General features: G+C 39.4%; 4 protein-coding genes, 1 long non-coding RNA gene and 1 pseudogene across 7 annotated transcripts; 3 read left to right on the top strand and 3 right to left on the bottom strand.

Moving 5' to 3' along the window:
• The first annotated feature begins 1,427 nt into the window (after positions 1-1,427).
• Positions 1,428-6,164, top strand: LOC103327068 (leucine--tRNA ligase, cytoplasmic-like; annotated as a pseudogene). Its single transcript, XR_016125266.1, has 3 exons — positions 1,428-4,684; positions 4,821-4,864; positions 5,902-6,164. The product of XR_016125266.1 is annotated as a leucine--tRNA ligase, cytoplasmic-like (transcript).
• Positions 6,165-10,370: 4,206 nt separating this feature from the next.
• Positions 10,371-13,997, top strand: LOC148919273 (uncharacterized). The gene is given in 5 exon segments (XM_089048835.1): positions 10,371-10,766; positions 10,910-11,261; positions 11,264-11,899; positions 11,946-12,992; positions 13,711-13,997. Coding segments are annotated over 5 exon segments (2,718 nt in total).
• A 5,947-nt stretch (positions 13,998-19,944) lies between these two features.
• On the top strand, positions 19,945-22,787 carry LOC103327050 (F-box protein At5g39450). Its single transcript, XM_008229327.2, is given in 3 exon segments — positions 19,945-22,397; positions 22,522-22,535; positions 22,538-22,787. Coding segments are annotated over 3 exon segments (1,896 nt in total). The 5' UTR covers positions 19,945-20,538; the 3' UTR covers positions 22,561-22,787.
• A 5,421-nt stretch (positions 22,788-28,208) lies between these two features.
• On the bottom strand, positions 28,209-35,697 carry LOC103327051 (cell division control protein 48 homolog C-like). 2 transcript variants are annotated; one of them, XR_016125133.1, is made up of 13 exons: positions 34,704-34,811; positions 33,626-34,604; positions 32,872-33,488; positions 32,602-32,754; positions 32,363-32,479; positions 32,113-32,217; positions 31,906-31,971; positions 31,742-31,806; positions 31,457-31,658; positions 31,147-31,287; positions 30,943-31,024; positions 29,458-29,663; positions 28,209-29,200 (listed from the first exon to the last, which is right to left on the bottom strand). XR_016125133.1 is itself a non-coding variant. In XM_008229328.3 (12 exons), exons 2-11 carry the CDS (start codon positions 34,590-34,592, stop codon positions 30,965-30,967), a joined length of 2,493 nt encoding a protein of 830 aa, XP_008227550.2. In that variant the 5' UTR covers positions 34,593-34,604; positions 34,704-35,697; the 3' UTR covers positions 29,315-29,663; positions 30,943-30,964. The 2 variants fall into 2 exon arrangements, 1 of the variants encoding a protein (XP_008227550.2); XM_008229328.3 differs by lacking the exon at positions 28,209-29,200 and having other exon boundaries at positions 29,315-29,663; positions 34,704-35,697.
• Positions 35,698-39,399: 3,702 nt separating this feature from the next.
• On the bottom strand, positions 39,400-42,241 carry LOC148919274 (uncharacterized). The gene is made up of 2 exons (XR_016125134.1): positions 41,807-42,241; positions 39,400-40,402 (listed from the first exon to the last, which is right to left on the bottom strand). It is a non-coding gene; the product is annotated as an uncharacterized LOC148919274 (long non-coding RNA).
• A 22,975-nt stretch (positions 42,242-65,216) lies between these two features.
• LOC103327052 ((+)-neomenthol dehydrogenase-like) lies at positions 65,217-68,030 on the bottom strand. The gene is made up of 4 exons (XM_008229330.3): positions 67,771-68,030; positions 67,426-67,672; positions 66,386-66,460; positions 65,217-66,201 (listed from the first exon to the last, which is right to left on the bottom strand). The coding sequence occupies exons 1-4, from the start codon at positions 67,788-67,790 to the stop codon at positions 65,647-65,649; spliced, it is 897 nt and encodes a 298-aa protein (XP_008227552.2). The 5' UTR covers positions 67,791-68,030; the 3' UTR covers positions 65,217-65,646.
• Positions 68,031-72,089: the final 4,059 nt, after the last annotated feature.

Raw genomic sequence — 72,089 nt, forward strand, 5'->3', positions numbered from 1 at the left:
ATTCAATTGAAAAAAACATACCTCAATTAATATGATAACATAATCAAATATCACAAATTTGTAACACAGCTCAAACCAAAACACAAAAGCAAATCCACAACCAAACTGAATTTGAAATCAATCCAAATTATAAACAAAAAGAAATTTAAATCACAATTTAAAACTCAAACGAATATCTAATACAAATTAGAACGAAATTAGAAAATCCAATAGCTTTTCTCCAAATCGATAATAACAAAAATAAACGTATAAAATCAAGAAGAATTGGATCTATATTTCAAATTTAAACTCCAAAGCTGCAAAAATTATGAAAACTTAACCAGCAACTTAATTAATCAAACATGAAATCACCCAAATCAAACTACAATAAAATCGAAAAAGTCCCTACAATACCTATACCAACATATTCAGACTAACAAGGGGAGTAATTTTTGGTCTTGGACCCCGACCAAAAAGTGGCCAGAGCAATCCGGAACATTGCCAAAGCCGTCGGTCAAACTAGGATGTATTGATTAATTTCCAAAACTCCAAAATCTATCCTAACCACATACATAAACAGCTTGAGCACGAAAATTAGATAAAGTTTCATATCTCGATCGACGGAAACAACAGCCGAGTCGCCAAAAACTTGAAATCCACATCTTTTGAGCTCGCAGCGTCGTCAATGGTCGATGTGGTCGGGCTTTAGCCCGAGTTGATCGTCGGCCCGGCAGATCCTTTCCGATCATTCGTTCGTGGCGAGCACCAAGATCGTTGGCCTAGGCTTGGTTTCTGCGAAGGGAGAGAGAGAGAGAGAGGGGCCCAAATTTTTTCAAAAAAACTAATTTAATACTAAATGGGTAATAAAGGTATTTCATTTAAGTAATTAAACTAAAAAATGTAACAGCTGTCAGTTTTGGGTATTTTTTGGGTGTGTTTCTATGTTTTAAATAGTGTAGGGTATATTTATAGTTTCATGTCTAGAAATGGGTGTTTCACTAATTTTGTATTAATTCTATAAAGTTGGGTCCTTGTCGTCTTTGGTTCAACCATAAACCAGTTTTCTTGCAGAAGGTATTTGAGCTTCCTGCTTGTCAAATTGTTTCTTCTGCTGGAGCAACAACGTGGGGAGTGCAGCAGTCAAGACTCCATCAACACCTCCTCTGGTACTGGTACGGTGGTGCCCTCCTTCTTGCCTTTTATCTTCTTCATTATATTTTTTATTTTCTAATTCTTCTGAATATGATCTCTCCTCCTGCTTTTCGTTTTAGTTTTGTTGTTGATACTGGACATTGTTCTATGTTGAATTTTCTTTTGAATCTTTATGTTTCAATTTCACACTGTACTGAGAATATGACTTAACCATTTTGATATATTATATATACACACACAAATATACATTGCTAATGGAAATCTTTGCTGTTTGCAGTTCCTGTAAAACTATTGAAATGGCCACTGAAGATGGGAAGAGCTTCGTAAAGAGAGACACACTCAAAAAAATAGAAGCAAAGATTCAAACTTTGTGGAAAGAACGTGACGTTTACAGGGCCGAATCTCGCGAAAAGCCTCCAGCCAGGGGAGAAGTTCTTTGGAAACTTCCCGTTCCCTTACATGAATGGCTTTTTGCATCTTGGACATGCATTCTCACTCTCAAAGCTAGAGTTTTCTGCACGTTATCATAAACTAAGAGGTGCAAATGTGCTCTTCCCTTTCGGTTTCCATGGAACAGGAATGCCCATCAAAGCGTCTGCTGATAAAATTGCACAAGAGATCCAACAGTTTGGACACCCGCCTGTCTTTCCCATCAACGAAGAGGATCAAGCGGACCAAGAAGAAGTTGAAGATGCAAATTCAGGTGCACCTCTAGAAACTAAGTTCAAGGGAAAGAAGTCCAAGGCTGCATCAAAATCAAGCGGACAAGCGTACCAGTGGGAAATCATGCGTAGTCTTGGCCTTTCTGACAGTGAGATATTCAAATTCTGCGAACCATCTGAGTGGTTGAACTTCTTCCCTCCATTGGCAATGGAAGACCTCAAGGCTTTTGGCTTGGCATGTGACTGGAGCCGTTTCTTTATTACTACAGACAGGAATCCGTATTTTGATAAGTTTGTGAGGTGGCAGATGCGGAAATTGAAAGACAAGGATAAAATTGTCAAAGCGAAACGTTACACCATCTGCTCTCCAATGGACGGGCAGCCATGTGCAGATAATGATAGGGCAATTGGCGAAGGAGTTCAGCCCCAAGAATATACTATCATCAAAATGGAGGTGGCGATACCTTTTCCTTCTAAGTTGGGAGTGTTGGAGGGGAGAAAAGTGTTCCTTGCTGCAGCAACATTGAGACCTGAGACCATGTATGGACAAACAAATGCATGGGTATTGCCCAATGGGAGGTATGGAGCCTTTGAAGTCAATGAAACAGATGTATTTATTCTTACGCAGAGAGCAGCACGTAATCTTGCTTATCAGGGGTTCTCTAGGATACCTGAGAAACCTTCCTGCTTGATTGAACTAACTGGTTACGATTTGATTGGCCTTCCATTGAAGTCACCACTTGCACACCATCAGATTATTTATGCCCTTCCTATGTTAACGATCGATGCAGACAAAGGGACTGGGATTGTGACTAGTGTACCTGGGGATGCTCCTGATGATTATATGGCTCTGCATGATTTAAAATCGAAACCAGCTTTTAGAAACAAATATGGTGTGAAGGATGAATAGGTTGTGCCCTTTGAGATTGTACCGATCATCAATATTCCGGAATTTGGAGATAAGGCTGCGAAGAAGGTCTGTGGTGATCTCAAGATCAAAAGCCAGAATGAGAAAGAGAAGCTAGCAGAAGCCAAGAGGTTGACATACTTGAAAGGGTTTACAGAAGGAACACTGCTCGTGGGAGAATTTGCAGGAAGGAGAGTCCAGGAGGCAAAATCGTGGATAAGGAGCAAACTAATGGAGGCAGGAAATGCAATCATGTATAGTGAACCAGAGAAGCGTGTAGTGTCACGGTCAGGTGATGAATGTGTTGTGGCTCAAACAGAGCAATGGTACATCTCTTATGGTGAAGCTGAATGGAAAAATTTGGCTGAGGAATGCTTGTCGAGCATGAACTTGTACTCTGACGTGACACGACATGGATTTGAACACACGTTAAGTTGCTTGAATCAGTGGGCTTGTTCACGATCGTTTGGGCTTGGAACACGTATTCCCTGGGATGAAAAATACTTGGTCGAGTCGTTGTCTGATTCAACCCTTTACATGGCTTCTTACGCCATTGCTCACTTTTTACACGATGGGGACATGTATGGGGATTCCACCACATCCGGGATTATACCTGAACAAATGACCGATGAGGTATGGGATTTTATCTTTTGTGATGTGCCCTTTCCAAAATCATCTGACATATCATCATCAATTCTGAATAAGATGAAGCAGGAGTTCGAATATTGGTATCCATTTGATCTTCGAGTGTCTGGTAAGGATCTCATCCAGAATCATTTAACATTTTGCATTTACAACCACACGGAAATTATGCCCAAGAAGCATTGGCCTCGTGGGTATAGATGTAATGGGCACCTCATGCTCAATTCTAAGAAGATGTCCAAGTCCACAGGGAATTTTTTGACATTGCGGCAGGCAATAGAGGAATATTCTGCTGATGCCACACGAATGGCTTTGGCCGATGCCGGTGATGGTGTTGATGATGCAAATTTTGTATTTGACACTGCAAATGCTGCCATCGGACGACTCACTAAAGAGATTGCATGGATGGAGAAGAGTTTGAGTGCAGACTCTTTGAGAAGAGGTTCTCCTTCTACTTTTGCGGACCATGTCTTTTTGAATGAAATAAATATTGCTGTGAAAAGGACTGAGCAGAACTACCAGTCTTGCATGTTCCGAGAAGCCCTTATCACTGGATTTTATGGTCTTCAAGATGCCAGGGATTGGTACGAGCTTTCATGTCGTGCTCAGGACATGAATCGAGATTTGGTGTGGCATTATATGGATGTAGAGACGCGCATGGTTGCTCCAATCTGTCCACACTATGCTGAATATGTGTGGAGGGAGGTTTTGAAGAAGGATGGATTTGTAGTAAGCGCAGGCTGGCCTGCAGCTGATGCTCCAGATCTAATCCTCCAAAGTGCCAATAACTATTTGAAAAAGTCGATTGATGTATTGACGAAGAAGCTTAGAAAGCACCAGCCAAATTCAAAGAAAGCCGGTAATAATGGTGCTCCAATTTCATCTTTGGTAGAAGGGAAGAAGCTAATAGGCCTGATATATGTGAAGGAGCAATTTGATGAGTGGAAGGCAGATTGGTTGAGGATACTTCAGAATAACTTCAACATAGAGACTCGTACTTTTGCTCCGGACAGGGTGATATTGGAGGCACCGCAGAGTAGTTCTTTTGGACAGGCTAAAGATTTTAGACAAATCCAGAATCTTTGCATGCCTTTCGTGAAGTCGAAGAAGAATAAGGCAGTTCAACTTGGGGCTCAGGCCTTAGATTTGAAGTTACCATTTGGAGAGATTGAGGTACTTAAAGAGAACTTAGACTTGATTAAGAGTCAACTGGATCTTGAAGAGGTAGAAGTTTTGTCTGCTGCCAACCCTGATGATTGTGCAAAAGCTGGTCCACATATTAAACAGATAGAGCAGAATCCTCCATTCCCTGGAAGCCCAACTACCATCTTCTTGACCCGCGGTAATTGTAATCCTTTTGGTACTTATCTGTAATTTGTATCAGCACTCCATGCCCAACTTGGTCCTCTCTAGCTTGGATGTCCAATGGATCTGAATGTTTAATTTTGCTTATTTTTTAAATTCCTCTTTCACTGCAGCTAAGGATCAACTACCCCACGACCACTGACTGCTCCACATTTTGGTGAGAATCCTTTTTTATTTATATGAGTTTTATTGTATTTCGGTGTTTGGGCTTGAATGTATCTCGTTGTTGGCAGAAAGTTAGGTTGTTTAAACCAACTAAATGAAAGTTTCAATTCGGTAGCTGTTTCATATTGATTACTGTTTAGTTTAAGGTTCAGATTTGGAGTTGTGTGTAAAACTCATTCTTTTCTGCATTTTCTATCTTGTATCATTTTAAGGATTTTGTTTGGTATTTTCATGTTTTGGGGATAATCCTTATTATCAGTTTTGGAGACCTAACAAATGTGACAATTAGATAAGGAAACCGTGATTAATTTAAGGGAAACACATCTCGAAGTTTGGTTTTCTGGAGCTGAGTGTGGCTTCCTTGTTGTCTTGAATGAAGCTTGAATTTCTTCATGTAATTATAATGATTGGATCTTTGACTAAGGTTTCTGTATTAATTAGTTATTCTTTATGCTTTTTGTAATTGCTATACTAGTAATGGTTATTGTTATAGTGCCTGGGTTGGCAAATTAGAAACAGAACTTGTTGTGGGGCACCAGTTCCTTCATGATCCGAACTTCATATCTGTATCAAACGGTCTCCAACTTTCCTTCGTTAAGTTTGTCTTAGGCTGCACTAGTGGTAATATTGGCATTGGGATTGACTGCTTGTTGTGATCTGTACTTTATATATTCTCCAATTTGTCTGCATTTGTTCTTTGCTTTTATTGATTCCTGGCCTACTGTAATAATATCAGAGACTGAATCCAAGTGAATGAACGAGTCCGGGGTTTGTAAAGAGCACAGGACTATAAGAAACACTACCCTTCCACTTTTGGTGTTTGATCTTACCATTTTTTATTGGAAACTTATGCCTCTCCATGATCAAAAGCTTAGCTGTCTTTGTACCAAAACATACGTGGTTGGTTCTGCATTATCATTTGAGCTGCTTTTACAACACATGCATGAGTCGTGCATTGTTTAGAATTGGACTGTATAGCTAGCTTACGCTTCATACATAATTATGACCAATACAACTCTCTGTATGCAGGCATGTTCGTTATGAGAGTCCTTTTGATGAAGGAGTGGTGACTCAAATGGCATTCTCTAAGTACAGAAAGACAGACATGGAGACGTGCTCAAGAAAAATACATGCATTGTTTATTTGAAGGATTAGTAATGCAGTTTTCTTTCTTTTTCTTTTTGAGAAGTAGAATTGTTTAGGAACCAAGTATTGTCTATCTGGAGACATAAGTTAGGAACCAATTAAGTTATACATATGGTTGCCTGAGTAGTTTTTATATATCATACAAAAGAAGCTATATATAAACTGTTTTTTTTTTTTTAATATGTATTTTTCCTTATATATATGAACCATTAAGTCCGACGCTTTAACTCATGTTAAATGAGTAAAATAATCTGATACAAAACTTTAGATGTGTCCCAAAATATTACAATACCAGTCAATAAGATTATGGTAGTTGGATTGTTTAACTGAAATTGTCAAAGCCTAGGCTTTGAGAATGTGTGAGTTTGGAGTGTTCCAGTAGTAGCAATGTAAAATTTTAATATACTTGTAAAGTAAATGACTGAAAATCAAAGCAATTATGAATTGAAACGGTAAATTGAATCAACGAGGTTCTTTTATCCTGATTGCTTTAGTGCCTAAGTTTCATGACTCAGTATGTGTTTGATGCTGTTCTAATTGGGCTTTGCAGAAGGTTAGGGTTTTTAAGGATGCGTATGTATATTTTGAAGAATGCTACTAAACTAACCCTAAAATTAACTGAGTACACTCTACTATCAAATTATTTGTTAAATTACTAAATTATCCTAATATAAAATGACCAAAAAGGATATATTGAATGGTGAAACAAATATAATTTTAATAAATACAACATACTCACCATAACCCTAATCAAACGTAGAGAAGCTGTAATTGAAGTAAATTGTGCAAAGAAAAGTATTAATCGAGTATGTAAGAAAGTACATGTAAGAAATTAAATTGTGCAGAGAAAAATATTAATCGAGTATGTAAGAAAATATTAATCGAGAGTATATCTCATTCATGTAAATATGAGTCAAAACAATTTTGGATGAATCATCCATTACTATATGAATATCCTAATTAGAGGATGTTGAGGAGGGAAACTCTAGTTTTGATCAAACACCTTGAAAATTGTTCAAGTGGCTCTTCTAGATCTTGCATGCACAACTCTAAATTGTGTAGTTGGGTTTGTGTATTTGTGGGAGCAGATATTTTCGTCTCCAATCACAACGCGACACGTGGAAAAGAAGATTATCTCTTTTAATTAATTAATTGAACCATTTTATCTGGCCAATTAATTAATTGGGATAAATATCTTAATTAACATGATATTATCTTTATTTAATAAGATAATATTATTAATTAAGATATTATCCTAATAAAGAGAAGATAATGTCATTATCTCAGATATTATCTCCATAAAAAGAGATAATATCATTTAATTAAGATATTATCTCCATAAAAAGAGATAATATCATTAAATCAGATATTATCTCAGTCCGACTCGATCCCTACGAATTTGGGTAGAGAATAAACTCAGCATATTCCCTACGAAACCCTAGCCCCGAGGCTCCTATAAATAGATGACTTCATTCATCATTCAAGGTACATAAAAACCTACTCCTTATACCCGAGAAAAATACCCGAAACTCTTTCTCTCTCTCCACTCTCCATATTTTCTCCACACGGCTCCGGCCGCCCGGTTCACACCCTACATAAACACTACTCCGTACCCTTTGCTTAGCTATTGTTTTCCTACAAACACTCGAACTAACTTAGGCATCGGAGGGCCTTTGGCCAACACCCCCCGAGTGTGGTCTATTTACTCCAATCTGTTTTACAGGAATCGAGGAAGAGAGAGAAGGAAGATCGAAGGTTGAAGGATCTAGAAGCGAATATTCTCCCGTGAGATTATTTGCACAAACATTTGGTGCTTTCATTGAGAGCACGAGTTATACTCAACGCGTGCTCAAGGAATCCGTTCCTCCTATTTTCCAATCAACCGAAGCCTTCCAAACAACCATGGTTGGAAGCAAACGCACTAGGAGCAAAACCGCCGCGGCTCGATCCGAGATGGCCCAAAGCCATTCCACCCACGATCCCGCGATCGACATGGTGGCACCACCACCTCTCGCCACCGTGCCACCTACCGGACCCGCAACCGGATCTAGCAACCTTCCGTGGCACTGCGCCGAACATGGTGGACCCTCCCATTAAGGTGGGCTCGTTACCACCACCGACTTAGGCCCGGTCTTGGAGCAACTTCAAGCGTTCGCCTCCATTGTCACCACGCCGACGCACGCTTTGGTACACGCCCAATGAAACCCTAGCCCGTGTGCAATTGGGCTCCACACGCTTCTCTCGCCCGATCCACAAAGTCAAGCAGATCTCAACCTGAGAGTCGACCAGCTAGCTCAGAGAATGGACGACCAAAATGTTCTTATGAGGCAGCTCATTAATCAAATAAGCGTGGCTCAAAATCTTGGCCTTGGACAACCAGGCGAAGAGAGAAGAATAGACGAACGCATCGGTGGGCAGCTTAACGGGCACCAAGCGGGTCGAGCGGACAAGGCGATGCACAACCACGTGATCAGCTTGCCGACATGTCGCAAGCATTTGCAAGCCACACACAAAGCAACGTGCGAGAAAGGCTCGGCCCACGACTTGACGTCCATGCTCGCCTGGGCCCGCAGAAATGTACTTCAAAGGCTAGGCTCGGGAGATCAAACCGACAATCGCCGCAATGAGGATCGTGAAGAGAGGCGCTCCGCTGCCCACTCGCAGAGAAATATTCACGAAAGGCTAGGCCCCGGGAGGTCAACCCGGTAACCCTCGCAATAAGGATCGTGAAGAGAGGCACTCCACCGCCGCCGTCAAGCTGCAGAAAATCCTCGCAAGCGCAGCCCACCAACACGCCTCCTAGGCAGCGCGGACGAGAGGACCGACCCGCGCGGACCAACGAGGAGGTCAATCAGCGTCGCCCGAATCGCAAAAGTCGCCAACGTGATCGACCAGCAATGCGCGCGGAAGACGTTGAGAAGCTTGTGAATGACCGACTTCGAGACTTGAACACTAGCGGGAACCTCGAGGATGCACTACGTAAGGAGATGGATCAGGCGATCTCTACTCCTTTCACCCCGAATCGAACAAGTTGCTCCCGGCGATTCTCAACGCCTTCGTTTACGCATTTCAAGGAGATTCCGATCCCGAGAGCCACCTAAAACACTTCAAAGTGTCATGATCCTCCACAAGGCCGACGACGCACCGATGTGCAAGGCGTTCGCAATGGCCTTGCGAGGAACAACTCAGATCGGTTCCACACCGCCATCCGGGTCGATCAACAGTTTCAAGGAACTTGCCTATGTCTTCACTAAAGAATACACTTCTTATCGGACGATCAAGAAGAACCCAGATCATCTGTTCAACCTACGCAAGAAGCCCGACGAATCCATTCGAGATTACATCAAGAGGTTCAAAGCAGAAAAGGCCAACATCGTAGGGTGCGACGACCAAATCACATCATCTACCTTCAAGAAAGGTCTTCCAGCAGAACACGAGTTATACCGCGAGCTAACTATCACTCCCGGCCCGACTTTAGCAGAGGTCTGCGACCGCAGAACGCTCACGCGCTCGGGATGATGATCGAATTGCCGCGAAGAAGTCCACCGAGCAGGAGATTGGCGTACTGCAAAGCGGCGGGCCAAAGAAGCGATGGATTTAACAACAAGAATAAGGACAAGCGCAGGTCACACCCACAAGAGGACGCTAAGGCAGGAGAGAACTACACCAAGTTCACTATCCCTATACATCAAATCCTAGCCCAAGTGAAAAACAAACCTTGGGTAAAAAGACCGCCACCTTTGAAAGGAGATCCAGACAGGAGGGATACTAGCAAATCTGTGCCTTCCATGGGACGCATGGACACACTACGAACAATCGCTTCGCTTGAAAGCACACCTCGAAGAACTCGTGAGGGAAGGTCACTGCACGGAATTCATCGCTAAGCAGGCCATCCGACAGATAGAGGACCGCGACACCGCCAAGGAGCCGCCCCAAAAGGTCATAAGGATTAACACAATCCTAGCCGACTCCGAGGAATCTGGGTTGACCAGCAAGGAAAAAAAAAGGAAGATCAAACAAGCCACTATGATCTTCCAAGTCTCAACCGACCTTCCGCTAGCAGAAGACGATCTTGTAATCGGCTTCCAAAAGAAAGATCTAATTGGCCTTGATCTACCACACAATGACGCTCTTGTCATCAGCATTCAAATCGCTCAGGCCATGGTCGATCCGAATCCATGCGCAGGGCGGCAGCCAACATCCTACAATTGATGCTATCCAACGATGGGCTTAGAGACAAATATCAATAAATCAGCCAAGTCACGACTGGCTTCAATGGAGCAACAACGGTTACCGTAGGCACGATAGAGCTCGACGTCTACGCCCCACCTGTAGTCAGCTCGCAAACGTTCATGGTCATTGATGAAGTCTCACCCTACAATGGCATTCTAGGCAGACCATGGATCAGCAAGATCAACGCCATCACCTCCGCCACGCATCAGAAGATTCGCTACCCCATTCCTTGGGGTGGGATCGGCCAAATCAACAGCGATCAGGCAATGGCGAGGAAATGCTCACTCAAGGGTGAAGAAAGGCAAGCAAACACAGTTTCTCCCGTGAATCAAGGAGATCTAAAGGGAGTAGAACAAGCAGATGAGAAAGCGATCCCGTTTCGACGGCCGAGCAGAGCCAAAAGGAAAGGGAATGACTACTCCCCAATAGCAATCAAAGAATCAGGACCAAGTCGAGGGAATCCGTCCGGAGGTCTATCCGAAGAAGGATGGAAGCCCGAGGAGGACGTTGAGCTAGTACTCCTTGATCCTCGACAAGCCGGAGAATAGCGCAGATCGGCTCGCGCCTAAGCCGAGAGAAAAGGCGAGCTTGTAGCCTTCCTCCGAACAACAAAGACGATTTGCATGGTCACCATCGACATGCCCGCATCGATCCCCAGATCATCCGCCATCGCTTACACGCCAACCCACCATCAAGCTCAGAGCGCAGAAGAGACGCAACCGCCCGAGCGGTCGCCATCATTGAAGCCGAGATCGACAAGCTTCTAGCTGCCGGTTTCATTGAAGAAGTCTCATACGCAGAATGGCTGGCGAACGTTGTTCTAGTAGCAAAGAAAGATAAAGGCCTGTGGAGAGTGTGCGTCGACTATACTGACCTCAACAAGGCATGTCCTAAAGATAACTTTCCACTGCCGAGAATTGACCAGCTCGTTGATTCAACTTCCGGCAATCAACTGCTAAGCTTCATGGACGCCTACTCCGGTTACAACCAGATCATGATGCATGAAGACGACAAGGCAAAGCCTCTTTCATCATCGAAAGAGGTACCTACTGCTACAAGGTCATGCCCTTTGGGCTGAAGAACGCTGGGGCAACCTACCAAAGGCTGGTGAACAAAATTTTCAAGGAGCAAATCGGCAAGACTATGGAGGTCTACGTAGACGACATGCTAGTCAAAGCTCCTGAGCGAGCAGACCACATCAAGAATCTTGCCGAGGCATTCAGCCTACTCCGAAAATACAATATGAAGTTGAACCCGAGCAAATGCACATTTGGAGTCTCGTCCGGCCGATTCCTTGGATACTTAGTCACCCAAAGAGGAATTGAGGCACATCCAAATCAAATCAAGGCTATACTCAACATGAAGTCACCTGCCACAACAAAGGAGATACAAAGTCTAACGGGTAGGGCGGCAGCTCTCAACCGATTCCTCTCTAGATCTACCGACAAATGCAGGCCATTTTTCAAAGCCTTGAAGAAGGGACACAAAGACAAGTGGGATGACGAGTGTGAAGTAGCTTTTCAAAACTTGAAAACTTACCTCACTTCACCTCCATTGCTCTCAAAACCGATACCAGGCGAGGACTTGTACATCTACCTAGCGGTGTCCCACTCACTGTCACTCACTCTCATCCGAGAAGAGTCAGGGGGCACAACATCCTTTATTCTACACTTCAAAAGCTCTCCTCGATGCAGAGACTCGCTATCCGAAAATGGAGAAGCTCATTCTTTCGCTTGTGGTTTCTGCGAGAAAGTTAAGGCCCTACTATCAAGCACACCGGATAATTGTCATAACAGAATTTCCTTTGAGATCGATCCTTCACAGCCCCGACGCTTCTCAGCGACTCATGAAATGGGCTATCGAACTCAGTCAATACGACCTCCTCTACCGGCCGAAGACTGCTATAAAAGCCCAAGTTTTAGCAGATTTTGTTGTAGAGTTTACTCCGACAGCCGAAGAAGAGAAGATGGTTACGAAAAGCAAGGAAAAAGCGGACGACACCTCCCCCACCGATTCGAACCTACCTAACGACATGTGGCAGTTGCATGTAGACGGAGCATCAAATCACAAAGGAGCGGGAGCAGGAGTCGTCATAATCACTCTAGACGGAACCTTGTTGGAACAAGCTATCACACTAGGCTTTTCTGCTTCAAACAACGAGGCAGAATATGAGGCACTGCTTGCAGGACTACGCCTAGCGAAAGAACTGTCCGATCAAGAGACTGGCCATCTACTCGACTCCCAACTGATCACGAATCAAGCCTCAGGCGAGTACATGGCAAAGCATCCAAGAATGGTCCAGTACCTCGATAAAGTCCAAGGACTTTTGAAAGAATTCCCTACTTTCACCATCCAACAAGTTCCACGGGCAGAGAACACTCATGCAGATGCATTGGCGAGCCTAGGATCAGCACTCGGACACCCAGCAGACGCTCCATCCCAGCTTGAACACCTTGACCGGCCAAGCATCGAAGAAATAGAGCCGATCGACTCAATGCAGATTGATGAGGACCCCAGCTGGCAAGACCCCATCATCGACTACTTAGTGAATGGAAACCTGCCAACGGATAAGTCCGAAGCTAGGAAGGTCCAGCAGAAGGCCGCGAGATACTATATGCACGGCAGCAAGCTCATCCGTAGATCATACTCCGGCCCTCATCTTACCTGCATAAAGTACCCTCAAACACTTGAAGTCCTCTGCAAAATTCACGACGGCGAGTGTGGCAACCACTCGGGGGCAGGTCACTCGCCCAGAAAACTCTAAACGTAGGCTATTTCGGCCTACCATGCGCCACGACTACCGAATATGTCAACAAATGTGATCGTTGCCAACGATACAAGCCGATCCCTAATTTGCCTGCCGAAGTTTATCATCCGCAAAACAGTCCATGGCCATTCATGCAATGGGCCATCGATTTAGTGGGTCCCTTGCCACCGGCGCCCGCCAAGAAAGAAATGATGATCGTCGCCACCGACTACTTTACTAAATGGATCAAGGCCGAAGCTCTATCCTCTACTAAAGAAGCCGATGTGAAGCGATTCGTCTGAGAAATATCATCTGCCGGTTAGGCTGCCCACAATCGTTAGTCACGACAATGGCTCACAATTCATTGGCAAGCAAATCACCGCCTTCTTTGCGAAGTCCAAGATCAAGCAACACCTGTCCACTCCAAGGTATCCACAAGGAAATGGGCAGGCCGAGGCATCCAACAAAGTCATATTAGACTGCTTGAAGAAAAGGCTAGAAGGCGCCGAAGGGAAATGGGTGGACGAACTCCCCGGAGTACTATGGGCTTATCGCACCACCAAACGAAGGTCGATGGCGAAACCCCATTTTCCCTTGCCTATGGAACTGAAGCGATCATTCCTCCTCACGTCACTATCCCTCTATAGGCATTGAAGTCGGCAGTATAGAGCAGAACTCCGAGCAGATGAGACTCAACCTTGACTAACTTGAAGGCGAGAGCGAGAAGGCCATTATCCGAGTCGCCTCCTATCAACAGCAGTTGAAGTCCTACTACGACAAAAGAGCTAAGATCAGACAGTTTCAACCTGGCGACCTTGTGCTAAGAAAGGCCTTCATCACTGCACAAAGACAAGGGTCTAAGAAAATGAAACCCAATTGGGAAGGCCCTTATGTGATCAGCCGGTCCGAGGGCAGAGGAAGTTACACGCTGGACACCATAGATGGGAAGGAAATATCATGGCAATGGAATGCCTACCATCTCCGAAAGTATTATCCGTAATGCTACCTACTGACTGCTAGAAGCTCCAAGCTTTTGTACTCAGTGATTTTCATTTTCGAATAAAGGACTGTAATCTTATGAATATCAATATAAGCTCAGTTTCTTATTCCAAAATGTCTCATCTACCCACAAAACACAATGTTGTCCATAAGCAGCGTCCTTTGGGAGACGCAGGCAACGAGCGTAAGCGCCGGAGACGCAGCCCATAAAAAGCGTCCCTAAAGGAGACGCAGGTGCGCCAGAATTTCCTAAAGGAGGTATCGTGTTCATATCCGTTCCCTAAGGCGGGATAGTCGATAGTTGCCCATAAGGAGCGCCCTAAGGGAGATGCAGCGGCGACTAAAGCGTCCGCTTAGAGACGCAGCCCACTAAAAGAGCGCCCTAAGGGAGACGCAGGTGCACCAGAATTTCTTAAAAGGAGATCTCCATGCCTCTGCGGAATTATCCAAGTTCCTATCCGCTTCCTAAGGGAGGCGGGATAGTCACACGCTTGCCCATAAGCGGCGTCCTTCGAGACGCAGGCGACGACTAAAAGCGTCCGCTTGGAGACGCATCCCACTAAAAAGCGTCCCTAAGGGAGACGCAGGTGCGCCAGAATTTCTTAAAAGGAGGTCTCCATGCCTCCTACGGGAAGTATCCGGTTCCTATCCGTTTCCTAAGGGAGGCAGGATAGTCACACATTGCCCATAAGCAGCGTCCTTCGGGAGACGCAGGCGACGACTAAGCCATCCTAAGGGATATGAAGAACACGCCGGAGCCACTTAGGGGCCTGGCATTCGCCAACTTCCTAAGGGGAGTCATCCTAAGAGATATGCAGAACACGTCCGAAGTCCTTCAAGAGGAACCCTGGTACTCATGAATCTCCAAAAGGAGATGTGCAATCAAGACACTAGCCGGTTACTCAAGCAGTTCACAAGACAATATGCAAATTGAAGTTGAAAAATAAAGACTGAGATTTTCATAGCAAAGCGACCAACCGGCCAAGTTCAAACAAAAGAAGATGGTCAAACAAGACCAATTATTCTAAACGAAAACAAACTACAAAAGCTGAAAAGAAATAAAGGAGTCTTCGTCTACTCTGAAACACCAGCAGGAGATCCGATCTACGCCTCTTCGGTCACTGTCAGCCACGCTTCAGCTCCACATGGCTGATCTATGACGTCTGCCACCACCTCATCGGCTGCATCCTCCTCTGCTCAATCTTCCTCGCCATCGCCTCTTTAGCCACACGCTCGCCTCCTTCAGTATTCACAGATTAGCCTCTTCACTTTTCGCAGGGGCAAGTCCGGATAGAGCATCTTGATGTCTTCATCTCCAATGGCGTAGAAGGGGTCATATCCTTTTGTGCAGTCCAAGTAGCCCAACTTGTACGCGTCCATGGCAACTTCGGACTTGGATTCCTCAGCAGACTCATGATAGGCGTGAAATCTAACCAAAAGCTTGTCATAGCTATGAGAGATGTCGGCATTCTTGCGCTCAAGGTGGAAGTAAGCATCTTTTCGACTTGCCAAGTCAGAATGAAGAGTTAAGCTCGGAATCCTTCTCAAGAAGGGAACTCTTCAACTCGATATCATCCCCGCAAATCGACGCCTTCTTCTCATAACGGGTCCTCGGCGGAAAGTTTGCTAACTAACTCGGCATTCTTCTTCTCCAACTCGCCGAAATGGCAGAAGAGGGGCAACAGCAGACGAGTTCGAATGGTCTCAAGCAGCAAAAACTACTCCCTTTGAAGCAGATGAAGTGTCGCTTCCCTTTGTTTTTCCAAAGAAAGACTTGAGAAAGCACCAAGATCGCCAAATGACTGATTTGGTTAACCAAAGACAAGAGGATGGACTTGATAGAAATTGCGTCTTTAGCGATCGTACACGCCGCATCCCCGCAAGGCTAGATTTGTCCACATTTGGATCAGCCACTTGCGTAAGGACCTTTTGTTCGGCAGATGACTCTTGCTTTCCTAGCCTCCGCCAACCTCACTTCCAAAGGATCATGACGGTTGGATGAATGAGCAGACCTCCCACTTTGACCTCCACTCTTCGACTGGTGCAAACGACCCAAACTTCGGGAGGAACATCCGCATCTCTTTGTCTTTCAACAGGTGAGCTAGATCGCACACGGACCACTTCGCGGAGCAGATCATGATCTCCAAGCTTGTCAGCAAGAGGCTTAAGGAGCATCCCTTATGTTGCGCATACCGCCAATCTTCTTGCTCGCACCAACAAAATGCTTGACCACGGCAGATGAGGCGGGAACAACTCCTACTTGGATCTTCTCAGCAGAAGGAAGCTTTGGCTTCTTCCTCAATGGAGACACGTTCCTCGTCCGTGAAGAGGTAGCTTGAGTTCTTGGAGACGTGACTTCAGCCTTCCTTTTTGATGGGGTTCAGAGAGCATGCCTTTGTTCAGCAGACAGATCATCGTGGTCCGGACCATTATGCTTCCATCTTTCGACATCCTTAGTCGGGGCACCACCGTCCTCCTCCCGATACTGCTCAACAACCAACGCCACTCAAGGAACTTTTGGGGATGTTCAAAGCGCGACCTTAGCCATGTCAGCTCAAGCTCTAATTTCTTCCGATATCGCTACAAGTAGAAGATGTAGTTAGTCACTACGCTTCAAGAAATTCAAACAAAAAGAGAGCAGATAGAAGAAAAAATAAATAATAAAAAACTACAAAAAGACGTACAATTGCAGTAGATGATGGGAACAAGTGGACCATCACCAACATTGCCTTCCCACCGTCCGTGACCTCCAACACATCATCATGCCACACGTGATCTCCTTGGCTAAGATCAAAACTTGACATTGCAGCGGTTGTGCGCTCTTGAAACACCTCACTTTAAAAAATAGAAGAACTCTCGCACTGTTAGCTCCAACGTGAAGAAACAGCTTAGATTCTCGAAGCACATGATCGCTGATAAACATTGGGAGTACACTGGCTCGGACCACACCCCATGGCGCAAAACACCTCCTTGAAGAGCTTCGACAACGGGAATTTGAAGCCCAAGGAGAAGTAAAAGGGACTGAAGGTGATGATTCTCGCATTTGGATCATTCGCATCCACGCAAGGCATGTTGTCAATCAAAGGCTTCGCCAGCTTGATATGCACATCCTCAGGAATTGCGAAGCATAAGCACCCGCCACCTCTGGAATTGATCTTCATTTGTAACGCGCTGCAGGTTGGCCACAAACCTCTTCTTGTACACCTCGGAACCTCCCCACAAATACAAAGGCACCTGAGAGCTTGAAGCCTTGCTACCGTCTCTGGAGGGCATGGTTAGTCAACAAACAACTGCAAGAAGAGAAGAAAATTAAACAAGTTAGAATCCCAAAAGAAAAAAAAAACAGCAGTATAAAAAAAAAAAGGGCTGGCAGAAAAGGAAAAAGAAAAGAAGAAGTAGCCCAGCATGAGCAGCCCGTCAGTCCCTCCAGCCCAGCACGAGTAGCCCGCCAACGCACGCAGCCCAGCACGCATGTGGCCCGACTCCAGCCTGGCCCGGTTCTCCAGCTCCAGCACGAGTAGCCCGCCCACGACGCGCAAGGCCCAGGGCCTCTCCGCCTCTGCTCCAAATCCCAGCCCGTTTGTCTCTTTGAGCCCAGCGCATGTGCCAGCCCTGCATCACGCCAGCTCCAGCCCAGGCCAGGTAGCTCCAAGACCAGCATGCGCCTCATGCTCCATTTGACTCCAGCACGAATTCTCCAGCTTTTGTCACCACATGCACGAACTTGCAACCCATGCTGGACCACCTCCTTGCTGCCAAAAATCAGAAAAAAATATATATGTGCATATATATTTTCACGAGCTCGACTCACTTTGGATGCACGGCAATTCCTCTCTTCAACAAAGCAGTACGAATTCTCTAAAGTCTTTCTCAAGCTAGAAGGAAGAGAAGTTAAGTTTGTGATGTGAGAAAGAGTGAAGAAAAGCCCTGTATTTATACAGGTTGGACAACCCAGGTCAAGGAGAGATCGCAAGCTCATTCCTACTGGGAATCCAACTCCAACAACAGTCAAAAGCCTACACCAATTGGAAATCTGATCTGCAAAGGAGTCCAACTCACATAATAAAGCCCAGACACAGTTGGAGAGCCCGAAAAAATATATATATAAATAATTTCATCTCCTACATACCACACAAGCGCCATGCAGAAGTTGGGGGCATTTGTGGGAGCAGATATTTTCGTCTCCAATCACAACGCGCCACGTGGAAAAGAAGATTATCTCTTTTAATTAATTAATTGAACCAGTTTATCTGGCCAATTAATTAATTGGGATAAATATCTTAATTAACATGATATTATCTTTATTTAATAAGATAATATCATTAATTAAGATATTATCCTAATAAAGAGAAGATAATGTCATTATCTCATATATTATCTCCATAAAAAGAGATAATATCATTAAATCAGATATTATCTCAGTCCGACTCGATCCCTACGAATTTGGGTAGAGAATAAACTCAGCATATTCCCTACGAAACCCTAGCCCCGAGGCTCCTATAAATAGATGACTTCATTCATCATTCAAGGTACATAAAAACCTACTCCTTATACCCAAGAAAAATACCCGAAACTCTTTCTCTCTCTCCACTCTCCATATTTTCTCCACACGGCTCCGGCCACCACACACGGCTCCGGCCGCCTTCACACCCTACATAAACACTACTCCGCCCTTTGCTTAGCTATTGTTTTCCTACAAACACTCGAACTAACTTAGGCATTGAGGGTTTTGGCCAACACCCCGGGTGTGGTCTATTTACTCCAATCTGTTTTACAGCAATCGAGGAAGAGAGAAAAGGAAGATCGAAGGTTGAAGGATCTAGAAGCGAATATTCTCCCGTGAGATTATTTGCACAAACAGTATTTTCAATAATGTTATCAGATTCTTTTGTCTTGTGACCAACAATTGAGTGCAATGTTGCATCTACCATTGCAAATTCAGTTGCATCTATTTCTTCTTCTTCTTCTTGTTTACATGCTACAACTCTTTTACGGTGGATCAAGTTGGAAACTAGTTGCAATCCACTTGGCTTCGATTTGTCTTGAGACTTGAGGTAAAAGAAAACATGGATTATGATAGGTATTAGGGTGGTGTGTGATAGAGTGAATTCAGGTGTACTGAGGGTATTCTTGAGACTTGAGGTAAAATATTAGGGTGTACTTAGATAATAGAGCATACTAAGTTAATTTTAAGGTTCGTTTAATAGAATTCTATTTTAAAAGTGATTTTTTCACATTTTTTTTTAAAATTAAATTTGTTGCTGATGAACGAGTGTTATTGGATAGGCATTTTTTTATTTTTATTTTTTTTTTTGCGTATGCAAAAACATAATTTCTAAAGGTTTTAACGAGGCCACTGTATCGTGTCACTATTTAAATGCCTTTGGTTCTATGAATGAATTCTTTTTCTATAAAAAGGTTCTTCTCCTCTTCTTTTTTTAAATTTTTTATTATATATTTCATCTAGACTTTCTTGCTTTACTAGTCAAACATTTTCAAATCTTCTAAATTCATAACACGATGATGAATCTCATATATTCTAACAATCTCATCAATTGAGGACAATCTAAATGAAACAATAAATTTAATATTTGTATAATAGAAAAAGTTTCTTGACAAATATTCAACTTTTTCTACTATACTTTGTATAAACAGCCTCACATATACTTTTTCTACTATACAAATATTCATCTTATTGTTTCATTTAAACTAGCCTCTTGGTACACATTTTTATTTTTTATTATTATGAAAATTAATAAATATAAATATATATAAAATTTTATGTGTTTTCAATTTAAAATAAATGGAGAAAAAGAAGGAAGAGAGATAGAGGGTCGAGAAAGTCCAAACATAAGCATGGTCCCCAATATGACATAAATCAACTGTTATTTTCCACACTACATGGTCAAGAATCATTGGACTACAGTCTTTTTCTTTTTGAGTTTTTTCGTCTCTCTTAAGCTCAATTCAACTTTGGCTGGCTGCTCAGAGACGGAGAGAGAGAGAGCCTAAAGAGATGAACTTTGATTAATTGGTGATTGACTTTGACAGCATCCAATTCCTAGGTTCTCTCTCATCCTTCTCCACGGTTTCTTCTCACCTTGAAACTGTTATATTCTAATTCTTGTATGCAGATTTTTTATAGGTCCGATGATTTGGGAATCTAATAAACACCAATTCGAGTTTTAGAAGGTCTGAAACATACCCAATTTGTATTTTGTTCCTACCCTTATCTCATACATGGTGCTTCAATGCAAGAAATGAAATTTTCGAGGCAAACCCATTTCAGTTCCAGGTCTGATCTGTAAACTTTTACTGTCTTTGGTTGACCAGAAAAAAGACAAAATTTCTCCATTTTGGTTTTGAAAAGGAGGGTCTTGAAGGAGTTTCAAGGGTGGTCCACTTAAATTTTTCTTGCCAACTTTTATCTGATTGTTTGCTTTTGCTTCATAGCTTCGTGTATGTTGTGAATCGTGAATTACGCATATATAGATATAGATTTCTAGCTCTGTATTGAATTTCTTGTTATTAGTTGAATCATCATGTCCTCTGAATCCTGTGGGTCGAGCTTGCTTCTGGCTCTGTCAGATGATGTGTTTTCTATTGTCACCTGGTCCCTCTCACCTAGAGATATAGGCAATCTCAGTCTATGCTGCCGTAGTTTGTATGCACTCATGGAGTCCGAAAAAGTGTGGCAAATCCAATGTGAAATGGTTGGAATTGTACCTCTTCAAGACCTTGTTCAGTGGCGTAAGGCCGTCTCATCATACAAGGCACTTTGCCGCTTTCTCTTTAGTGTTCAGCCACTAATGGGAATATGGGTTCATCAGAATCCAGAGCTTGGCAATGTAGTCTATGTCATGCCAGGTTTTGTTTCTGTTGTTGGGTGCCGCATAATACCTCAAGAACTCGGGCCGTTAGGCATTGAAGACGGCCCTATTCTGTGGGCTCCTGTATTTGAAATTATTTGTGATTTTGATGGCTCCACATCCTTTTTTCTACATGGAAGGGAGAAGGGACATGATTATGTGTATCCTGGTTTTGTGAAACCTATCGGCAGGTCATGCAATGTGCTTTTGCTTGAGATCGAGCCTAGACTACATAAAAATCAGGGTAAATCATTGCATTGCAAGAGTTTTGTTCACAACTCAGATAAGGAGTCGTCAAGGAACATTTGTAGGTCAAATAGTGGACTTTCAAGGTCCCAGAGGGTGTTTGGACAGAGTGAGACATTGGTGCCCTTCAGTCGATTGGCTTTCAGTGATAGAAGAAAATTACTTGATGTTATCACGAGCCAGATTCGTCTAAAGGTTCCTGATGCAGCAGTTGGGCCACTCTTTCCTCGGTTGAGGGATAATGAGGAGAACTTCCAGAAGGATATGGTGCTCTTATTGGAACGAAGATCAATGATTATTCAAATGCATAAGCTTGGTGGAGGTGACATAGATTTGAAGGCAAGTAGTCTGCTGCCATCTGATCCCACTCAGCTGCAATTGAGTGAGATCAGAAAGAGTCTTGATCGGTTAAGTGTTTCTCAAAACTCTATTAATGAGGAAGACGGTCACAGACAATGCAACAGGAGGAAAACTCTTAGCAAGTACTTTAGGGATAGCCTCAATCAGATCTTTGGGAAGTCAGTCGCAACCACTGCAAACTCAAAGACTAGTTCTTCAAGCAGTGAGAATAAGCACGCATCCCTTGAGGATTTTCTGAGTTCAGGTGATACAATAGGATTGACTTTACATGCTTCACATGTGAAGTTATCTTCTTATCGAGCATGGCCAAACATGCATGACAGTCGATTTGCCATTTACAGATTGCCCTTGCGGATCCCAACTGCGGAACAAGAATATGCTGGTTTATGGGGAGGGACTTTTGGTTGGCCTCCTGGGAAGTCGTCCAAAGACAAGCCTGGAAAGGCTCTCTTCTTTCTTTTGCTTTCTTATGAGGAGTGCCGGGGGCAACAACTTCTAATTGCAACCAAAATATTAGAGGGTACCCACTATGTTCTGCATCCTAATGGCTCAGCCATGTTTGTAGTTAATATCGATGAACCTTCATTCGATCCATTCCCTTGGGATACTGATGCAGGTGCAGATTCCCTTGCTGTGAATATTAAGCATGTTTTTAAAGGGGAGGGTATTGCAAATGGGTATGGGTTTAGGTATCCAGGCTCGAAACCGGGTTCTCTCTTTGTATTTCAAGATGGTCAACTTGCCTTCATTTGGAATGAGTCTAGGGCTGTCTTGACTTTGCAGAGGCTTAACTTGCAAGAGCTTTTAAAAAAGGGCGAAAGGGTGCCTGCGCTACCTCCGATTGCTAATTTTTCATATTTGACCAAGTCTTACTCAAATGTCTTTGCTGAGTTCCCAAACACCTCAACTTCTTGGGTGTCATCAAGGTATGCCTTATGCCTTGCCTCCATTGAAAATGCTTGTACTAATTTGGGTCTTCCCCACTCCCCTAATTAATTACATAAATGTTGCCTCCTTACTTATATCGTTTGCTAAACTCTATTGAAACAGGGAGGAAAAATCTGATCCCTAGGTGAACACAATAGATGAGGCCTTCTTGTACACATGAAGCCAAAGAAAAAGTAAGAATACAAAGAATTATTAAAGAGAAGATGTGGTGGCTCTGTAACTTCTCTTTTCTTCTGTATGATAGGATTTTGCTTGCTGTGGTGAGTGCTGAGGTTTTCAGCAAGATTATCTCCTTGTTTTAACTTTATTTTGTGGCATGAAAAAAACAGTATTGATTTCATCATGATTTATTAATCGTCATTGAGAAATGAAGGAAGCCAAAACGAAATAAAACTCAAGGTTGTTTTTTTTACATGCTCAGATTAGAGGTCTAGAGTTTCATAAAAAATAAAAAGAGAGAATATAGAGAGGTACAAGGAGGTTATAACATGAGATGTGTTTGTCCTCAAAGTTTCTTTATGTTTTTTGGCAAAATAAAGGACTTTCTGACCTTTCTCAAACGTTTTTCGCAAAATTTTCTTATCACGGAACATATTCATACGGTCCTTGTATGTTTTTAGCACAAGCAAAAGCATCGTTCCTTATTCCCTCTAGTTCATTGAGTTGGAGTTTTCTTTGAATTCATGCTTTGTCTAGAGTGAAATTAGGTTGTTTGATAGCTCAAAAAGCTCTATGCTCTAACTCAACAGGCAAATGACATACATTTCCATACACAAGTCTGTAAGGGTTCCAATGGGAGTTTTGATTGCAATACGATAAGCCCATAAACCATAAGTGAGTCTTAAAAGACCAGTCTTTCCTAAAGATATTTGAAAGAAGATCCCCAAAACTAATTAATATTAATTAAAAAGGAGGATAATGATTTTTATTTTTAATCGGAGTGATAATATATTATCGAGGCAAAATTACATAAGAATTTGGAAAAAGCGGACATTGTTCAAAAGGATGAGGTGAGTGACTCTACACATAAAGGTTTGGTCGTTGGATTTACAGAGTAGTCTACTTTCTTTAAGAGTACTTCCACCAGTTAGTCCCTTGCCATGGCAAGGGGAGCCCTAGGGTGGGTACTATTCACTTGAATAGTGCTGCCGTAGGGCAAAAAAAAATTGTGTTTCCAGCAATACAAGGCTTGCCATGGCAAATACTATTCAATTTTTTGTTTTTTTCACAACTTTGTTTACTTAAACAATTAATTTGGATAATATTTTCGGATAAGATTTTTGGGTTCCTATGTGTCCATACTATTCATATCGGATCAGATTTTCGGTTTCAAATTTCAGATAAATTTCAAAATTCAAATTTCAGATAAATTCAAAATGTCAAATTTCAGATACATTTCAAAATTCAAATTTCAGATAAATTCAAAATGTCAAATTTCAGATACATTTCAAAATTCAAATTCCAGATAAATTTCAAATTTCAAATTTCATGTGAATTTCAAATTTCAGATAAGATTTTCACCCTCTAAAATTGCGCCACGTGTCATCTCTATCTGCCTAAATTTTTCTATAAATGCAGAGGCTTAGCTCATACCTCCCACACCATATCTTCTCTGCATCTTCATTTCTCATATTTTAGATTTCATTTCTCAGATTTTAGATTTCATTCTCTATTCTCAATGTCAACGACATGGAAGAGGTTTTGGAGAGGCAAGAGCGAGAAAGGCGAGCAAGAATGCGTAGAAGAGCTGCAAGCAAAAGGGCGCAGAGAGAACTAGATGAGCAACTTGGTGTGGCCGTTGCTTTGCTGGAGGAAGAAAACCAAAGCCGCCGTGGTTCACGAGAAGGCCGGGCACCGAATGTGACAGACATAAACATTCTCGGGGTAAGAATCTTATGGAAGATTATTTTATCCCACAATCTCTGTACTCTGATGTTCATTTTCGAGCAAGATATAGAATGCAACCCCATATGTTCAATAAAGTCATGCATGATATTTGCAATTATGATGACTACTTTGTTCAAAAGAAAAATTGTGCTGGAGATTTGGGGCTGCTTCTGAGCAAAAGTTCACAATGTGATAATCGAATGTTGGTGTATGGGTCATCTGCGATCGTAGATGAGATTGCCGGATGGGGAAGTTCACTATTTTGGAGAGCTTGGTGCAATTTTGTGATGCATGGAAAATCATACACGTGGACTACCTCCGCAGACCTACGCCTGAGGACTGCAACGGCTTCTACAAAAGCCGAGTCTCGTGGATTTCTGGAATGATTGGTAGCATTGATGCATGCACCGCAATGGAAAAATTGTCCATCTGCTTGGCAAGGGATTATGGAATCGGAAAGGCGAAAAGCATCATCCTCGGCAGATTGCTGGTTTTGATACATGGGTTTGGCACGCCTTCTTTGGAGTTGTCGGCTCTCAAAATGATTTGAACGTCCTGGGTCAATCCCCGATGTTCAATGATGTTTTGAGAGGTGAAGGCCCAACTATCACATATCAAATTAATAATACCGTATACCAGAACGGGTATTATCTAGCTGATGGTATCTACCCGAGGTGGACAACATTTGTGAAATCAATTCCACATCCCCGATCCCACAAGGAAATTTTTTTTGGTGTCTATCAAAAGGGGTACAGAAAAGATGTGGAGAGGTGCTTTGGTATCCTTCAAGCCCGGTGGGCAATTATCAGGAGAGCGGCACATCTATTTGATGAGGAGGTGCTTAGGAGTATAATGATGACTTGTATCATCCTCCACAATATGATTGTGGAAGATGAGTATAATTACGATGCTGCTGAAGATGAGTATGAACCAGATCCAATGAACACCGCCTTAACACGAATTTATGAAAAACCTATGGGGCCAAATGGAGAACCAGTGCAGCATGATCCGTTAGTTAGAGACGATAGTTTCATGCATCGGATGATTGAGCGCTACACGGAGATGCAATCGTCATATATTCATGAACACCGTCAAATGGACTTGATGGAGCATTTGTGGGCGGTGAAAGGCAATGAAGGACAATAAAGTAAAGTGAAGATGTGTTTTTAATGTATTCTGTTTATGTTGTATTTTTAGTTATGCTTTGTTGTTTTTTAATGCTTTAGTTGTTGTTTGTTTATTTTTTATGCTTTGATTGTGGTTTGTTTATTTTTTATGCTTTGGTTGTGGGTTGCTTTTTATGTATGGAATGTTTTGAATAAAAAGGAATGTTGTTGAATATTTTCTTCATTCACTAAAAGAAAATGAATACAACTCATAAAATAAAATACATGAATTACAACTACTTTAAAAAAAAAAAACATACAATGAAATGAAAGGCAAGCAAACTAACTTAATGGTACAATGAAATGAAAGGCAAGCAAACTAACTTAATGGTTTTGATCATTTAACCAATCCGTGTTGCTAGGTCAATCGTCACGAAAAAGTCTTCGTCTCATAACATCCCTTCGTTCTAACTTCCAATATTGTTTTGTTTCGGGGGACATATGGGTTGTATCCATAGCCATGGTTTCCCGATCATTTTTTTCAATCTTTCCTTGGCGTACATACTCCCTTTCTTTTGCATATTCTACTTCCATTGCCCTATCGTGCTCTTTGTTGTTTCATATCCATTTCACTTCTCATGGCTTGCATCTTTGAAAGCTCCTCCAAATATTTAGATGTATTCTTGGTAGAATTACTCCCTCTCTTCGCCTTCACGCCTTCCTCCCAATAGGCCTCGGCTCTTTTTCGATAGGTGAGTCTTGACTCATCGGGAATCCATAGGTGAATCCGATGTCGGTGTCTCATGGAGTGGCACCTCGTTCAACACTATCGTTAGACCCGTTAGAATAATTTGGAATCTCTTACAATTCTTCACCACCTCCCAACATAGGGTATGGTTGAAACTTTTTTTCCCTTGCCCAGTAGCACCAAAAAACATTTGTGCTTGCATAATCTATATAAAAAAAAAAGGTAAGGCAAGAAACTTTAAAAAATATTGGCAATGCAACAAGTATAACAAAAAAATAATGGAAACACAAGAAACTTTTAAAAATATTGGCAATGCAACAAGTATAAAAATAAAAATAAAAAAAGGAAATACAAGAAACTAAAAAAAAAAGGGAGTTTCACTAAAACACCCAAAATGGAGGTTGAAATTATAAAAAAACCCAACACCCAAAACACTTTATAAACACACCCAAAATCTATCATTACACACACTCAAAACCCATTTATAAACACACCCAAAAAGTTGACTTTGAGGTTGATTTTGGGTGTGTTTCTATGTTTAAATAGTGCTTGGGTTTTTTTATAAATACATGTCTAGGATTGGGTTTATTTATAAATTTGTAAAAAAAATATTAGCAATGCAACAAGTATTAAAAAAATTAATGGAAACGCAAGAAACTTTAACCATTTATTAGAAATGCAAAACAAAATATAAATATTGCAAGAAACATTCATATTAATATTGGAAATACAAGAAATATTAACATAATATATAAATTGCAAGAAACATTTAAATAAAAATTAATATGACATAGAAATTAATAAAGAAAAAAATTGCAAATAATTTACCTCACTGCTAAGGTTTTGCCCGCTTCTATGGTTGTTCATCGCTTTTGTCAAGGCATCTCTCCACTTTCCCAACTCTTTATTAAGAATTTTCCACCTACTAGATAATGCTTGATCCGTACGGGTCGAACCAATTACCCTTTCACAAAATTCCTGATAAATTTTTTTCCACATATGACAGAATTTGATCTCATTATCCGTTACGGGACAATGACTAACTTGGAGCCAAGCCTCACACAAGCTAATATCTTCCGTCATGCTCCATGCTCCTCCACCGGTTTCACTAGAAGAACCCATAATATGATAGAGAAAAAAACAACTTAAAAGAGAGAAAAACAACTTGAAAGTGAAAAAAATTTGACTAGAAAGTGAAAAATAGTAGAATGAGAAGAAAATGTATGAAGAGTTGGTGTTAAAAGTGAAGAGTATTGGTTGGTATTTATAGAAAAAAAATTCAGTATTTTTTAAAATTTTTTTCGATTTTTTTATTATTTTTTTGGGGAAAAATTTGCCTACTGTTGGATTCTTTGGAAAAACCAATCGAAGAGCCCAGGAGCTTCCACGTGGCATAGAGCCATTGAGGTTACTTTTCGACTTTTTATTCGCGAAAAATGGTGCGTTGGATAAGTTTAAAAGCAGGTCGGATAGCCCAAAGATGCGACACGTGTAATATTGCCGTTGGGAGAAGGCGTCGTCAAATTTTTAAACCGGCGCGTGTATTGCACGCACTTTTAAAAATTAAATAAGAAGTGACGCATCCCAGCCCACGGGCTGGAGCTCGGCCAACCTCCCTCGGGCTTGCAGGTTTGTCAGGCCCCACTGTTTGCCCTGGCAGCTTGTTGTTGCTGGAAACCTGTTTTTGGGTCCCCCCCAACCCTCCCCTTGGGCCCTTTGCTGCCAATGCTCTAAGCTAAAAGCGGTTAGAAGGAACCAAAACCCCTAATAGATCAACCCCTCCTCTACATGCCAAAGTCTCATAAGCCACTACAAATCACAATCTTCAAAAATAATATCACAAATAATATCAGGACGCTCCTCAAACCAAGATAAAGAATGTCTCACTGCTCCATTAGCAGTAGCAAATAGATACAATCAAAGATATATCCATAAGTGGATTCCCAAGTGTTGGACTTGTGTTGGGTTCATTCAAAGTATCGCTTGAACGATGGGAACCATGTGCTTGAGCCGCCATTGAGATCCCCAAGTCAGCTTTAAATCTGGTTTTTATTTATTTATAATTTAAATCAACGACATATATTGATTTTTGAATGTTTTAACAGTTATTAAAAAAAATCAATCAACAATCTGTTACATTTTGCCATTTATTATCACAAAAAAAATTCCTGCTCGAAAATATTGGTGCCTCGATCACGCGAGGCATTTGAAAATATCTTCACACTTGATGACCGATGAATAAAACTTAAGCTTCCTTAATCACCTCACCCAAATCTTCTTCTTTCTATCCATTCTCTCCTAACTTTCTCGGCTTTCGACCACAAAAAAAACATTCTCAGCTAAACGTCTGCCTGTTCTACATTATGGGTACTCCTATTTTCATGCATAATTCTAGAATGAACAGGGCATGTCCAAATTGTGGAAGTTTTATTGGATAGGATAAGGAATGAAGGTGGGCCGAGCATATATGACTATGCACTGTTACCAGCGGTCTAGTCATCTATTAACATTCAAGTTTAGCTGGCCTGCAAGTGCACGGCTACGGGAAAAACACAGTATTTTCACTCTGCTAGAAATTTTAGCATATATGACATTCTATGGTGAACAAAACTGTGAAAGTAGATTTGGAGAGGTGAATACTAAATTCCATAGAAATTTTGAAGATAACAATAAAAAGAGAAGGGAAGCTAACATCTTGGGCAAATTGAATCCTAGATGCTACGAAATCACTCGAGATGATCTTCAGTTGATCTGAAGAATCATGGCAATCCTATGTTATGGCCTCAATCTCTAATTGGATGGCAAAACCAACTTCAAGACTTGGCTTTCAAGGATAACCAAAGAAGGAATCAAAAAGAAGGAAAATATGCAAATCACGTTTATTCAGTAATTTTTTATGTAAGCCCTACTCTTTCATTTATCAGAAAATGCACTTGTGGAGAAGAGTCTTTGTCTGTTTCTGGTGTTGAAACTGACAGGTTCAACTATGTGATTGCATATTGTGAGACTCAAAGCCATCGTCTGAGTTAATAACATTGATCTGAAAATCAAGTGAGCACTGTCAATTCAAAGCCATAGTATCAATTACCTGACTCCTAAGAAACAAAAGATCCACTGTCGAGAAACAGGATAGAACTGTGAGGAGGCTTAAATGTGAAATTCAAGATAAGAATGTTATCATTAGAGTCATGGCATTGTACAGGGAATGTATTAAAATGGGAGATCTCAAGTTTCCAGTCCAACAATTAGAGCATCCAAGCACACATCCAATGATGAACAACTGTAAAGAATTCTCACCAGACAGGTGAGCTGCACTGAAAATAGCTGAGCTTATCAAAACTGCTGACTTCCATTTCATAGTGGACGAAATTGACCATAGTAAAAATCACCTGTAAACAGTTTCTTCTAGCACGGGAGTGACAATGCAATATACAAAGACAGAAGCAGCTTTTCGAGATGTTGCTGCTTACCAGGATTTCTTTGAGTACAGGGTTGTTTATAGCCTGCAATGATATCATGTAAAATAAATTACTTGAAGGAGGAACGGAGTTTCCATAAAACTGAACCACTGATCTATGTATTTAGAGAAATATATATAAGCTGCAATATTTGAGAAGAATTTGAAAAGGCAAAAACCATTTATAGGAAAACCTAGAACAGCTAGAAAATAAGCCAACTTCTTTGGAAGTTTCTTCTACTTGCATTAAGGGGTCAGATGATACACATTGTTGAAGCAACTGCTTAGAGTTATGGGTTAAATTGCATTGGAAAACATATCTATTGAAGAGGTCAAGAAACATAAAATTAGAGATATAGTATATCAAGATTGATTTGGGAAATTTCCGGTGACTTAGATTAGGCTTTTATCCCCTTATTCATTTCGTCTTGGGCCCTTTCAAAATATTTTACTTATTGTCTGATGCAGTTGTCATTTTATCTTAGATGCAAAATTCTTAATTCCAATTGTAAAAGCCTCTTCTACCAAGCCCTATATGATTCTAAACTAGTTAAAATCAAACTGCATCGACTTACTCATAAATAGTGAAATCAAATGAAAATAATATCAGAAAACAAAAAAACAAAAAATTATTGAAAACATAACATTACATTATCTGAAATTTTTTATCAAGCACTGAATAATGTTAAGAGTATTAGCTGCAGAATCATCTCAGCAAACCAAGTCATTGTCAGTTTGTTCAGTTTTGGTTAGCAGAACCATTGTGAGCTGTTACAACAGCCTAGATTTAGTTTAGCCAAGGCTCTTTAAGATTTGTAGTGTGTAATGGTCAATGTCAATGAGAATCAGTCGCCTATACAATTTCATCTCTCAAATTCTCTATGCACTATGAATCATGACAAATGAAGGATACAACCTCCTTCCTACAACTCATCATCAATTACTATGAGGTCCTTGCATAACTCATCCATCATCAGATTGGTTGTATTACTCTCAAAAACCATTTAATTTAACATATTCGGATACCTAAATCATTGTACCTTCTATCATTTGTATGACACATTATAGAAGTGTGTGTTCTAATGCCTAAAGCATTGTACTTTCTTTCATTTGTATGACATTATGGAAAACGTTCTAGGCAAAAGAAATCATATAATCCACAGTTTTTCTTGGATGACAAAGTTCTTTAAACATTATAACAAAAGCAGAAAACCAAAATCGGTTAAGTTTATTATGCGAACCTTGGGCCCAACAACACTGTCAGCAACGAAGGAAGTAAGGAGAACAAACATGAATAGAAAGTATTAGGGACATTTACAACGTACTCTTCAATGGGACATTTCTGGCTTAGGCTTTGTTTCTTGGTGCTTTGAGGCTCTCTCCAAATTTCTGGTAGTATTGCATTTGCTGGTCCACCATATGGACAAAGCAATGGGAAATGGAATTTTAAATTTAGTGTTACGAAAAACAAAAAGAAGCGAAGGAATTGTTCGTTGAAAGTATCAGGCATCTGAAAATCAAATCCATACCTTGTCTGTTACAGATGGTGCAATTTTAGCCAGTGCTTGCTCAAAGTGAGTGCCTTTGATAGTCCATGGAGATGCATCTGAATTCCTCTCAGGTGTGGATGTCAGTTTTTCTTCAAGAGCAGCCATAGCCGCTTCATTCATCTGCATGGATCAATACGTTAGAGAGAATCCCAATCACCTTTCTTCTTCCCCAACACTCAAACAGAGGTAAGGGCAAATGAGAGAAAGGAAAAATCAGCTCTAAAATCAAATAATAAACTAAATATTACAAAGCAAAAGAAAGCTTATATAATTAAGAATATAGACAAACCAGTGCAGCAAGATCAGCTCCACTAAAATTTTCACAAGTTTCCCTTTGTCCAATCTCACTGAGATCTACGCTGGCATCTATAGGCTTCTTCCTCGCAAGAGCTTTTAAAATCAAACCACGCTCGTCTTTTGTGGGCGGGGAGACATAAATAAGTTTACCAAACCTACCGGGCCGCAATACAGCACGGTCCATGACATCGGGTCTGACAAAAGGTATAACCGCACGTAAGAAATGCATAATGATAATCATCACCACCAAAACTGAAGAATGAACAATGAGTCTTACCTATTAGTGGCACCAATAACAAACACACCCCGCCGCTGCTCTGCACCATCTAACTCTATAAGCAACTGCAGTTGTAAGAAGTCAGTTCTTTGTATCCATAAAGGAATGAAAACATGTGAGTTTGTAAGCAGTGGGTTAAAGATTGCCTTCACAAATTATTTTACCTGGTTCAATAGCCGTTCAACAACCCATCCTCCTTCTTTCCCCCGCTTTGTTGTTAAGGCATCCACCTATCAGTGAGGGGAAAAACTTGATCACGACAAGCCAGTAATCTATGCTACTTCATATCATTGAATGTTCAAATCAAATGATAAAATTCTAAAGAAGCTGATGGTAGCAACAACAATTGGCAGGAAGAGAGAACCACAAACCTCATCAAAGAAAAGTATGCATGGTGAGCATGTCCTTGCACGACTAAACAATGTCCTAACTGCCAACTCACTTTCTCCAACATATTTATTCAGAAGTTCAGGGCCCTAACAAGTTAAGAAAAGCCATGTCAATCAAATGGATCCTCTCAACTTATCCAAAAACATGCACTGTAATATCTATTGTTACAGTGACCAAAATAAATTAACCTAACAAATCAAAAATGTCCTATAGGAAAAGTCAATGACTGGCCTTAATGTGAATGAAATTGGCTCCTGCTTCATTAGCGACAGCCTTCGCTATCAGTGTTTTACCACATCCTGGAGGCCCATAGAGCAAAAATCCTGTCTCTAAATCTACTCCAAATTCCTGAAACCACAAACCATTTCAAAATCATAATTAGCCACTTGATTGCAGACTTAAATAAAACAAATATATAGAATAAGGTACAGGCAGCAGAAAGTATGAAGCAGTAAAGAACAACAAGATACCTCATAGTTCTCAGGATATTTAACACGCCTAACTATATAACGATCAAATTCCTGCCTTAAAAGATCTAACCCACCAACATCTTCCCATTTTACATTAGGAATTGCAGAGAATCCTTCTCTTTTTGATGAAGGCTGAACCACTTGAACTGCTTCCTGCAGGAACTCACATGATAACGCTGTCAAGTCGAGAAATTTCATGAAGAAAGCATACTAAATGTGTTTTTTATTTTTATTGCAATAATATGTAGAAGAGAATATGTAGCAAAACACCTCAAAATCAGCCATAGTGATAGTAAGCCTTCCCATTTCTTCAGGCGACCATGGTTGCCTCCACCACTCTTCATTGCACTCCTCATGCATAGAATCTATAGACATATCAGTCTTCCTCTTGTGTATAATCCTTTTCATGGCAATGTTACCAGCCCTGTCGGCCAGGGCTGCCAAATCAGCCCCAACAAACCCTGGTGTAGACCTGGCTATTTTAAGAAGATCAAAAGAACCTTCAAGTCTTAGATAGCGTGTAAGCACAGAAAGAATCTGAACCCTGGCATTTTCATCTGGAACACCTAAAACAATCTCACGGTCAAATCTCCCAGGCCTCCTCAGAGCATGGTCAACAGCATCAGGCCTATTAGTAGCTCCAATAACAAGAACATAGCCAGACTTGTTATCAAAACTCTCGGAGTTGGAATTTGCATCAGCCCGTTGTACAAGCCTATGAGATTCATCCATGCAAGTCATTAGTTGTGTCACGATTCGCCTCTCCATTTCTCGTTGCAAACTTTCTCTTTTCGAAGCAATTGCATCAATTTCATCAATAAATACAATTGAAGGGGCAGTTCTATAAGCTTTAGAAAAAAGCTCTCTTATATTTTCTTCAGATGCACCTAAAATTTATGATGTGACAACAGATTACAATTCACAACAACATAAATTAAAGGAAGATAAAAACCTTAACAATAACAGGGTTTTGCAGCTTTTTAATTCAACTCATTCAAACTTTTGTAGTGAGTAATGTTAATACCTGAGACACCAGAGACGACTTCTGTAGCAGAAATTTTATAAAACGGAATGCCGGTTTCATTGGCAATGGCATGAGCCAATTTGGTCTTGCCACACCCGGGTGGGCCGTACAACAGAATCCCAGACATTGGCCTGACTCCGAGCCACCGAGGCAGCTCGGGATGGCGCAGCGGCACAATCACCTCCATCTTCAGCTCCTCTATCACCTTCTCCATCCCACCTAAGTCACTAAACCTCGGACCCTCGCTTCCCTTCACCTCAACCCCTGTAGAAACCGAGCCCTTGGCTTCAGGTGTTAGCAATGTCTTTGGCCGCCTTGGCCCTCCATTTCCACCCTTTAACTCAACTTGCTCGCGAGCAGGAAGCTCCATTTCTACATTCTTCTCCTTCTGCTCCTCGGCTGCCTTGGGCTTCAAGGCGCTGTTCGATTCCATATACGACGCTCGGAGACTCGATTTCATCACATCAAACTCCGGGTCCACTTTCTCGCTGTATATCGCGTCCTCCGACGTCGACACAGACCCATCTTCATCAGCATCATCAGAAGAAGAAGATGTAGATGGACGGTCACCATTCCTTTGACGAACCCTTCTGAGGTGAGCAGACTCCATTCGCTGCAATTTATCCTCGCCCTTACTGGTAGCACGCTTCCGCCTTCTCTGGGAATTGCTTTGGCCGTTTTCTTCTTCTTCTTCTTCATCTTCATCTTCTTCTAAGTCACTGACATGGATTAGGGTTTTGGATTGCTTAAAGGAAGGTGAGTCTAGGGTTTGCTGGACGAACTTAGTGAAAGACTGGAGCTTGATGCGGTGGTAGTCTCGGTAATTATTGCGAAGTTGGTGGACGATTTCGTCCAGAGAGGAGGAGCGCAGGTGCTTGAAGGTCTCCAAACGACAACGAAGAACCCTCTGCTTTTGTTCAGAGAGCGACCTCCCTCCTCCGTCTAACCTTTTTCCCGTCTTCTTCATCTCTTACTTGCTCTGTTGTGGCGGCGAAGAGAAAGAGAGAGAGTTAGCAGATGAGATGAAAGCCAGAGATTGAGTGACGAGATGAAAGACAGAGAGAGAAGAGAAGCTGACCTGAGAGGAGCGAGGCGGAGGCGACAGCGGGTCAGTTCGACTTCTCTTCTCTCTTCTTCTTGGTGGCCGTTTCTTCTCTGATTCAAAACGTTGTTGGCCCCCTCTTCTCTTTGTCGAACAAGAGTTTTTATAAAAAATAGCCACGAGAATTTATCAAAAATAGCCAAAACTTGATCCTTAATTTCAAAAATGTCAGTTTTTGTAAAATATTTCAAATATAGCAAAAAACACACTTAAATAAATACAAATACCCTCAAATTTAAAACCCATATAAACCTAAAAAATAAACCTTATTAAATAGAACTTTGGAATATTTTTAACCCACGTTTATACAGAAAAACAGAAGTTGATATGTATCATCCTATTTATTGATATTTTAATCAATTTAAATTTAGTCTCAATCCAAGCATCACCAAACATCGGTTAAGTGTTATTCAACTTAAGCCAATTCAAGTCAAGACAATTTCTAAGAATAGCTCATGCCAAGACAATCTTTCATAACAAATGAGGCTGAAGGGACCAACTTGGCAAATGACTGAAAGACTTGTTGCCGGGTCAATTGCTCAAGTTTGTCCGAATGACACCATTATTTTGTCTTCTCTGACGGATCAATCCGCCAAGTGTTCCCCGCACGCATAAATACTACACCGGCTTCTCAAAAAAGTTAATAAGTTTCACAATTGGCAGCCCATCCCACACGTCACGTTGCCTTTTAAAAGCCAATATATGTCTAGGAAATAAAAATTGTTGGGACCTATATTGGACAAACCCTATATTTACCTATATTGGACAAATCCTAAATTTTATTAAGAAACCACAAAAAGGCACAACAATACAACAAAAAGTAAAATCCAACCAAGCTCAGCAACAATGATATAATTTAAGTGGAAAATGTTGGGAACACTGACTTATATCATGATTTGATTTTTCTTTGGCCTACAGATCAATTCTTTTCTGTGGAAAATTCTTTTGACTTTGTCACTCAAACCGTACAAATATGGTTGTGTGGCTTTTAAAAGGCAACGTGACGTGTGGGATGGGCTGCCAATTTTGAAACTTATTAGCTTCTTTGAGAAGCTGGTGCAGCATTTATGCGTGCGGGAACACTGGCGGATTGATCCGTCGGAGAAGACAAAATAATGGTGTCATTCGAACAGACTTGGGCAATTGATTCGACAACAAGTCTTTCGATCATTTGCCAAGTTGGTCCCATCAACCTCATTTGTTACAGAAGATTGTCTTGGCATGAACTATTCTCATAAATTATCTTGGCTTCAATTGGCTTAAGTTGAATAACACTTAACCGATGTTTGGTGATGCTTGATTGGGACTAAATTTAAATTGATTAAAATATCAATAAATAGGATGATATATTTCAACTTCTGTTCTTCTGTACAAATGTGGGTTAAAAATATTCCAAAGTTTTATTTAATAAGGTTTATTTTTAAGGTTTAATTTTAAATTTGAGGCATTTGTGTCTATTGAAATGAGTTTTTTGCTATATTTGAAATATTTTACAAAAACGACATTTTTGAAATTAAGATCAAATTTACTATTTTTGATAAATTCTCAAAATTTACCCCATACTTTCATAAATATCAGTTTTTATAAAAACTTTCAAAAATAGCCAAAAACTCGTTAAATAGACTCAACTACCCTCAAAACTAAAACCCACATGAACCTAAGAAGGAAAACCCCTTAGCTTCTTAACATCGTCAGTATGATCAATGAGTGCATCGAGAAACCTATGTAAGAGGTAACCCCGTAATCATTTGGGAAATCACCATCCATTTAAGATCAGACCAACCAATAAATAGCAGTCATTCAAAAGCTGGTTAAATATGTGCATCAACAACAAGATGGAAACATAGAACGCAAGTGGCTCGCTATCAAATATCACCTGGCATGTTGTCTGGGAGTCCATCCTAAATACTGCAAACAGCATATGCCATGAGAAACTTCAACTTGGGGCAAGATTTGATTAAGTAGTTTCAGAAGCAAAAGCTATTGGTGTATGTGGCTCGATACAATACTTATAAGCCATGATATGTGAGTTTCATATCGAAGAATACAACGATAATTTACAATTGAAATATAGGTGATTCAATACAAATGTAAATCTTACATCTCATTTTGTTACCAGTTAATTTTTATATCAAATCATGAAATAACCCTTAAAAAAACTTTTTAATTGTTACTTCTTTTTTATTGAAGACAATGTACTTGATAAAAACTGTAAGATTGAAAAACTTAGATAAAAGAAGGGCAAAGCTACACCTAACAAGAAAAGAAAAAAAACTGAGCTCATTTGATTTCAAAGTCTCATCGGCTAGAACCTCTATCTATGATGCGAAATCCATTGAATTTCACAACCATGGCGAGCACCAAAGTTCAGAGGATTATGACCCAAATCATTAATTTGATTTTCTGGTTCCTTCAAAGTAAAGCTCACATTTTGATTTGGCTCTTGATTGAAGGCCGAATCATTGGTTTTGATGTGTACATGAATTTGGTTCTCTATGAAGCTGAAGAAGTCAGCATCAAGAAAAAACTAGAAAGTAATTGGGAAAGGAGACCTCATCTTAAGCAATATCGGATATTTTCAATTTTGCTATGGATTATTTTCAAAACTATACTCTAGATTGCAATCCCTTTATTTTTATTCGAACAAGTTTAGTTTTTTTGGAGCGGTTCTTGATTTACAACATTGATAACAAATGGAGTACCTTTGTTGATTAAAAAAAAAAAAGCATGGGGTAGGGTAGTCGAGTGGAAGATCTTGGGGGAGAGGCTTGGGATGGGCATGGGAACCAAGGCAGGCTGCCTTGGTGAGCCAGGAAGGTTTGGATAAAAAATAAATTAAATATACATATATCATAATATTTTAACTAAAAATAAATAAATATATATACAATTTCAACACCAATAGGCATAGTAAGAGGTCTTCCATATTTGTATTTGGTGTCAAAGTTTGTCCCAACATCAATTTTAAAAATTTTATATTAATTTGTCTCCAAAAGAGAAGCATTTTACTATAGAAAATGTAAGTACAAAAAAAAATTATAATTTGATTTTAAGCTAATAACTTTAGCTAGCCCACCCATTGAAAAATTTCTGGTTCCGCCCTTGGGGATGGGGCAAATGGTCTGGGAATTATTGGGTTGGGGAAGATGTTGCTAGGAGTTGGTTGTGGGTATGGAGAGAGAGAGAGAGAGAGAGAGAGAGAGAGAGAGATAGTTTTGGGGTGGGGTGGCGAGTGTGACTTAGGGAAGCGGGCCTTGAGGTGGGGAAAGTGGCTTGGGTGTGGAGGTTGACAAGGTGGTGAGTTGTTGAAAGAAAGAAAAAGAAGATACAAGAGTGGTGGCAACTGGGATAGGCAGGGATGGTGGTGTATTGTTTTTTTTTTTTTTTTTAGTTTTTAGGTTTACGTGTATTTTTTTTTTAGGGCATTTGAGTATATTTAACTGAGTTTTTGGCTATGTATGTTTGAAAGTTTTTATAAAAACTGACATTTATGAAAGTATAGGGTAAATTTTGGTTATTTTTTTATAAAAACTCATCGAACAATGAGGAGGAGGTGATGGCTGATAAAATTAATTTTTTAAAACTACACTTTGATCCCCTACGTTTTTTAGTTTCTATATTTGTTTAGAAATTGTGAAAATTGCCTCGAACCATTTTTTAAGAGTAAAATGGTTACTTTGCAACTCCACCTTCAAATTACCCTATTTTTTAACCATGAAATTACTGTTGGGTTTTATTACCAAAATACTGCTCGAATTGAGAAATCGACTGTCCTGAATCGTGGTCAAACTGACATTGACTAGAACCAAACAAACCGAGACTAAGACCGATCAATATTATTTAATTATTTATTTATACCGACGATTCTACCAAACCAACCGATGTTATTTATTTATTTTAATTAAATTACATGTGTAGTTGTTTCATTGGGCCTTATTTTAGGACCTATTTAGAACCGGTCACACTCAATCCACCAAGTTCCTTTCCTTCACCTCTCGATAGCTCTCTTCTCTCATTTCTCCCAAACCAAAAAAAAATACCTATCTCTTCTATTCTCCTCTCTTGTCGTCCTCCTCCTCCTCCTCCACCTCGCCTATCTTCTTCACCTCATATCTCGTCGTTGCCTCCTTGTCCACCAACTCCACATCTCGTCATTGCTTGTCTCTTCTCATTTGTCATCGTCGCCTCCTTTTGTAATAGAGTCTCCTCCACTCCACCTACTCAGACCCTTCTCATTTGTGTTCGTTGCCTCTCTCTCTATCATCGTCTCTGTCACAAACTCCTCCACCTCTTCCTCAAATCAATGTCACATTCTAGGTTAGTTTGTGATTTCAATTTTCAAATCTAAATTAGGGTTTCTGTAAAATTAAGGGTTTTTAGAAATTGAAATTGATTTTGTTTGGTTTGGATTGGACAAAGATTGGCACATGTTGAGTTTACTTGGAATCGAGAGGCTTTGGATTGGGTATATTTTCTTATCCTTTGGGAGAATTGGTTTGTTGCTAGGCTAGGAATAGTTGTATTGTCTATGTGTTTTGATGTATGATCTTTTGATCCATGATTAGGTGACTGAATATATCTAGGAGGTGCTTCTGTTATTGCTATTCTTTTTTGCAGCTATGTCTCTGTCATTACCCAATTCGAAAATAAGGAATATTCCCGAATCATGGTGTGAGTCATACCATAGTCATAAGAATAAAATCTTACAACCATGATATGATGAGAAATAGAGCCACAAAATTTAATTAACAACACAAAATCAGAGTCGCAGTAGCTCATAGTTAAATACACACTAAGATTTTTATCAAACGGTTGACTACTTACAATTATTAATTACACAAATCAACAACAAAAGCCCAGGAACTTAGTTGACCCGCTTCGTCAAACTTCTTCTTTAATCTTGCACAATCTATTAGGGTATGAGCATTCTAATGCCCAGTAGAGTACCGTCAAACCCCTCAAGGTCAACTATCATAGTTAATCAAAGTGTCATGCATCAAACAACACAAGATACATAAATTATGCAACCATACCAGATAAATAAATTTACATATGCGGTGATGCCATAAACTCACTCCCTTCTAATCCCACTAATTCATACCTTAGGGCAACAAGCCTGCATGTCTCATACCATGCGTTTTACCATTGCGGCTCTGAATACCCTAAAATATGAACTAGCGCACATCCGTCCCTTAACCCAGTTTTCTTTGGTTTACGAATTTATCAACTTTCACTTTTCATTAGAGGCACTGCTCCCATCACCTCAATATATTCAAGCCCTGCTCCCATCACCTAAATATATTCCACATTTTTTTACTCAGATATATGTCAAACGACACACACACCCTTAACACCACTATATTTATTATGTATATGTAATGCAACGCAAACATCATTTATCTATGCTGAATAATAATACATATAATAATAATAATATTTCAAAGTTAATCACATAAATAATAATATTCACCCAACGTCAAATAATATCCACGAGGAAACATCAAATAATATTCACCGAGCAAAGTAACAATAATATTCATATTTATAGCACTATACATAAGCACCAAGATTAAAAGTGATATAGCCCAATCATCGGGAATTAGGAAACCCTACCTCTTGTCCAGCTAGCTTAACCTTGTGCGGGTTCGTCCTTGAAAATACGCAGAGTAGAACACCTAATTAAGATAATTTACTGATTAAAATTCACTGGAAATAAGGAAACACGTTTGAGTGTCCTACTGGCGCACGTAGACATAAAACCCCATAGTACACTCGATAAGTTGTTCATCATTACTCCCTTAACCTCACATCCAAGCAAGCATAGAACCAAGCTTCAAGTAGTCGTACTCTTTGGGATGTTTAAAATCAGGTGGTTCGGCTCTAGACTCATAAAGAAAATTTAAAACATCAATTTAAAACAAAAACTTCAGTTTTGCTAAACATTTAATTCACTAAATATTGAGTTTAAATCAAAATAATGTAAAACTTTCCAGATCACAACTAGACATAGAAACATTAAAAATGTCAAAATTGGATAAAAAGTAGGGTTAAGGAAGCATGTCAAAATAGAAACCAAAATAGACTAGGCTGTAGAATGTTCTTTTTTGGTTTTTTGTTTTGTTTTATTTTTATTTTTTCAAGTCTGTATACTTTATTTTGAAAACTTACCAAAATTTCAATTTACAACCAAACAGGATAAAACTTTCCAGATTTGAAGAAAATACGTGAAAGTAAAACATACTAAAATTTCATGAAAATCCAAGTTCAGGAAGTTTTCAAACACGTATTGAAAACATGGCATGCAGCAAAATCATAACAATTCTGGCACCATAGTCTCTACTTCGAAATTTCATAGAAAAATCAATTTAAATTCAAACGACACAAAACCAACTTTGAAATAACCCTTGAGATATCCATTTTGATTAAGAAAATCCCATAATGAAATTGGAACAAAATCACATTGAAATAATTTAGAATTTCACAAAAACACACTTCAAAAGAGATATATGTCATTAAGGCAATCTAACCAATACTTGATTTACAACTAGTACTCAAAGAGACAATAAGAAGATGAGCTTCATGCCTTGAAAGAATCATTTACTTGAGCTGATAGTGGCTAAATTGATCAATTGAATGACAAGTAACAAGCCATTTGAGAGAAAGTACACATATATAACAAGAAATTCAATATAATCAATGAACAAGTTTTGTTCATACCAATTTTCAGAGAGTTATAATGGTTGCGTTTTGCTGACCTTTGGATATGTTATAAAGAGGAGAATTTGGAGTAACTATCATGAAAAAATCATAGTGTTTTGAGTTTTCAAAATGAGTGTTTTGGACTGAAACTAAGGGAAGGAATTAGGGTCGAAGACTATAAACAAGTTCCACTCTAAACGTTCCCAAGGTGACTATAGAAGTCCAATCAACCTAAACTTTTGATATGTTATAATAGACAGAATTTCGAACAACTTTGATGAAGGAACCAAAGTCATTTGAGTACAGGAAATCATAGAAACATATTAAAACGGAGCATACTATTGCAAAATCAGAAAATGGTAAACATACTGTGATCATACCAACTTTTCAGAGCCTATGCAAGTCGGATTGAGCTGAAATTGGAGGATGTTATAGGAATCACATAAGTGAACAACTTTTATGAAGGAGGTTTTCTCATTTGAGCTTCCGAAATTTGAGTTCTCGGCTGCTTCAAGGAAGTGACGAATTTTGGATTTTGAAGAGGAACAAAAGAAGAATGAGGATGAAAATAAGGTGAATGAGGAAGAAAGGGATGATAGAATGAATGATGAGGATAAGAATGATTTCATGATTGAAGAATCTTAGGCTAGGTGAGTCATCAATTTAGAAAAGAGTGATGATACAATGAATGGGGAGGAAGAGAATAAATTCATGATTGAAGAATCTTAGGCTAGGTGAGTTGTCAATTTAGAATAGGTGACTCATCCTTTCATAAATGGTGAATTTGAAAACTTGAGGCAAGGGGGGAAGAATGGGAGGAGGGTGGTTTGATGCCCTCCACGTTTCAGAATTTGTTTTTAAAATATTTTATTTATTTATTTATTTTTTGCCTACAAGGGTATTTTGGTAATCTTTCACATAGGAGTATTTTGGTCAATTTTGTCCAACTTGAAATTACACACACTTAATTTAATAATCTCCATCCAAAATCACTTGATAAAATACCCACAATCATTCTCCACCATAATATTATTTTTCACTAAAATATGAAAATCCACCTTGAATTTTTCGGGGTATTACAGTCCGAGGGTCTTTTTGCTTTCTGTGTTTTTTGTTATGTTTCTATGTTAGCTTAGTATGAATGCATGCTTATAGTTGAATGGTTGGTTAGGATGTTTGATGATATTGATCTTTGTTTTTTTGTTTTGTTTGGTGTTTAGCATAGGATGAATATAGAGTCTAGGCATCGTACACAAAGGGGTCGTTTGGTACAGCGGACTGTCATAGACTGGACTAAATTTTGGGACTATCTTGGATTAGCTCGGATTGGCCTAGGTTGGATTAAGTATTGACCTACGTTTGGTGCTGTGTCGGACTAATAAGCGGGATTGCAAAAATAGTTAAGACCTATGTTTGGTGCTATGTCGGATTAAAAAATAATTATTTTAAATAATTAAATGTTAGTTTTTTTTTTGTTCTTATAAGTACCAAATTGACGTGTACATTTATTTTCCTCCAAACCAAAGGCTTTTTGTTGTTGTTAAAGTTACAAATTCCACTGAGTTTATGTATAATTGAGTTTTTATTTGTATGCAAACACAAAAAATTTGATTAATGTATCAATAACAACCACCTACCTCAACTCATGCTTCAAGAATTTCAAGAGATGCATATATGCAAAACTTAGAATTTATATGTAGATGTCAATGTCAAAATTTCTTCATATATGCAAAAAGTTAGAAATTCTTCCTCTATGCCAAAGTTGTTCAATTCACTGCACACAATTCTATCATTAATACATACAAATAAACATCCACAATTTCAAAATGAAACTAAGAACCCCCACAACCATGAACCATTTGACTTTAATGCTCACAATATGTTATACCATTTTGTGGTGTTTCCAAAATGAAGTCAATCTCATCAATCCATCATTTGTGGTGTTTCCAAAAAGATAGATGCATCAAATTTAGCTAGGCCAGGTCCTCAAGTCAATGACCATACTACAACTTAACTAGTTACATAAAAAATCCTATTGGATTGAACTAAACACATAAAACAATGCTTCTTGTAGGACGTCCATAGCATCTGCTAATTTTGCCTATCCGCCACCTATGGCCACGAAAGGACAGAAGAAGGGACCTGCAAAAGAAAAAAGAGCAAGAAGATGTGAGAACAAAGTTCACATAAGTCAAACAAAGAAAAGAAAAGAATTATTGCACTTAACCAAACAAAGCCAATCCTTCCCACTATCGCATCAGGTGCCAAATGGCTGACCCAATTGAATGAGAGAGACGAAAGGCTGCCAATCGATCATAAACTAAGCTAATTTTACTCTAGAAAACCATTTACAACATAAACACATGCAAGATATGTAGTCAATGTGTTGGCCAATCTCGGTCCTAAACTAATGAGAAAGGGGTCAACTAAAAAACTGTCAATCTCAATCCTAAACTGTGTTCTCAAACTACTAGCAAAAATAGGACTTCCAACTTTGGATGGCAGCACAAGTCACCAAGACAAAATCAACCAAAGAAATAGAAAACACAACTCCATGCACAAGACAACAAATCAAAGCAAAAGCATACAAATTAACAATAACTAGAGCTTTGATCAAACGAAAAACAATAATCATAGCAAAAGCATATAAACCAAGCATTGCAAATACCCATCAAACTCCCAATAATAGGAAAATAAACTAGAAACTAGAGATTGAAGACAAGTTTCTTCAATGTGTGTGAAGATTGAACTTAACAAAAATTAAAAAATAAATTAAACCCTAGAAATTAGAAAGAAACATAAGAAATAAATGAAAAACAATTACAAACAAAGCCTATAATAATGACCTGGGTAGTGGAAGAATTGCACTACTAAACAAAATGATCATTGAATGAAGAACCCTTCTCCTCGATCAAATCCCCAAAGGTCCCAACTTGACCCAAAATCATCCAAAAGATACTAGGAAGCTTTTCTCCTCAATCATTCTCATATAAGATACTAGCAAACTTTTTTCCGAGGCAACAAGCAGTAAACATCATAGAACCAAATTCGGATATAAAATACGAGATTAATAACATTAAATAGCAACAAAAGATAAACTGATTACTGAAGCTTAACATGTATACCTTAGCTCAACTGAAAATCCAATGAGAATAAACGTCCTCAAGAAAAAATCTCACCAATCACACAATTGCAAATCTAGGATAGAGAACAAAACTTCAACCTACACAAATGAAAACCAAAACCTAATTAGAACGTTATTTACATCTTGAAATCAGATCTAGATCAATTCGGAAAAAAATAAAGAAGAAAAAAAGCCATCTAAAATAAATAGAAATTGAAAATCTATAAAGATAAAAATTAACTAATGGCAATTCAAAATCAGAATCCTATATTGAAAGCAAATAGAAACTCTAAACTTGCACGAATCACAAACAAATTGTTTTGTGTATGTCAAACAAAGAATAAAAACTAGGTTTGATTCAATTGCAAAAAAATAAAAATGAAAAAAAAATAAAAAATCACTTACTTCGATTCGAACAATCAGAAGAATAAGAAACAAGAAATAGAACTAGAAATCTTGAAAATCGAAGCTCTGAGACGAAGAACAAAGCATAGAGCTCATGAATCAGAATCTTGGCTTTGTGCGACGGATATGCAGAGTAGTGAAGGAGAGAGAGCTGAAGTTGCAAACAAGAGATATCTGGATTCGGTGTTTCAATTTAGTGAATGGCTTATTTTGCGAAGGCAGTTTCAGGCTCTTTGTATAAGGAGAGCGAGTGAGGAGGTTTTTTTACTATTGGACTATACAATCCCATTTAACTTAGTCCTTCATCTTACTAGACATGGGCTTCAAATCTTATTTAGCACAATCCAAGCTAATGAGGCCTACCAAACATGCCCTAAATGCCTCTACATGAATGTGTCCACCACCTTCTATTCAACCCAAACAAAAACCCCAACCCAAACACAAGACCAACAAGTAGATTCTACACCTTATGCTATGGGAGATAAGAATCCTCTAAATCTATAGTGTAGGATCGCTTTACAAACAGAAAAGGAAAAAAAAAATGCTAATATGGTAGAGAGGGTTATTGGGGTTTGCAATTATTGTAAAGTAGAGTTGCAGACCTATTCTAAGAAAAATGAGACAACTTGTTTAAAAAACCACTTAAAGTTGAGATGCAAAGGTTCTCCACTTTTTACAGAATATGGCGGCAGCCAAACTTTCTTAAGAACTGAAACAATGGGTGGGGGATTAGTCCTTGAGACATTTAATAAAAAACATAGTGAATTGAATTGTGTGAAGTATGTCATTATGGAAGAGGTACATTTTAGGGCAATTGAGGGTGCGGGTTTAAGATCCCTGATAGAACGAAGGTAGTTGCTGGTGTGTGAGATATGTTCATGGTCGAAAAGGCTAAGATCATAAATGTGATAAGTGATCAAAGGGTAAGTGTCACCACCGATACGTGGACATCCATTCAGGACATTAACTACATGGTAGTCATTGCCCATTTCATGGATAATGACTGGAAATTGCACAAATGAATCATTAACTTCACTAAGATCACAAGTAACAAGGGTGAGGACATAGTGAAGTGCTTGGATGTGTGTTTGAATGATTGGGGGATTGATAAAGTGTTTAGCATTACTATGGATAATGCTTCTGCAAATGACAGGGTTGTTGAGTACATGGAAAATAGGTTCAAGAAGGTGAACACACTTATGCTTGAAGGGAAGTACTTGCATATGAGGTGTGCTTGTCGGATCCTTTATTTAATTGTTAAGGATGGTTTATAGGAGCTTTATAGCTCAATTGAGTCAATAAGGAATTGTGTAAAGTACATTCAATCCTCACCATTAAGGTCGAATAAGTTTAAGGATTATGTCATCCTATACAAAAAAAGAAGATAAGATGGCAAATATCCCCATAGATTTTTCCACAAGGTGGACTGCCACCTACAAGTTGCTTGACAGTGTATTTAAATATAAGATTGTTTTTAGGAGGATGGCGGAAGATAATGCTCCCCTTGAGGATTCAAGGAAAAACCTTGTGAACAGAGTGATGCCTCCAATAGAGGAGGATATGGAGAATGCACAATTGTTTGTGCATTTCCTTAAAAAGTTTTAGGACAAACTACATAAAATCCCCCAACATATAGGGTCATTTTCAAGTTCATACCCAATTTTAGGTACATTTACGAGTACATATTCAATGTCACAAAAACCCTACAATTTGCCCCCTCCGTTAGCTAAACTGTTAATAAATCTATTAAATACTGATGTGACATTTGCGGGACCTATTTTTAATTGACATGGAATTCCACGTGGACAAAAAACTAATAAACTATTATACAAAACAAGTAAAATTATATTAAATAATTAATGTTCATTTAAAATCAAAATCAAAAGAAAAATCATTATCCCTCTTCTCCTCCCAACACTCAGCCCGTCTCTCTCTCTCTCTCTCTCTCTCTCTCTTTGTGAAAGAATGCAAGAACTTTGTTTTTTTTTGGACACCCTAGCTACCCAATTACAGCTGTCACCTCCATCCAGCGACGATCGTAACATCCTTTTAACCACCATTGAAGCCCCACCCCATCGTTACCCCAAATCTTCCTCCCCCACCCCGCTCCTCCAATCCAAACCAACCCTTGTACCACATAGATCCGACACAGATCTAGCGAGTCCAAAACTCTAGATTCGTAGAGGACCACGCCCAATCGCAATCGCAGATCCAACCATCGAAGCCAAAGGTCTTTGTAGCTAAAACTGTCATACCCCAATTTTGTTTTTTATTTTTTGGGAATGTGAGGTAAAAGAAAAACTAAAACTAAAAATTTAAATATCAAGAAACATGAAAATTGAACATAAACTTCTATTTAAGTCAAAATAATTTACATTGTACTATTACAAGCAAAATAATAAGAAAGTAACAAACTTTCAATAAAACACTCAAAACTGTCCATAACCCGTTCTTCTTGTTTCCTCAGCAGAAACTAAACTTCAGATTCAAAGCCTGCAATAGATTCAATAAGGGGTGAGCATTACATGCTCAGTAGGGGTCCTATGTCTTGTGTGATTAGTGAGATTTATAATATACAATTTATGCAATGCATGAATGAACTTTATTTCTACCCAACCCGTTAATCTATATAATAGAGCAAACAAATCTGCATGTCCCATACCATGCATTTTACCACTGTGATTCTGAATGCCCTATTATATAAACTAACACTCATTTCAATCATCTCATAATTCCCCTTTTGCTAGTCATCTTGTCGACACCATTGATCTCCAAGCCCAAATCACCCAATTGACAATTATACCGCCGATTTCCTAATCTACTGTGCACACGGGATTGCCTGAACTTGGTCCCTACAATGGTTAGACTCAACTACACAAAAGATTCTTCCCATTATCCTCTTTTCCATAATTTCTTTATCAACCCAAAAATTCCAACCACCACCGACAACATATGAATATGTCAAAATTAATCAAATTATAATGATAATTGACAACATGTAAACACCCAATATCAAGGATAACAATCAAATAATATAACCAAGCATAATATAGGATTTACAATAATAATCAAATGATTTTACCAAGTATAATATAGTATTTATAATATTTAATTAAATCAATGTATGCAAAATCTCCCAAGAAAAACCCCTACCTCAAATCCAAAACTATTGTATAACTCCCACTTGTAAGTTCAAATACTTTGAGCTTCTTCAAAACCTCACCACACTTAGTTCTCTTTCTTTCTTTTGTCTACGATTTTTTTAGGAAACTACTATAACTTGAAGAACTTATGATCCAATAACTATTAGTTAGAGCTATTTATAGTCAATTAGAGTCGGTAAAGAAAATATGGATGAAGCTTAACATTATGCCACCTAACTAACCTAGGGATTTCTAGACTACATCCTAGGATTTATAGACTACATGGGTGGCTTGAAGGTAAAACTGCCACCCCATTTAGTCTTAGGTGCTGGCTTTCAGAGAGTGCTTATGTAAGCACTTTCCAATTACATTTATATATACAAGACTACCTATTGTTCTTACACCTCATGCTAATATTCACCACCTCATGCTTATTGTGGTTTTTGAGGACTCTAAAAAGCAACACGTCAAACTTAGGAGAAACCTTAGTAAGCAATAGAAAGCTTTTCTAAAAGCTTGTGTATAAATATTAAATAAGATTGAAGTGAATTGGCATTGTTAAAACCATATAATATATTTGATAGGTTATAGCAAAAGCTTTCACGTGGCTTGCCATGCAACTTTTATATATATATATATATAGAGTATTAAAACTATTAATTTTAAATATTTTATTTCCATGAAATATTAGTATACATATTTAAAAAATATAGGGTTTCACAGAAACGGCGACACCGAAGTCTAGAGAAGAGAGAGAGAGAGAGAGAGAGAGAGAGAGAGAGAGAGAGAGATAGATAGATAGATAGATAGACAGATCGATAGATAGATAGATAGATAGATTAGGATCGAGGTGGCAATTAGGTTCACTGGAGACATGTCCGCCTTAACAACGCCGAAAACTTGAACAGTCTTTTTGTTTGTGTTTTGTTTTGTTTTTTTTTTCAGATTGAAAGGCCTATTTTAGTTCTTCAAAATTTCAACCCTTGAACCTTTGGATATTTACCAAAATATGAAGGTTATGAATTAAAAAATGGGTAAATGAGGGAGCTTTGAATATTGATGCAGGGTGGGAGAGGTTGGTGTAGGTTGATTGGGGAAGACGGTAGTTGTAGGGTGGGAGAGAGAGAAAGGGGTAGCGTTAGGGGTTACTATTTTTTTTTCTATAGATTTTTAGGTTTATTATTATGCTAATCGTTGAAATGAATCTTCAAATTTTAAAATATTATTTTGTCTACATGGACTGTACATAAGCACAAAGGTGGGACCCAAAGTTTCCATGTAAGCACTTAATAGACTTACTAATAGTTTAGCTAACAGAGGGGGCAAATTGTAGGGTTTCTGTGACGTTGAGTATGTACTCGTAAATGTCCTTAAAATTGGGTATGAACTTGAAAATGACCATATAGATTGGGGGGTTTTATGTAGTTTGTCCAAAGTTTTATGAGACAACCCTCAAGCTTAGTGCAATCAAAACGGTAACATCCAATCAAATTTTTACTGAGTTGGTTGGCTTACAAATTGAAATTGATGAGAAGAAAATGAAGGATGCTAATCTTATAATGCAAAAGGTGGATGGTTCAATGAAGCTGAAATTTGATAAATATTGGGGCAGTTTTAAGGGTGTGAACAAGCTTGTGTTTTTAGGCCATGTTCTAGACCCTAGGTGGAAACTATAATTCCTCAAAATTAGTTTCCATAATCTTAGAGCAAATGAGACAAGGGTTGAAGGAGTTCTTAGTGAGGTTAAAAAGTGCTTGCTCATTTTGTATAATGAGTATAAACGGGTGTTGGAAAAACAATTATCAATGAGTGATTAAAACAATTATATAAACAGAATTTATAACAATCTGTAACACATAATATAGTATATAAACAATAAATAAAACTGACTTGAATTCGAGATAGAGGCTTGCAGATTTGATGCAATGTCCTAAAGACAGTAATTTCACCCCTTCTCGGTGCTTGAAGTTCTACAGGTGGTGGCTGCCTCCGGATTCAACTATCTGTATTCTAAACCCTAGCACTCGGACTTAGAATCTAGCGAACGGTGTTTGTTTTCCTCTCAGACAATATGAAATGCTGGTGAATGCTTTTTCTGTGTTGAACGTATGAGGCCTTGTTTGATTTAAATAAACTTCTGAAACCTTATCAGAAGAGTCACAACTGTTAGAAAACAGTTAATAAAACTAATCCAAATTAATAAAAAATTATTAATTCGAAATCCAAAAATAATTTTAAATCTGAAAGTGCCCAAGTGGCCCAAGGCCCAAGACCCATCTTTTTGACCATTAAATATTATATATTTTTATATAATATTCAAAGCCCAAATCCTTTTTGAAGCCCAAATTGCTTCCACTTAGCCTACTTCCATTTATTAAGTGTGGCACTTCCACACTTATAAGGACATCACTCTTTTTACTCTCTACTAATGTGGGACAAAGGTTCTTGAATTTCATTCAAACTACCAACAACGGGTTGATGGTACCCTTGAGGTTGAACATCAAATGAGATAGTTGATGATACAACTGATGATGACATTTATGGTGATAATGTTCAATCCCAAATGGCTACATGTTGCAAGAAAGGAGAGAACAACAACTTGTGGTAATTGTTGGAAATTTAATAATTATAATATTAATTAAATATTATAATATTTAAATTTATGGTTGAGTGAAAATATACAAGAGTCCGTTTTGCTATCAAAAGTTGTGTCTATTGATGAATACCTGATGGGTTCTATATAAACCCATTACCTTCTTCTTCACGATATAGGAGTTTTTCCCCACCCATGATATGTTAGAGTATCAATCTTCAAGTTTCCTTCCTAAGTGTTTTGAGAGTACAAATATATAATTGGTTCGCCAGAGTCTTAAATTGAAGTGCTTCAATTTAGGATTATCGATTGTTGAATCCTGGGAGACGGACGCCTATAGAACTGCGAGCACAAGGGCAGGGGCGAAATCTGTCTTTAGGACATTGCAATTCTTGCAAGCCTCAATCGCTAAAGTTGTTAGTATTTCTACTTGTGTTTGTTGATTTACATTAATTTCATGTAAATTTGTTATTGTATTTGATTATTACAATTTTGTTGAGAATTATTATTATCTTTAACTTCATATTTCATATTGTTCCGCCAACAATCTAAAGACAGATTTTATTTATGGAACAATAAGAAAATATGAAAAGAATCGGAGTTCATCTTCTACAGGAAGGAAAGCTTATTTTCTATGGGAATTTTGGTGGGGCTGGTCTTCTACCAAAATGCGTGCAGTTCCCTTTGTAGAAAGGAATTGAATTCTACATTGAAGTTTAAAATGGGCCTAGTTGATATGCTTGGTGATGTATATTAAGTATACAAGGGCATAGGGACCATTGTGTCGCATCTGGAAGTAAGATTCATTCACCCACTGCATGAACGTTAACATATAATTGCACAAGACAGTAGGCATAATTTCAAATGGAGATTGTCTGATCTTTTGCAAAGATTCTGTCAGTCATCAAAAGATGTTAACCGCTCATCTGGAATTTTATGGAGGCATTGGGCTTAATATTCCAGGCATGATGTTAACTGGATCTAATGCAAGACAGTTAGTGAATAGATGCATGCATGCGAAATGGCTGTGTATGTAAAGTTTGTCGAAAAGAAAGTTCGTTTGGCCTTATTGGAAAGTTTGTGTATGGATCTGGAAAATAAGGTCATGGTGGAAAGATGCAAACCGTTGCATATGCTAACTACAAAAAAAGACAATATTTCAGTGATTTCAAATTGATATGCTTATTAGATTTGAAATCTGGAAAAACTGATGTGATGTATATGATGTCTGTATTGTATCTGTTTTGGTTCATGGATTTTGAATTCATGGAATACCATGTGGAGGAAAAACAAGTTGGATTATGAGATGGACATTGTTTGGGCTTATTATAATCTACAACTTGGAAATTGCTCATTAGTTGAGGAGTCTGTCTAGTAGACAAGTAAGGTTGTAATTTTCTGGAAAATTCATTTTCTAGAAAAAAGAGATGGGCTGTTGAATTACAGAAGTTTGCCAATTTGATAATTTCAAAATTAGAAGAGATATGTTCATATGAACGTGTATAAGCCTTTGGGTTGCTATTGAGATATGCAATTGGCATATTGGATTGCATATAGAAAGATTGCAAATATTTGGTTTTTCAACTTTTCCTAAAGAAGGGAAAGCATGTCAGTGTATTGTCTATATTTGACAAACACAATTGACGAATACTTCCAAGAAGAGAAGTAGTGTTGAAATGACCAGAAACATGGTATATTTCTATGTGGGGGTAAAGCCCTATTTTGTAGAATTAAGTTTGTAATTGTGAGGTTTCAAACTATACAATGGTTTGTATGAAAGGGAAAATTTCCATTAAATGGAAATGATGAGAAAAGTGGTGGGCGAGTAAAGTGGCTTCGAAATTTCCTAGAGGATATTCATATGTGTAACAAAATTACACAAATGATGAGAATCCGAAAATGTGGGGGTCTATTGCAAAATTGCACTAGACTTAATTGCAAAGTTCTTAAGGTATGAAAATTCATTGGTAGTTTAATAGCAACCACAATTGTCAGAGAATTGTGGGGGTGGCTTAACTATCTTTGTAATCTCATATTCGTGTAAGAATGGAAAAGTAATTTGCTCTTTCAAAGAGGGGGAAGTCTACTGAAGAGTTGGCAAATTACTTAGTAAGTCAAAACAAAATGCATGGAGGACTTTAAAAAAAAAAAAAAAAACAACTCCACTCGAATGAATATAATTTCATAAGATGGAAATGTGCACACCCATTAGTTTATAGTCAACCTAGTGGATCCAATATTTAAAAGGTTGGACTAGAGAGTGAGTTGAGCATTGAGGGGAATGAGGTTAAAGCCAACATGTTGAATGAATCAGCCGGGCGGAAACCTAACCCAGTTGATTGGAGATCCCATGGTCTAGGTTCAATAGGCAAACTGGTTGGGCATGATTCAAAGTTGTTAAACACACTATACCTCATTCCTATGATGGAAGAAGTGTGTTGTCTGCAGAAGTATAAAGGGTACTTATGTTTAATGATACTGATATCTTACAAATAAGAGGAATAGGGCAGACTATTCTTAATCAGTGTGTCACCTATGTGAGAGTAGAAGTGGGGTCGCTTTTATGAGAACAAGATGGCTAAGTTCTCTAAAGCTCTCATGAATCCGGGAATTGTTCAGGACCAAAATGAACACAACCGTATGAACCATAATATATTAGGATTGGAGATGTGTGATTCCTATTGTCTCGGTTTACTACTGCGGTGAACAGTTCAAGTTCATTATATCCACTGCGTCACCAAGTAAATCCGATAGGTATTCACTATGATAGGTTCAAGTCCAAAAGACACCTCTTCAGACGCATCTCTTTTCCACCAAGATTCTCAAATTTCTTCTTAAATTTTCACTCATGTGGGGGATTGTTGGAAATTTAATAATTATAATATTAATGATTGGCTTAGGACCGAAAGATTTAACTTCTACAAGGAACCAACAGAAGATAAGATTGAACTCTACAAGGAATGTGAAGAAATTGAAATAAGTAAGAGTCGGTACATATTAGGGCGAACGGATTCAATCGAAAGTCTCTGTCAAACCGAGAATTGCGGTCTTGACACCGGTCTCTATTTAGGCAATCCGCTTCTCTCCAGTTCGGTAGTCGGCTTCCCTAGCTAGATTCGGTTGCCGAACTGAAGCCACCCTTCATAAAATATTCAAACAGAACTAGGTGTTCTAACTTCAGTAAATCACAATAGCCCACCCAAAATATAAATAAATATCAAAACATATCCACTGGTAGAAGCCTAGGAGTATTTGTATTTATTTGTCCAAGCCTAGGAGTATTTATATTTATTTGTCCTTTTAATTTAGAATAGCCTCCGCACGAGATTCACACAGTAGAGGGCTTTTTTAATCACGCCAGTGTGACTTACAAAATTTCGTAAATATTTTTTCCCAATTGTATTTATATAGATGTCCATTTCAACAGTTTCATATTTTAATCGTGTGCATGTGATAAATCGTTGTCTTAAAAGTTTTCCTTTATCGCCCATATTTTTCTAGAAGTCCATCTTAACAATCTCTGTTTTTCTTTTATAGCGTGTAAACTGTTAAGATGGACGTCTAGAAAGATACGGGTGATCAAAGAAAGCTTTTAAGACGACGATTTATCACACGTGCGCGATTAAGATATGAAATTGTTGAAACGAACATCTATATAAATACAATTGGGAAAAAATATTTATGAAACTTTGTAAGTCGCGCGTAGCGCGCATGATTAAAAAAAAAAGAATGTCGCATGTGTGGAAGAGCGTGTAGAGAAACTAGTCTAAATTATTTGTTTCCCTCTTTTTGGCCGGGGCGGCCGACGGAAGGAACTTTTGGTCCTTCTTCTTTTGGATACGGGGCAGTGCCACCACCAAGCCCCGAAATTGGGCTTGAATGGAATGAGAATAGATGGATGTGTTGCGCTTCTAACTTCTGACCAAACGATTGATCGACCAAGCAAGGAACCTCTTCTTGGCCTAGATTCTTTCACTTTCTCGGGCTCGAGAATGGTTAGGTTTCGTACGGATGTTTTTGTGTTTTTTATGGTTTAAGTAAAAATAATGCAATTAAACTAAATATGCGTATAAACATAAAGACAATAATTGAAATGCGATAAAATAAATCAAAGCGATAGATAAAGCAAGAATGAAATAAAAGCGATAAGAACGATAAGAACGAAAATGAAATAAACTTGAAATTAAATTTAATCGAAGTGCGATAACAATTAAATGTAAAGGAATCGAAATAAACTTGAATTGAAATGATAAGAAATATAAATCGAACAAGAATTTAAATGACAGGGAAAATATAAACTTACACTAGAAATATGAAGAACTCACTACACTAGGTGCTTGAAAAATAAAATCCTAAGACTAGGAAAAGAAAAGTGCGAGACGAAAGATAGGTTTGTTTGTCTGATGTTGTGTGTCTGATGTCTTCATTGAGCAAGGTTTATATAGGGCACTCGTCAGCATGAGCTGGCCATTGAATGGCCAAAGGTCAACTCTTTTAAAACTTCTTTCCTTCCAAGGTCCCCCTAAATCCGTAGGATTGCATTGATTGAGATATTCTGACATGCTTGATTCTTCTTTGCTTTGGACCACTCGGAGTTACTATAAAAAAATCCATTGATTTCTTTCCTTGTGAGGCCTCCGTCATATGCACATAATCCTCAGAAAATATGGGCTCGGATTGTTGGCTTAAAGTTGGGCATTTGATTCCTCTTGTATTACCATCCATATAATATATATTAGATTTCATATTATTCCATATATACATATTAATATATATATTTATATATACATTCATATAAGCATAAGTTGGACAAAACGTCCCAGCCTTCGTGTATGCACCTTCATTCAGCTATATATATACTTGTATATATATATATATATGTATATAAAAGTTCTTAAAGCAGCCTACTCCAAAACAGCCCATTCATCCATATGCATATTTATTCACCTTTGGCCGCACACACAACAACACAGCTGCCCATTTCGCAAAAACTCTTAAAGCACTAATTGTACATCCATTCATTTATATATGCTTATATATATATATATGTATGTATCATAAAACTGGACGAGGAAGGCTTGCAAAGGTTCGGCCGCACAATTCAAAATAATCCACAGCTTCATTAAACCCAAAAACCTTCAGCCGCATATTTGCAAACTCATCCGCCCGATTTCTAAAGAGCCCAAATACTCCAGCTCTAACTTTGGAGACCGACAAAGGCCCTAGCCACAAAGAGCTTCCAGTCCAAAAAACCGGGCAGCAATTCACTCATCCACAATACTCGGCCACACCTCCTTTGAGGACCTCCGGCTGCGAATTTCTCCAATCCCGGTTGAGATTTTCAACTCCACTCGAACTGCCCAATTTGCTAGGAAACCAACTACAGCCGCCACCATATCATTTGACACAGTCGGCCGCTCCAATCTAGCAAGCCCCGGATGCTCCAATCTAACAAGCCCCGGATGCATTTTCGAAAGCCCAGGGACTCCGAAACCCAGCTGCCCCGTTTCACCCGTGCCCAGCTAATTCTCGTGCCTGGCCAATTCTTGTGCACAGGTTAAGTGGATTTCCACCACCCTCAAACATTGCCCCATCGACTTGCTTAGCTCGGAATTGGCGTAGAGATAAGCAAATCGAAACCGGAGACCTCTCAATTTCTAAAGTTAGAGACTTTTTGCTCGCCTTGCACATTGTTAAATTTTGAATCGGGCTAAATGCCTAGGCCATTGCTTGGCCCCATTTTGTAGTGAACTTTGCCCACGTATATATATGATAACTTTTGGAAGAGATCTTTTTGTGATGCCCATTCTTCCAATAAAAATCATTATTTTACTAGGTCGATATTTTCTTACAATGGGCTATCTCTCCTCCATTTCCCAAACCGTTGGGTAATATTTTTTCAAAAATCGACTATTGATTGGAGAGAAACGGATCTAACCATTTTGGTTTAAATCAGTCTTGACGATTATATGCATCACTTAGGGCAAAATGTAATACCTCAACTTGGTTGTGGTAAAGTACAAGGCTAAGCAAAGTTTCTCAACAATCGAGTATTTTCTCTCGATGGCTGTTAGAATTCGGCTGAGGTAATGTACCACTTGCTCTTTCTTCTCATCTTTGTATTGGGCTAACAAACTTCCGATGAAAGCTTTTCAAATACTCCTTAATGGCGTCAAATGGTTTTCAGTGTGTTTCCTCCCACCGAAATTCCTATTCATCCTTGAGTTTTAGCAAAAATGAGAATGACTCAACTTTTCCCGCTGAGTTGGCAATGAACCTTCGGAGAAAGTTAATTTAGCCCAACAAACTTTGCACACCTTGTTTTTTGAATGGGGCGCGTTAATGATAGCATTAGCCCCATTTTTATCAATTTGAATTCCCAGCACCAAGAATCCTATGAAATTCCGGCGGAAACTCCGAAGTCATGACTTACAAATTTGGCCTAATAAATTTGGCTTTCACAAGTCTTACAATTTCTTCCTTGACTTGTAGTTCTACTTCCGCCGACATCCGGCAGGGCGGCTGCTTGAAGGGCTTGAATTCTTCCACCGTTGGTAGGCGATGCTCGACCAAGTCACGACTCAATCCGGGCATCTTTGTATAATCCCAAGCGAAGCAATCCTTGAACTCTCTCAAAAGCTCTTCCATCTTGGCTCGAAGTTCTGGCTCCATTAGACCACTAATGTAGATCGATCGATGGTTGTCTTCCGTCCCCAAGTTGATTTCCACCAAAGGGTCTTGGACTTCCACCTTCAAATCATCCATCTCGCTTGGCGCCAACTCTACTACCTCGAGCTTCAGTGCATCATCTTCCGGACCTTCGTGAATAAATTCCACTAAGTTGGTGGTGGACCTATGCTCGACCACTTTTTTGGCCCAAAAATTGTATAGCCGTCTCAAAGGGTCTTCCATTGCGGCCTTCTTCTCTTCCTCTATGTTTGTATTACTCATTGAGGGAGAAAAAAAATTACCTATATTGGGGCGCTCCCCATCTGCTTGGGCATCATATGCCCCCAAGTCTATCAACTTTTGGGTCGAGACTCTCGTAGGTCGGCTATTCATATCTAGCCCCATAAAATAAAGAGGCCCAATGTCATCTTCATAAAACTCTGCCTCCATCGCATTGGCGGAGGCCATGAAGGGCCATGCATCGGCCTGAACAATCTCTACACTTCCATCCTCATGCAAAGATAATAAAAATTGATGAAGTGAAGAGGGCAAACATATACTTCCATGAGTCCAATCTCGGTCCAACAAAGCATTGAAATGGGTCGTTATCTTCACCACAAATAAGGCAGTCATTCTAACCTTTTGCCCCACTCTAACTTAGAGTGGGATAATCCCCTTTGAAGTCGTGGTGTCTCCCACGAACCCACTGACCGTTGTCTCAGTCGGAATAAATTTATTTGAGCCTTTCTTTAATTTCTTCGTGATTGAAACTAGTAGGATGTTGATCGTAGCCCCAATATCTACAAGGACCTTGCTCACCAAAACTCCATCGAAATGAGCTCCCACATACAAGGGCTTAAGGTCGGAGGACATTTTCTTGGTGGGCATCTCATAGCACACACTTTGGGGCAACTTTTCCTTCGTTTTGGGCACCACAATGCAAGATTGGGCATTCCCTTCCTTTGGAATTTCTTAGGCCACCTCAATTTTTTTGTATGTTTGTTTTGGCCCCTTCCATTTGGACCATGGACTCAATCTCGTCAAACAAATCTTTGTCCATATAATTAGGTTGATCCGGTTGACCTTCGGAAAATAGTGGGAGTGTAATAACCACGTTATTTACCTCGTCAAAGTCTCCAAACTTCTCCAAACTTCACTTTGACCTTGCCCACCTTCAATTCATTCTCAAATTTGGCCATCTCTCCCTTGCGTTCTTTCTCAAGTTGTTTCATAGCCTCTTCCGGAAGTTCCTCTATGTACTCACTATCAACATACTCCTCATCATCTCCGTAAAGCTTTTGTCTTTGACCGCCCTTGGTTCACTTAATACCATATGGGGCTCATGCTCAGCTTATTGGACCATGTTTTGGTCATTTTCCTCTTTCTTCTTAACTTCGGTGGGTTGAGCCACTTTGGTCACGGTCGAGGCCTTGGGGACTGGAGGATTGGCTTTCGTTGAAGCCACCCTTGCCTTTCCATCCTTCAAAAGTTTATCTCTCATCATCTTGATTGGCTCTTCGGGGCTGTTATCACGACTCGTCCATTCACCCATTCTTGACGTATTTTGATTTTCTCGGCCACAGTTGACTCCAAGGAAGCGACGGCACCGACCTTGGCCAACTTTAATTCCTCCAATTGAAACTTCTCTTGAAGCTCGACCAATCGGTCAAGTTAAGCTTGCCCTTTGTCTACCCGTTCTAACTTTGCCTTGCAAGTGGTGGCATATTGAAAGTTGGGACACCATTCCCGTCCGCGGGGCGGGGTCTTGATACATAGGCCACATCTTGGCTTTTGCCTTCGCCCACCGAAATTCACATGCTTTTGATTTGGCTTGAGTCTGGCGAATCAATGTCTTCACACCTTAGAAGGGCATGTTGATTTCTCCCATTAGGCTAATATCGTGGCCTCTCGTACCTATCTTAATTTTCATGCAATGGCCGTTTGTTCAGCCTTACTTCCATTTTGCCTCTTGGGCTATGTGGGCTGTAATTCTCGGCCGAACTTGTTATCATACTCCTTTCGAAACTCCTAGGTCTGCTCACATAGACTTGATCTTTGGTTTGCTCCTTAATCAATAACTTGGTCGGTTCCTTGGTTAGCTCCTTGGGCTTTGGTGGAACCACTTCGAGAGTCACCTCACATTGGCATTGACTGCATTGCATTGACTGCATAGCACAATGGCCTTTTAAGGTTCTTCTTTGGTCGAAACTTTTGTCTCGGGAACCTTGACACCTCAGGGTACATCTTAACCTTGCCCTTCGTCTTAGGATCCGCCGGAATTTCCCTTGCCCTTCTTTCTGCCGCAGCCCTTGCTGAGCCACCCAAGTCCAACCTAGGCCTAGGTTGGTCTGGCCTTGGGAAGTTAGCATTCACCATGTTGACTTGAGCATTTGGGAAAGGATTCTGGTCGACGCCCATTGTAGCTTTCTCCGGAAACTTCAAGATCTTCCGATCGATGAGATCCTGCACGACATTCCGAAAAACCAAACAATTGTTAGTCGTATGAGACCACACATTGTGAAACTTGCAATAAGTTTTATTTCTAAGTTCGTTAGCCAACGGAATATCATGATCATTAGATAATTTTATGATCTTTTCTTTCAAAAGTTGGTCGAAAATTTGTTCGGCTTTAGAAATATCAAATGTGTAGGACTTAGTCACGACCGCCTTTTGGGAGGTTCCACTAAACTTGGACATTTGGGCCGTGGTCGGCCTTTGATCCTTAGAGGCTTTAGACAAAGCCTTGCATACATATGGCCTTTTGGCCACAATCTCGGCCAAGTTTACCACATCCGACTGTTCTTCCTCCTCTAAGTAAACTTCATCACCTCTTTCTTCTGAGTCTATATCTCAATGTCTACCGCGTGGACTGCCGTAGTCCTAGACCCGGAAGGTTTGGTTGAATCCCTATAAAATGTCGGCCGGGGTGCCGGCCGCCCTTTTTGTTGCTCCTCCTTTAGAAGGGCTTCGTATCGATCCACCCGAAGTAAGAGATCATAAATGTCGAGGAACTCAATTCCTTCGAATTTCTTTTGGAGGTCAAGCAACAATCCTCCTTGGGCCAATTTTGCAAACTCATGCTCCGGCATATTGACCGTACACCTAGCCCTTGCTTCTCTAAACCGCCCCAAATATTCTTGGAGTGACTCACTTGGCTTCTGGCTTATCTTTGCAAAGTCAGCCATTGAGACTTCCGGCTCTGGTTGATAGAATTGCTCGTGAAAGACTTGCTCCATAACTTGCCAATTCGGGACGGAATTTTGTGGAAGCTTAACATACCATGAAAAAGCTGCTCCCGTAAGGGTACTCGAAAATAGCCTTAGTTTCAAGGCCTCGCAATGCCCAATCTCCGTGCATTGGGCTGTGAATCGGCCAATGTGTTCGACAGTCAATTGGAGTCCATCTCCCGAAAATAGTGCAAAATTCGGAACCTTGAAACCCCTTGGAAATTCCTCTTGATCAAAGTGCTCCGGATATGGTCGCTGATAGACTGGCCTACCAATCCTCCTAGCATGGGGCACTATATCTTGAATCATTTGTTCGACCGCACCTTGGTCGATTGCTTAATTCCCTAGCAATGGGTTGTTAGTATTCCCGCCGTGGTTATTCTAACCACCGACTCCGAATTGGTTGATGAGGCCCAGTGAAATTGGCCCCAGCCGCTTGGTGAGCTTGTGGGCGGAATTGATTATATGGCAGGAACACTTGAAATTGGTTGACCGCCGCATATGGGTTGTTGCCCATCGGCGGAATATTAACCACTGGAGCTTGGTCATGGTGGATTAAGTTTGGGCGGATTTACTCCAAAACCATTTGGTTGGGCCTCCACTTGTGGCCCAACTACTGGTGCTCCAATAGGCGCCCCTTGGTTTCCATTTTGGCCACTTTGCTGGCCTAACCATCGATCAAATCTCTCGTTGATCTGAGCATTTTGAGTGGCCATCGTTTGGGCCATTGTCTCCATGACACGCATGAGTTGTTGGAGTTCCAATGAAGTGGCCGGATTCGGCCTCAATATCTGGTCCCCTGGCGACTTCCGTAATATCCTCAACCACCACGTGATCGTGGCCAACGGCCGTGTTTCAGCCGGGGCCATTTTGCTCTTGAGTGGCCGGAACATTTTGTGGCTGAGTATTCGAAGGAAGTGAACCAGCCATCCTTGATCTCTTCTAGGATTCCTCCTAGTGTTCACGACCATACAAAACCTAGTGATCCCACCGGGCGTGCCAAATTATATTTCCCTCTTTTTGGCCGGGCGGCCGACGGAAGGAACTTTTGGTCCTTCTTCTTTTGGATGCGGGGCGTGCCACCACCAAGCCCCGAAATTGGGCTTGAATGGAATGAGAATAGATGGATGTGTTGCGCTTCTAACTTCTGACCAAACGATTGATCGACCAAGCAAGGAACCTCTTCTTTGCCTAGATTCTTTCACTTTCTCGGGCTCGAGAATGGTTAGGTTTCATACGGATGTTTTTGTGATTTTTATGGTTTAAGTAAAAATAATGCAGTTAAACTAAATATGCGTATAAACGTAAAGACAAGAATTGAAATGCGATAAAATAAATCAAAGCGATAGATAAAGCAAGAATGAAATAAAAGCGATAAGAACGATAAGAACGAAAAGGAAATAAACTTGAAATTAAATTTAAGGAATCGAAATAAACTTGAATTGAAATGATAAGAAATATAAATCGAACAAGAATTTAAATGACAGGGAAAATATAAACTTACACTAGAAATATGAAGAACTCACTACACTAGGTGCTTGAAAAATAAAATCCTAAGTCTAGGAAAAGAAAAGTGCGAGACGAAAGATAGGTTTGTTTGTCTGATGTTGTGTGTCTGATGTCTTCATTGAGCAAGGTTTATATAGGGCACTCGTCAGCCCATGGGCTGGCCATTGAATGGCCAAAGGTCAACTCTTTTAAAACTTCTTTCCTTCCAAGGTCCCCCTAAATCCGTAGGATTGCATTGATTGAGATATTCTGACATGTTTGATTCTTCCTTGCTTTGGACCACTCGGAGTTACTATAAAAAAATCCATTGGTTTCTTTCCTTGTGAGGCCTCCGTCATATGCACATAATCCTCAGAAAATATGAGCTAGGATCGTTGGCTTAAAGTTGGGCATTTGATTCCTCTTGTATTGCCATCCATATAATATATATTAGATTTCATATTATTCCATATATACATATTAATATATATTTATATATACATTCATATAAGCATAAGTTGGACAAAACCTCCCAGCCTTCGTGTATGCACCTTCATTCAGCTATATATATACTTGTATATATATATATATATATATATATATGTATATAAAAGTTCTTAAAGCAGCCTACTCCAAAACAGCCCATTCATCCATATGCATATTTATTCACCTTTGGCCGCACACACAACAACACAGCTGCCCATTTCGCAAAAACTCTTAAAGCACTAATTGTACATCCATTCATTTATATATGCTTTTATATATATATATATATATATATATATGTATGTATCATAAAACTGGACGAGGAAGGCTTGCAAAGGTTCGGCCGCACAATTCAAAATAATCCACAGCTTCATTAAACCCAAAAACCTTCAGCCGCATATTTGCAAACTCTTCCGCCCGATTTCTAAAGAGCCCAAATACTCCAGCTCTAACTTTGGAGACCAACAAAGGCCCCAGCCACAAAGAGCTTCCAGTCCAAAAAACCGGGCAGCAATTCACTCATCCACAATACTCGGCCGCACCTCCTTTGAGGACCTCCGGCCGCGAATTTCTCCAATCCCGGTTGAGATTTTCAACTCCACTCGAACTGCCCAATTTGCTAGGAAACCAACTACAGCCGCCACCATATCATTCGACACAGTCGGCCGCTCCAATCTAGCAAGCCCCGGATGCTCCAATCTAACAAGGCCCGGATGCATTTTCGAAAGCCCAGCTGCCCCGTTTCACCCGTGCCCAGCTAATTCGCGTGCCCGGCCAATTCTTGTGCCTGTGTTAAGTGGATTTCCACCACCCCCAAACATTATCCCAACAAAAATAACCTCGATTTCAAAACCACAAAATAGGCAAAAAAAAACTTGGGTTGCTCTAATTGCAAAAGAAAACACGATAATTCTCAATTTATAAGCCACGAATAAGATGAGTCCTACTCACATAAGGATCTGAAAATGAGGTTTGTTGAGGCCCAAAAAATCCATGGTTGGGCCCGAATAAATTTCTAGCCCAAGACGATATATTATTGGAAAAAGATCCGATTTGGAGCACATGAAAGTATGACATACACGAGTCATACTCCGCACGCCATGCTAAATAAAAAATCCGTCGAGCTAGGAATTGAGATTAAAATTATAAAATGCATTTAGCTCTGCAAATCCATGCCAATTATCCTATCAAGCGCCATATTTAAAAGCATGCCAAGCAACATGCCATGCCAAGCGGGAAATTATTATTTCACACCCAATCGCACTACAAGCTTAAGTGGGCCCAAGCCACTCAAATGCCGGGCCTTGCTTGAGTGGGTTGTGGTATGCATAGTAACGAATTATCATGGGGCCCATTGATGGGCCGAGAAATGGAAGTCTCGGGTCGCTTGGGGGCCTCGGGACTCAAGCCCATTTTCTTAGGCTCAAACGTGGGTAAGCACAAAAGAGGAAATAGCCCAATTGCTTCAACTAGAGTAGCCCAACCAAAATAACCCATTAGTTTATATAGCCCATAAAGCCCAAATACTTGGTGAATTTAACCCACTTATTAGATGACTTGACCTTCTATATTAAAGGGCCCATACCATTTGAATAAAAGGAGTCCAAGGCCTTTAGCACTTGGCTGAAGCAGAAGTCCACGAAGAAAGCCAAAGATTCACATGTGAGGGGCTGCTGGGAGAACAAGTTCCAAGTGCAAGCATTCAAGAAACCAAGGGGTATTAGCATGCAGGGGAAGATGTTATCCCTTAAACCAGCAGGCGCACCCATTTTCTTTCCTTTATCAGATTTGGCCATGAAAGGAGGAGGAAAGGAGAGAAAGAAGATGGGTGAAAATGGAAGCTTCTCCTCTGAAGCTGCTGAAGCCTCGAGCTCCCAAAAATCCCTGATTTTGTGGGATTGGGCAGAACTGATTTTTACCTCCATGAGGTAACTTAAGAAAGAGGAGAAGAAAGGAAGAGGAAAGCTTAGCTAGATTGGAAAGAAACCATTAGGGTTTCTTGGAGAAGACCCATTCTCAGCAGTTATAAATAAGACCACTTCTACCCAACACAACACAACCCACAATCTTCAGAGAGCAAGCTTTCTCTCTCACATGCAAACCCAAGAATTTTCGTGCTATCCTTCCTCATTTTCCTTTATTTCCCCTGTTTTGGCAGATTGTGAAGCTTTGTGAGTCACCGTCAAGCTGCCGGAAACTGCGAAAGTCACCTAAAACTCTTCACCATCCTTCTCCCTCTTCATCAAACCTCCTTAGAACCTCTCTCCCTCTCCATTAGAACCTCTGTACCTCATAGGAACCCACAGATCTCTCTCCTAAAGTGCTAAACCCATGATAATTTTTGCTGCCATGCCATAAATCACTCATGCCAAGCTAGAATATTTATCTTGTAATTTGTTGTCATTTTCATTGGTGAAGGTAACCAAGGAGTTTCCTAAGGCGTCATCATGCTTTCGAGACATCCTTAGGGCTTGATCTTCGAACCCAGACATAAGGGGACACTTGCATCAGATTGCTCTTCAAAGACCCACCCACTTGCTGCTAGAAGAAAAAAAGCCCCTACAAGGTTATATGAGGAACGAATTTATCTTAACTACAAGATTATGTTTAGTTAGATTGCGCTTAAAATATTTTCCAACTTAAAAAGGTCAAAACCTTTTCTTCTTTTTATTTATCGTAAACTATTTTTTCTTTCTAATTCCATCGTCAATCCCATTCTCCCTCTAACTCTATATACGATCTAGAGAAACATTAGCAGTGGATTTTAAAATACATGAATTCATGGTTGCATGCACGAGCTCTTTTCCTTTACCACTGTATTTTAAAGCATTATGCAGAAAAACTTTAATAAAGGCATGTGCTAGTAAGAAACTATGTCAAAAATAAATTCAACAGAGCCAATTATTATTTTTTGAGTCTTTTTTGGGTTTGTTTATAGAAATTAAATGGTGTAGGGTTTATCTATATCATTAGTGCTAGATAGTTCAATCAATATACAAACCAAAATACTTTAAATTACATTACAGTACAAGATGTTGCCCAATAAGTGACTCCTGTTAAATTTGCATAAATGGATCATCTTTAATCAAAGATTTGACACTTCATTGTGAACAAAGAAGGAGCCAGTAGGGCCATCATTGGGCAGCAATGCTAACTTCACAATCCTGGCACCACCTTCTTCGACAGGCAAGACGCCGACATTGCAGTTTATATCTGTTTTGACAAAGCCAGGGCAGACCGAATTGATACGAAAATTGAGGTACTTCTTTGCTAGAATCCTTGTATATGCGTTCAGTGCTGCTTTTGAGACTATATAGGCAGGCATAGAAGAAGGCCAGCCCTTACTTTCAAGTGAACCCTCCTTGAAATCTTTTAGAAACTCAGTCAGTACCTCATCTACTCTCTCTTCTATTAGGTTTTCGGCATCAGTAAAAACTCCTTTAGCCCAATCGCTTGGTATGTTGTTTAACTTCCCGGCGACAGATGAAACATTAACAATTCTCGGTGAGTCAGATAACTGGAGGAGTGGGATAAGTCCTTCAGCTGTTCTTTTAGCACCATAATAGTTTATTTGCAAGCATTCTTCTGCGAACTCATAAGTTTCATTCACTAGTTTACTCAAATCAACTTCTCCTCTTTCCTGTATCAGCAAAAACAAACTTATCATTATGGTGCCTATTGGCCACCACTCACACAACACCCCAAACGAAAAATGTTGATTAAAGTTTGCCAAACCACAGATCAGTTTAAATTCTCACTTTGGCACATGCCTTGAAGCTTTTAGTTTTTGATAACTATGGATAAAAATTATGCAAAAGACTTACCACGGCACCAGAGGCTATTACAGCTTTAAAAGCATCGCCGTCTAATATGCTTCCAAAAATCCCTGCATTGTTCACCTGTGCAGAGTCCAACTGTTACACTTTCTGTTTTCTTTTAGCAAAGAAAAGAACAGATTTTTTTTTATATAGAAAATGAAATGAAAAGAAAGTTGATAGATCCTCTGATTACTATGACAATCTCTTTGTTGTTACAACCATACTATTACCAACCATAAAGGCCAATGCCTTTAAAGAAACACAATAATTATGCTACTTTGCCAAACCCCTTAACTCCAGCTACTGATCTTTCTAGGGTACTTGTAAATTGTACAGAAAGGGATCATATCATATATGAAAAGATTCCAAGAAACAAAAACAGAGTGGCAGACATAGAGTTAGATTTGAAAGTAAAACCTTCCACAACTGGTAGTTATGTGAAACTTGTTTTGTTCTTCAAAAAGCCCAATTCAAACTTTTAATGACTTTTATAGAGTTTAAAAGTCTGGAGGTATTCAATTTAGACTCTTAAAGAGTATATATAAGTCTAGTGATATTCAATTGTGACTTTTAAAACATATTTAAAAGTTCGGTGGTATTCAGTTATGACTTTTAAAAAGTATTTAAAAGTTCGGTGGTATCCAAAAAGTTAATGACTTTTAAAAAGCTTATTAAATGAATGACTTTTCCATACTTTTAAGGCTAACTGGTAAGAGCAAAAATCTTGCCAATTTACTAGTGACTTTTATCAACTCTATGAGAGTATTTAAGAATTTGTAATCTCTATGAAAGTCACTCACTTAAAAAAATGTCTTTATAAGTACGAATTGGATACAACCCCCTAAGACTTCTACTTGTTTCAAAGATAACTTGTTGATGATATAATTAAGCTAGTTATTACTTGGTTTGCTATTTTTATTCTCCAATTACATTTTCTATATGATTCCATATTTCATCTCCTTCAATTAAATCGCGTTCGGATTAAGAGTTAAATTCAAAAGATATAAACTTTTTCAAGAAACCTGCAGCTATGATCATATACATACCAAGATATCGAGTTTCCCAAACTGGGTTTTGATGAAGTCTGCCAAAGAAGCAACAGTAGCAGGGTCAGCCACATCAAGTTGATGAAAAACCACTTGACCTGAGAGGCCAGACTCTTTGAGTTTCTCAACAGCTTCAAGACCCCTCTTCTCATCTCGGGAAGTTAAGACTACGGTCAACCCATTTGAGGCCAACTGCCTCACAGTTTCCAATCCTATGCCTTTGTTTGCTCCAGTAACAACTGCATACCTAAGAAAACACAAACACCAAATTCATAGAAACAAAAACAATTAAAGGGATTGGAAATCGGACAAGGAAACGAAGAATAAAGAAGTCTAAAGTGCTACCTCTTTGTTGCTTCTGCCATTGATAGATTCGAAACGGGACGGTCTGTGAGAATTGAGATGTGTATTAAACAGAAGGAGCCTTCTTTCTTTTATAGTGAATGTTCTTGGAAATCCCTTGAATTTTGTGTTGAAATTGGTTCAAATTTAATGGCATGTGATGTGTTTTGAGTAGCCCTTGTTAACTTTGTTGGCTCAAATTGCACCCACGTGTATAAGAACCCTTGTAAAGAAGAAATCAAATTTGTTTCTTCATGGTGGAGGGCAGCAGCCTTTGTAAGAAGAAAAAGAAGAAAATTATTGATTCTTTTGTTCCTATATACGTACTGGAGGGAGGATGCTTCTAGTGTTTTCTAGAAGTTGGTCAAAAGATTTGTTTGGATTTTTTTTTTGGGTTTTAAGATTTTCAAGGAAAAAAATGGGGGCGTGGTGACGAAAGTGCCCACGTTGTTGGAGAATTTTGGTGAAGGCAGTTGCAGCGCAGAGTAAGCAGTTTCGTATGCAAAAAGGGGAGAAAAACTTCCTGGCACGGGGATGCCGGGGTAAGAAATCCACCTAAGTATTTCCATGCAATGAGCTCTTGACAGCTGTCACCCACTAAAAAATTGGGGAAAAAAAATTTGTCGCCTCTTGCTCCTTCATCCTCCGCGTACCCTGCAACTCAAACCCATTTATTTATTTATTTTTTTTCTGAAATCAAACCCCCTCTTTTTCTCTCTCATCCCTCCCTCTCTCTCTCTCTTCTTTCCTCCCTCCCTCAGAGGTTGATAGAAAGAGAGGGAGAGATTGGCCTCTAAATCTGAAGTCAGCCACCTCATGGAGAGAGAGAGAGAGAGAGAGGTGAGGATGAGAGAGCCGACGAGAAGAGGGAGACGACGCCAACAACGATGGAGCATGAAGGAGTGAGAGGGATGCAGAGTATGAATGATGGCGGTGTGGACTTTGTCGCCGACGTTGGTGGATGTGGCGTGGAGCAGCAGTATGGAAGAGAAGACTTAGATGTTTGTCTGTTGGTTTTTTTGGGTGAGTGTTAAAGTGAAGTTGCAGAGTAGGCGGAGGATGGTGGAGCAACAGGCTTCAAATTTTTTTTTTTAACCCAAGTTTTATTGGGTGACAGCTGTCAAAAGCTCATTGGGTGGGGATACATAGGTGGATTACTTACCGAGCATCCCCGTGCCAGGGAAGTTTTTCTCCATGCAAAGACTGGTGGATTTGACTACTCTAAGAGCAAGTCCACCATGCAGCCCAGCCCGAGGAGGAAAAGCCAAAAAAATGGTTCCAGCGAAGCCCGGGGATGTAGGACCCACTATTTACGGGCTGGCGAAGGCAACTTCGTCATTGCAAAAAGGTGGAGTTGCGACTCAGCAGTTGCTATGCAAAGCGTTATTCAAATTTTTAACAAATTTGTTGGCGTACCTAAACAATTAATTTTAACAATATTTTCGGATGAGATTTTATGACGGTGAATGAGGTTGTGGTTTGTTTGATTCCAAATTTTAATCCAACGCTTTGGTTGTGGTTATTTTTGTATGGAATAAAATTATGAAAAAAAATCGAATTTTATTTTAGTTTCTTTGATAAAGAAAAATACTAAACTTGAAAGTGAAAAAAATTCTAGAGTTTTTTTTCCTAAAGTAAATACCTATTGAAAAAGTGACCCTTCACTGTTGTTAACACCAATTCTCATACATTTTATTCTACTTCTAGAATTACTCAACATATTTTTCACTCTTCACTCAACATTTTCTTCACTCTTCACTCAAAAATTCATTTTCATCTCTTTCACCTTGTAAATTCAGGCGTTAGTTATTATTTTTATGGCTTCTTCTATTGAAACCGGAGGAAGGACGTGGAGCACCATGGAAGATGTTTCTTTGTGTGAGGTTTGGCTCCGAGTTTGTCATTGTCCCTTGTCAGGCAATGAGATGAAATTTTTCCATATGTGGAAAAAAATTGCATTTGCCGAATTTTGCAAAAATTCGGACTCCACTCGACGGAAATGGCATTGTCGAGTAGGTGGAAACTTCTCAATAAAGAGATGGCAAAATGGAGAGATGCCTTGGCAAAAGCCATGAATTTGTATAGAATAGTGGGGAAAATTGCGTACTTGCAACGAAGTATAGTATTTTGTAATTTTCCAATCATTAAGTTTAATGTCAATATATATATGTTGTTAATATTTATTGCATTGTCAATATTTTGTTAATATTTCTTGCATTTCAAATATTTTGTTAATATTTCTTGCATTTGGATAATATTTTCGGATAAGATTTCTTGCGATTTTCAATATGTTGTCAAGACTATTTATTGCATTTCAAATATTTTGGATAATAATTTCTTGCATTTTCATTATGTTGTTAATATTTATTGCATTTCAATTGTTGGGTTCATAATTTCGGATGAATTCAATTTATTTCAGTAAGGTTAATTGCATTCATCCATTATTTTTATTTTGTTACTTGCATAATCAAGCTACGTATCTTTAAATAGTTATTGCAAAATTTCCTTTTTTTGTTAAATAGCTCATTCAAGCACAGATGTGGTTCGTGCAACCAAAAAAATTCACCCATCATGAATGTTGGGAGGTGGTGAAATCTATATTTTCCAACGGGTTTGTGTTAAGAGATGCCTCATGCACGACATCCATTCATTCTCGATTCCCCTATGGAAGACTCATAAAAGGAGATGCCCATTGGCGAAAGGCTGCGAAGGCAAAGCGGGTAGATTCAAGCAATCATAATTCAAAGTTTTGGAGAGAAATTGCATAGGCAAAACGGCATAAAATCAATGAATTGGACAAATGAACGCCAAGTTCTCATATGGAGGTGGCAATTTGCAAGCCAGGTGCAAGAGAAAAGGAGTCGCGCGATCGTGGTTCACAAGTCGGATCGGAATGAATGGATACAAGCCATATGGATACAAAACAATATTGAAGCTAGACGAAGAGATCTTATGGAAGATTAGACCTTTTGATGGGCCTAGCAACACGTTGATTGGGCGATTAAATGATCAAAACCATTTGTTCAAATTAGTTGGCATACCTTTTATGTATTTTTAATTTTCTTGTTTTCTATTAAAGTTGGTGTACTTCATGTTTTTTATTTTAGTAGTAGTAATTCTTAATGACTTGTATTGGATTTCTTTATTTAATATTAACAAAGCCTTCAATAAAAGACAATTTTATTCAACATGTTGGCGTATAGCATCAAACACAACATAATTCAGTGGAAGATCAAAACAAAAGTCCACTAAAAACAAGGCTAATAAATAATGCAAAAACAACACAACCAAACCATAAGCAATACTAAACAACACAACCAAAACATAAGGCCTAAAACATAACCAAAGCATCTATGCTCCATCATTCATCTTCATTCCCTTTCACGTCCATAAATGCTCTATTGGTAGCAAGTCAAGTTGGGCTTTCATGAATATAGGAAGATTGCATCTGCGCATATCGATCTATCATAGAAAAGGTCATCATACGATCGTCTCTCACCAACGGTTCCAGCTCAAGCGGTTCTCCATTTGGCCCCATGGGCCTTTCATAAATCCGGGTCAAGGCCGTGTTTATTGGATCCGGTTCATAAATGACCTCAACGTCATGGGTCAATCGTCTCGGTCTTCACAATCGATATTATTGAGAGGATGATGCTAAGGCCATCATAATGCTCCCGGAGGATCACCTCATCAAACATACGAGCCGCACCTCAACAATACAGTCTACCAGACGAGATATTATCTAGGTGACGGCATCCAAACCACATTTGAAATCCATTCCGAATCCTCGATCCCAAGTAGCAAAAATTATTTGCTACCTATCAAGAAGGATACAGGAAAGATGTCGAAAGGTGGATTTTGGGTCATCCTTGGGTAGATACAAGATAATACCCCGTCGGTGTATTGTTGACTTATTTGAGGTGCCTTGGCCCTCAAAACATCGTTGAAGACCGGAGATTGACCTCAGAAGGTCATTATGATGGCTTGCATCATCCTCCATAATATGCAAACCCATGTGTCGCCAGAGGATGATACGATTATTTGATGCCTTTCCTATTTCCGTAATCACCTTGCCAGGCAGTTGGGCAATTCTTCCATTGCCAATGCATGCAGGATCTACAATGAAATCACGGCCTTGGCTCGGATTTATGAAAGGCCCATGGGGCCAAATGGAGAACCGTTTGAGTTTTCCGCATCACAAAATCTTACGCCTTAGTGACTTCATTCGGGACAACCTCGTTTCACCTGATCCGGATGCTCCATAGATCGATATAGAGATGCAATCTTTATATTCATGAAGGCAGAGCATCACACTTGACTTG

This window comes from Prunus mume, linkage group LG3 (genome assembly GCF_029339155.1).
Source record: "Prunus mume cultivar Tortuosa linkage group LG3, ASM2933915v1, whole genome shotgun sequence".
Taxonomy (NCBI): domain Eukaryota; kingdom Viridiplantae; phylum Streptophyta; class Magnoliopsida; order Rosales; family Rosaceae; genus Prunus; species Prunus mume.

Coding starts and splice junctions, on each gene's coding strand:
- LOC103327051 (XM_008229328.3), bottom strand. CDS start 34,592: ATGAAGAAGACGGGAAAAAGGTTAGACGGAGGAGGGAGGTCGCTCTCT. Junction 32,218..32,362: donor CCAATTTCATTCACATTAAG/GCCAGTCATTGA, acceptor TTAACTTGTTAG/GGCCCTGAACTTCTGAATAA. Junction 31,807..31,905: donor TTGAACGGCTATTGAACCAG/GTAAAATAATTT, acceptor TTACAACTGCAG/TTGCTTATAGAGTTAGATGG.
- LOC103327052 (XM_008229330.3), bottom strand. CDS start 67,790: ATGGCAGAAGCAACAAAGAG. Junction 67,673..67,770: donor ATGGCAGAAGCAACAAAGAG/GTAGCACTTTAG, acceptor GTGTTTTCTTAG/GTATGCAGTTGTTACTGGAG. Junction 66,202..66,385: donor TAATAGCCTCTGGTGCCGTG/GTAAGTCTTTTG, acceptor TTGCTGATACAG/GAAAGAGGAGAAGTTGATTT.